Source organism: Panthera onca, chromosome A1 (genome assembly GCF_046562875.1).
Source record: "Panthera onca isolate mPanOnc1 chromosome A1, mPanOnc1 haplotype 2, whole genome shotgun sequence".
Classification (NCBI taxonomy): Eukaryota; Metazoa; Chordata; class Mammalia; order Carnivora; family Felidae; genus Panthera; species Panthera onca.
In genome coordinates, this window is record NC_138339.1 from 145,186,000 (window position 1) to 145,258,088 (window position 72,089).

General features: G+C 44.4%; 2 long non-coding RNA genes across 3 annotated transcripts; one reads left to right on the forward strand and one right to left on the reverse strand.

Moving 5' to 3' along the window:
• Positions 1-4,368: 4,368 nt before the first annotated feature.
• On the forward strand, positions 4,369-46,423 carry LOC132681665 (uncharacterized). 2 transcript variants are annotated; one of them, XR_009611189.3, is made up of 3 exons: positions 4,369-4,894; positions 38,548-38,790; positions 44,651-46,423. It is a non-coding gene; the product is annotated as an uncharacterized LOC132681665 (long non-coding RNA). The 2 variants fall into 2 exon arrangements; XR_013554198.2 differs by lacking the exons at positions 38,548-38,790; positions 44,651-46,423 and adding exons at positions 5,718-5,801; positions 7,408-7,580 and having other exon boundaries at positions 4,370-4,894.
• Positions 40,990-43,027, reverse strand: LOC132681666 (uncharacterized). The gene is made up of 2 exons (XR_009611190.1): positions 42,942-43,027; positions 40,990-41,133 (listed from the first exon to the last, which is right to left on the reverse strand). It is a non-coding gene; the product is annotated as an uncharacterized LOC132681666 (long non-coding RNA).
• Positions 46,424-72,089: the final 25,666 nt, after the last annotated feature.

The window sequence follows — 72,089 nt, forward strand, 5'->3', positions numbered from 1 at the left end:
CAGCAAACTTTAACCACTCAGTGGGTACATCTTTGTTTTTCTTCCCTCTGATGCAATGTGCTTCCTTCACCTCTTCCTCAACTGCTCACCCCCCTCACAATAACAAATTTCTGCATCCAAGAATCACATGTGCTGGGCACTTGGGTGGCTCAGTCAGTTAAGACTTGGCTTCAGCTCAGGTCATTATCTCAGGGTTGTGAGATTGAGCCCCGAGTTGGGCTCCGTGTGGGGTGGGGAGTCTGCTTAAGATTCTCTCTCTCTCCCCCCATCTCTCTCTCTCTGCCCCTCCCCCCCACACACTCCCTCCCTCTCTCTCTCTTAAAAAAAAATCATGTGTGTACATTAGCATTCACATTTCTTTCCTCACAAAATGAGTAGTTTCTCTCAACATACATACCTCTAACAACACTTTATGCCTTTTGTAGTATTTGTAATGACATCATTTGTTACTAAATGTTGTTCATTCAGTTGTGCACTTCTTGAGGAAAGGATCATATCTCAGGCATCTTTTTGGACTCCTGTGTCTTAGATACCATCTTGTGCCTAATGAGCTGTAAATATTTACTGAAGGGGTGAACATTTTAAATGCATTAAAAAGAAATATCTATATACTGATATATCATTTGAGAGTAAATTGTTCTGTCTTTAAAAAGGATTAGATACATAGTGTATGCATAATTTTGAAGATTTGGAAAGAATGAGCATCATTACTATTGCACTATCCAGAAGTAACAACTACTGACATTTTGGTGTGTTTACTTGGGTCTCTGATTCCTGGAACTATCCCATCAAACAACTTTTATTTAAATCTAACTTTCTTTATGCTGTTTCCAGCTCTTATCTCACACTAATGATCTTTTAATAGACAAAAAGAAGCGAATGCAATTTTTTTTAGGTTTTTTTTTTCATGTTTATTTATTTATTTTGAGAGACAGAGCAAGCAAGGGAGGGGCAGAGAAAGAAGGAGACAAAGAATCCCAAGCAGGCTCTGTGCTGTCAACGCAGAGCCTGACATGGGGCTCGATCCCACAAACCATGAGATCATGACCTGAGCCAAAAATCAAGAGTCGGACGCTTAACCAATGGAGCCACCCAGGCACCCCTGATGTGATTCTTTATTTTGTTTAAATAGAATCCTCTCCCTATTCATGGTAAGTTGCTTCATTGACATTAGTGCTTGGGTCTGATAGCTGCATGCAGTAGCCACTGTGCTTTGCTTAGAAGAAGTAACCCTCAGCCCCATCCTCCTCGACTCCAGGGTTTAAATATGTCTGCACATTCAGGGCACCTGGGTGGCTCAGTTGGTTAAGCGATTGACTTCGGCTCAGGTCATGATCTTACGGTTTGTGGGTTCGAGCCCCATGTTGGGCTCTGTGCTGATGGCTCAGAGCTTGGAGCCTGCTTTGGATTCTGTGCCTCCCTCTCTCTTTGCCCCTCCCCCACTTGCATTCTGTCTCTCTCTCTCTCTCTCTCAAAAATAAATAAACATGAAAAAAAATTTAAATAGGTCTGCACATGCAAAAAATGACTAAAACAATTATTTGAATTGTGTAAGGGTCTTTGTTTCTTACCTTTTGCCTTAGTGGTCAGGCAAAGTTGTTTTGAGATCTGAGTTATCTGGATAATTACAGCCCAGTCCTTCACTTTTCTATTTTCACCAACAGGCTGAAGATGTCTCAGGGTGGTGTCAGCCCCCTAGGTAACCTTTCAGGATGCTGCTTTTCTTCCAAAAACTGTAGTTATGCCAAGACAGTTACACAGGGTGGGGTAGCTTTCTCCTGGTGCTTAGTTCTCTGTCCCTCCCTGGATTCTGTCCACTTCTAAAGTCTCCTGCACACCTGAGATAGAAAGGGCTCTCTTGACTGTAAATGAGGACCAGGCTGTAGAATGAGATGGATGTACGGGACAGTGCTGTGGTGGTCCTCAGTGGCTCGAGTTGCCTGGATAGGAAGAATGTCCAAAATATACCTTGGCACTTCATGAATGGTGCTCACTTCTGTTGTTCCAAGGATATTGACAATATTAACAACCCAAAATGAATTTGTTATCACCATAGTTGATCTGAAGAAATATTTTTTTTAAGTTTATTTATTTTGAGAGAGAGAGGGCAGGAGGGGCAGAGAGAGAGGGAGAGAGAGAATCCCAAGCAGGCTCTGCACTATCAGTACAGGGCCCGACGTGGAGCTCGAACCCAGGAACTGTGAGATCATGACCTGAGCCGGAATCAAGAGTCGGATGCTTAACCGACTGAGCGACCCAGGCACCCCTGATCTGAAGAAATATTTTGATGATCAAAACACTAAGAAGGACAGATACTCAGAAAAAAAAAAAATGTTTTTTAAGTTGAAAACATTAAGCTTGATGAAAAACTTCAGAGTAACATCCTTATATTTTCCTTTAATTGCCCTCGGTAAATGTGTTCTTAGAAAGCCACTGGGATGCTGTGGGTATGAAAGGGGTCAGCAGATTTCAGCCCATCACTGACCATTATTTATTTTTTTTCCTGGTTCTCAACTTCCATTTATTTATTTATTTATTTATTTATTTATTTATTTATATTGTTGAAGTATAGTTGACGAATAGTTGTATTAGTTTCAGGTGTACAAGATACGGATTTTACAATTCTATACATTACTCCGTGTTTACCATGGTAAGTAGTCACCACGCTACTTATAATATGTTATTACAATATTATTGGCTATATTCCCTATGCTTGTACTCTTCGTCTCTGTGACTTACTTAGTTTATAACTGGAAGTGCGTTCCCCCCTCACCCTTCATCTATTTCGAGCATCCCCTCACCCGCCTCCCCTCCAGCAACCACCAGTTTGTTCTCAGTATGTATGAGTCCGTTTGTTTTTGGATTCCACTTATAAGTGAAATCATAGGACGTTTGTCTTTCTCTGTTTGACTTGTTTCACTTAGACTAATACCCTCTAGATCCAACCATGCTGTCGTAAATGACAGCATCTCATTCTTTTTTTATGGCTGAATAATATTGTGTGTGTGTGTGTGTGTGTACATCCATATATATATATTCCACATCTTATATACTATATATTTATTTGTATATATATGTATATCATATTTTTTATCTGTTCATTTATCAGTGGGCACTTAGGCTGCTTCCAAGCTTGCTTCCTGTAAATAACGCTACAATAAACATAGGAGTACAGATATCTTTTCAGATTGCTGTGCTGCCCATTTTCGTTCACAAAGCTTTGTTGGAACAGGGCATGCCTGTTCATGTACATGTCTGTCTCTGGCTGCTTTCATGCCGCAAAGGCAAACTTGAGTCACCATGGCAGAGACCACGCGGCCCATGAAACCTAAAGTATTTACTGTCCGGTCCTCTAACCTAAATTTGCCAACTCTGAATGACCTATGAGATAGAGTCCTTCTATCCGGGAGATTCTAAAGTCCTTGAGTACTCTCGCTAGGGATTCACTTATAGCTCCATTGCTTGTACTTTCCAAAGTCATTAGGGCATTCATTCCTTCAGCAAACATTTACTGAATCTCCGTTGTGTGCCAATGTGTCTGAGTGTCTTCTAGGTGGTTGGGACACAGGAATGAATTAAAAAGACAAGTTTCCTAACATCGTAGAAAGCCTGTTGTAGTAAGAAGAGACAGGCAATGAACAAGGCAGCAAATAAGTGAACGACATCGTTTCCTGTAGTAATGAATGTTTCCATGAAAACAAAATAAAACAAAACAAAACATGATCTGTGACAAAGCCTGACCTAAGCTGGGAGGGTGTCTCTGTACTCATTTAGGATGGGTGCTCAGGCGTAATTATCAGCTCAGCATTTCTCTTTATACTGAATGGCTTTGACCACACAGGGACTAGTTGGAAATCACACGTAACTACTAACACCTGGGCTACTGTGTCATGGTGAGTGGGGCAGGAAAAGAAGATGCAGAGACACTAACCCCAAGAACGTAGTCACAGGTTGCCAATCTGTCCTCAGTCTGGGGGAAATAGATGATATAACGGAACAGCACGCAAGTACATCCTAGCTTTCGGTTTTAGACGTTTTTCTACATCAGAACATAAACACAGGTTAAACACATGGGGCACCTGGGTGGCTCAGTCGGTTAAGCGTCTGACCTGTGATTCCAGCTCAGGTCATGGTCCCAGGGTTGTGGGATTGAGCCCCGAGTCGTGCTCTGCACTGAGTGTGGAGCCTGCTTAAGGTTCTTTCTCTCTCCCCCTGTGCCCCTCCCCTGCTTGCACTCTCTGTCTCTCTTAAAAAAAAAAAAAAAAAAAAAAAAAAAAAAGTCTTACCCTGCATAGAACATTGTGATACAGTTTTTGAGTTGCAGTTGGAAAGGACTCGTACTGTTGTGTATTTTTATGCTTTATACCTTTTTGTAAAACGGTGCTGGTGAAGGTGATGATGTAGTCTAGGTTGGAAGATTCTTAAACAGGAAACTGAAGACAATACTGAATTGACAGAGAGGAATATTATAGAAACCTTGTTTTCTCAAGAGGACAATGGGAGTGTAGGCTGCTGGAAGCACTTTTATTTCTTTTTCTTTGAGTTCTCATTATTAAATAATAAAGCATGCTCTTCTCTGCTTTAGCAAATCAGTGTCATCAAATAAGCCAGCATAATTAGACTCATGGATTCCAGCCTGAATTTCTGGTCAGCAAAAATGTTAAAGCAAATCAAAACCAAAATACTCTCAGTTCGCTTTTCTGAACTGTAACACTAATATAATTTTTCTTTTCAGGAAGGAGAATGTTCTTGTTTATGGTTTCCTTTGATCAATTACCTCAGATCATTCCCAATGTTAAAAAAAAAATAGTCTTGACTAGAATCCTGCTTCAGCATTTGGGACTGATGCTGAAAGTAGTCTAGAAGCATCAGATCTTTCGCGTGTTTTGCGACGGTAAGCTCCATGTTGTAAAAATGGCAGAGTTCTTACAGTCCCTGGTTGAGCATAGCAAATTCCTGGTCCGTGGGAGCGTGTTTGTATTGCAATGATCCTAATTTACCCATAAATAAATTATTCTCCTCTGAAGCCCATAATAAATACAGTTTTAATTGCATGCCAACTGTCAGACCCTAAAATTAGACAGCTTTAGTCCTCCTTTGCCAATGGGAGGGGCTGTTCTGGAATATTTGAGCCGAGATCTGCTGAGGCTCCAGAAGCACTTTGGGAGAGAGAGGAAAGAGGCAGAGATATTTCTGATGAGTGTCTGAACAGATTTCAGTTGTAGAAGCCTTATTTCTGGGTCAGACAGAAGTCACATTCACATGTCTGCAACCAACTGGAGGCGAGTGCCCAGACCCATGCCTTCTATCATCTCTCTTCTTTGGAATCTCCGGGGTCCATTTTCATAGACAGAGCCAAAGGGGGTGAGTCACAGACTGCCCTCCTGCTTGTTCCACTCTTCTAGAATTAGCAGAGACAGCACTCACTTAGAAAAGATGTTTGTGCCCTTGTGACGAAGAGCCTTCAAATAGAGTCACTGTCTAAAAAAAAAAAAAAAAAAAAGTAGGGCAATCTTATAAATTAGCTTGAGCACCAGGGAATAGAGGCCAAGTGTGAAATTGGGTCGGCCCCAATAGAAGTGAGGTTAGGAGCCATCAGCACTGCCTGGCACCCCCTCCCTCCGTGCCTAGCTTCCCAAAGGAGCCACTTGCTGGAGCTCAGTGGCATTGGGCAAGTACCTAACCTCCTGACACCTGTTTCCTCATATGAAAAATAGGAAGAGGAAAGTACCTGTCGGCAATAAGCACTTGTGAGATTAAATCAGATGACGTTTGTGAAGTGCCCACATACAGGAGTGCCGGTAAAGAAAGTTGCTACCTCCCTCCCCTTTTCTTTTGGGAGCTGTACTCTTGAGTGAGTTATTTCCTGGCTGGCTTTACCTTTGTTCCCCACTTTTCTCTATACTCGCATTTTTCTTCTGTGAAATGAAGAAGGGTAGACGCACCAGGTAAGATGCCTTTGAGACAAGGGGGCTATGTGCTAACACTGGACCTCAGAATCCTACAGTTCTTGTCCACTGTGCCAACGGATAGACACCATGGTTTGCAGGGGCCCCTGGGTGGCTTGTTTGGTTGGGCATCTGACTTTGGCTCACGATCCTGAGGTTTGTGAGTTTGAGTCCCGCATAGGGCTCACTGCTGTCAGCACAGAGCCACTTTAGATCCTCTGTCCTCCTCTCTCTCTCTGCCACTCCCCTGCCTGCTCGCACGCTCTCTCTCTCTCTCTCTCAAAAATAAATAGACATTAAAAAAAAAATCATTGTTTCCGATATGGGATTCTGGGGAAGCTTCAGGACCAAGTTGTGACTAAGAAAATCAGGGTGGTCATGTCTGTGACTGTGGTGGCGTTCTAAAAACATTCTTTACCCCCTTGACTTAGGACTTATTCTGGAGCAGAGCACCAAATGCCCTTTTACTCCTCAATTTCCATTTTTAACAGATGAGGGCACATCTTTTAAAACAATGTTTTAAGTGGTGTCAGAGGACCCTTGTCAGATAACTGAGGTCATCTCTCTTGCCTTTCTCCTATTAGAAATATATTTGCTTAAATACATTTGGAATGTCAACCACATGCCTGAACTCTTTATTTTGCAATTATAAGGGAGTATTTAGTTAATAGAAAAATTATTGGAGTTCCTAGTCTCTTTTCCCTTTGGGAGGAACACAGGCTTTGATTTCTCTTTCATGAGGGTCTTTTGTTCACCTCTGTGTTTTTCCCTCGTTTCCTTACTCTTTAGCAGATCTGCAATTCCACGCTTCGGGGCATGTTCAAGAAATTTTTAAGAAATCACCTAAAGCATTTGTGTGATTCTTTCTTCTTATGCCTCTTGGCTTCTTAGAATCTCCTTGGCTGGTGCTTCATTGTTTCTCCAAAGGTTAGAAAAGAATGCCAACCCTTGTGTTTGTACTACGAAGGAATACATAGAAAGGAAGAGAAAGAAAGGAAACAAATTCTCGAAGCAAATTCCAGGTCTCAGTCAACCGCATACATCAATCAGGCCATTCAGGATTTCCCAACGATTTCTTTTAAAAATATCCCATTTGGAGGCGCCTGGGTGGCTCAGTAAGTTAAGCATCTGACTTCAGCTCAGGTCATGATCTCACAGTTTCTGGGTTCGAGCCCCTCATTGGGCTCTGTGCTGACAGCTCAGAGCCTGGAGCCTGCTTCGGGTTCTGTGTCTCCTCTCTCTCTCTTGCTCATGCTCTGTCTCTCAAAAATAAATCAGTGTTAAAAAATGTTTTTAAAAATATCCCATTTGCACACAGCTTTGCCCCTAAGAGGGTGGAGTAAAAGGCTTATGTTCTCGAAAAAGGGGTCCAGGCATCTTTGTTTATCTCCCCCGCACCGCAAGTTCCTTTCCTATTGGTTTCACTATGAAATGCATTTCTCCATTTTGCCTTTTACAGTTATCCATAGGACTGTAGGAATATTCACATTCTTTGTATCACTGAATCACTCTTCAATTATTGAATTATTTGAATAATACGTGGACGTGTTTCATTCTTTTGTGGATCCACAAGGTAATATCATAAGCTAAGTACGTCCCCACTTTTGTTTGCTTTCGTAACACTTTTCTTTCAGGAAGAAATGCAGCAGAGAAATTGTTGGAAAGTGTCCCTCCTTCTCCAGCCCCATTTCCCCCCCTCCACATCCCCCCTCACTGCCCCCCACACCAGTCCCTGCCACCACTTTTATTAGATTATTTGTACACCCGTCTGAGACACTTTAAGCATAAACAAGTAGGAATGTACAGCTGACCCTTGAACGATATGGGTTTGAAGTTCGTGGGTCCACTTACATCCATTTGTTCCTTATCTTTCTTTTTTTTTTTAAATATAATTTATTATCAGGTTGGCTAACCTACAGGGTATACATTGTGCTCTTGGTTTTGGGGTAGATTCCCATGATTCATCGCTTACATACAACACCTAGTGCTCATCCCAGCAAGTGCCCTTCTCCGTGCCCATCACCCATTTACACATATTTGTTTCAATAAATACGGTGGAGTACAGTACTGTAAATATATCTTTTCTGACTTATGGTTTTCTTTTTTTTTCTTTTTCTTTTAAGTTGATTTATTTTGAGAGAGAGAGGGAAGGGCAAAGAGAGAGGGAGAGGCAGAGAGATAGAGGGAGGGAGAGAGAGAGAATCCCAAGCAGGCTTCACGCTGTCAAGTGCAGAGCCTGACACAGGGCTCAAAGTCACGAACAGTGAGATCATGACCTGAACCGAAGTCAAGAGTCGGATGGTTAACCGAATGAGCCAATCTGATTAATCACCTTTGCCCGAGGCACCCTGAGTGTCTTTTGTAGATTCCCTTTCTGCTTCTGTCTGTGGCCTTGGGAGGAAGCCCAGGGGCCCAGGTGGGGCCTCTTCTTGCCTGGAATAGGCTTGGGGCAGACAGGTGACTTGGGCGTGGCCTCTGGATGGTGTCACTTGGGCCTGGCCTTTCGAGAGAGGTGTGTCTGGGTTGGCAGTGGAGGTGCATGCCTGCAGTGTGGTGCTGGGCAGCCCTGATGAGTCTTGCTGAGTGGCAGACCTTTGCCATAAGTGCAGTGTCCCCTAGACTTGGGTACAAAGGCCCCCTAGGTTTTGGAAGGCCCTATTTTGGGTCCTCTGGCTTCACCTCTGCCCACCCAGAGCCCATATCCTCTTTTCTAGACATACCCTGGGTCCCCTGCTCAAAGGGTCCCAAAGTGGTCAAGCCACTGGTGTGTGCACCCCCAGGCCCTAGGGGTGGCTGAGAGCATCTCCTGTGGAGGGAGAGTGGTGCATAGTAGGAACTTGGACTGGAGGGCTGGGCCTTCTCGCCAGTGTGTATGAGGCCCCTTGTGGTGTGAACTGAGGCAGTATCACCCATCTGTTCTGGAAAAATGATAGAATCTCGGATATCTAAACTATCGAGGCTGATGGGGCATGTGGGTGACTCAGTCAGTTAGCATCTGACTTTGGCTCAGGTCATGATCTTTCACTTCATGAGTTCGAGTCTCATGTCAGGCTCGGGGCTGACAGCGTGGAACCTGCTTGGGATTCTCTCTCTCCCTCTCTCTTTCTCTCTGCCCCTCCCCCACTCCCCCCCGTCTCTTTCTCTCTCTCTCTCTCTCTCAAAATAAATAAATAAAACTTCAAAAAAATAGGGGTGCCTGGGTGGCTCAGTCAATTAAGCGTCTGACTCTTCATCTCAGCTCAGGTCATGATCTCACAGTTTGTGAGTTTGAGCCCTGCACTGGGCTCTTGTGCTGATGGCATGGAGCCTGCTTGGTATTCTGTCTCTCCTTCTCTCTGCTTCTCTCCCTCTTGTGCTCTCCTTCTCTCTCTCTCAAAGTAAATAAATAAACATTTAAAAAATACTAAGTAGTTTGCACCTTCGTATTAAAAAAAAACTTAAAAAAAATTTTTTTTACATTTATTTACTTTTGAGACACAGAGAGAGACAGAGCACAAGTGGGGGAGGGACAGGGAGAAAGGGAGACACGGAATCTGAAACAGGCTCCAGGCTCTGAGCTGTCAGCACAGAGCCCGACATGGGGCTCGAACTCATGAACCGTGAGATCATAACCGAGCCGACGTTGGATGCTTGACCGACTGAGCCACCCAGGCTCCCCATTAAAAAAAAAAAAACTTTAAAAGAATAATAATAAAATATTAGAAGTTGTTAAAGAAAATTCACCTTTTGATGTGGTTTTTTTTTTTTTTTCAGTGGCATCTACTTCAAAGCTTTCGAAGTCCACCATTCTTTCTAGGACTTCATTACTTGAATATTTATTTCCAAAGTGTTTATGTGTATAATGTTTTCTTAGCAGCAAGTCCTTACTCCCAAACTGGAGTCAGCTCTCTGAGGGCAGGAACTGGGTCTGTGGCCCCACACGGTGCACATGGTGGGACCGCAGCAAAGACAGACACCCTTCATTTTATTGTGCTTTACTTTATCGAACTTCACAGACAGTGCATTTTTTACAAATTAAAAATCTGTGGCAACCCTCCGTCGAGCAAGCCTGTCGGCGTCATTTTCCCAACATTTGCTCGTTCCATGTCTGTGTCACATTTTGGTAATTCTTGCAATATTCCAAACGTTTTCATTATGATTGTACTTGTTACAGTGATCTGTGATGAGTGATTACGACTCCCCGAAAGTTCAGATGATGTTTAGCATTTTTTCGCAGTGAAGTATTTTTTAATTAAGGCATGTACACTGTTTTTTTTTTAAGACACGATGCTAGTACACGCTTAATAGACCACAGAACAGTGCAAACATAACTTTAATATACACGGGTTTCCGACTTCAGCTCAGGTCATGATCTCGCGGTTCGTCAGTTCGAGCCCCGTATCCGGCTCTGTGCTGACATCTCAGAGCTTGGAGCCTGCTTCAGATTCTATGTCTCCTTCTCTCTGTGCATCTCCCCCCACTCACACTCTGTTTCTCTCTCTCTCAAAAATAAAGATTAAAAAAAATTTTTAATATGCACGGGGAAACCAAAAATTTGCTTGACTCACTTTATTGTAATGTTGGCTTTATTGTCTGGTCTGGAACTGAACCTGAAATATCTCTGATGTGTACCTGTATTTACTGAAATCACACGTTCTATTTAGCATTTAGAATAAGCACTACTGTGTGCTTAGTGAGCATTTTTCAGATGCTAATTCAGTGCCGGTACCTGAGGGCTGTGGAAAATAGATTAAATACAAAATAACTAAAAATAATACATCTGTATTTATCACTGTCCTATAATGAGAAGTTTGAGGCACATTTAAAAGGTTATTAGTAAGGGCGCATAAAGGTTTGGGTAGAATGGAAAGTAGGGGATTTAGGGGATTTAGGGGATGCTAAGTAGTGACCATCGTCTAGGAAAACGTCCCAGGCAGGAAGCCAAAGAAAGCCATGGGTGATCAGAAAAAAGACAAAAATTGCAATGGGGCGCCTGGGTGGCTCAGTCACTTGAGCGTCCAACTTTGGCTCAGGTCCTGATCTTGTGGTTCGTGGGATCCAGCCCCATGTCAGGCCCGTGCTGAGCACGGGGACTGCTTAAGAGTCTCTTTCTCCCTCTACCCCTCTCCCCTGCTCATGCTCTCTCTCTCTAAAAATGAAAATAAATAAATAAATAAAAAGGACAGAAGCTCTCTTTCTTTGGTGTACTTGGGTGAAAGCCAGGATTCTTTGTGAGTTCAACATGGGAGCACACTGAAAAGTGAAGCCAACCCAGAGGAAATTAGATGAACGCTTAGCAAGAGAGAGAGCGACTGATCCCTGGCATCGTTTGATCTGAATTCCGTATCCAGGCAGACCCAGCCTTGACGTTTGAGATAACAAATTCCCCTTGGCTCAAGCCCGCTGGTCTTGGGCTTTTTCTCATTTGGAACTCAAAGAGCGCCAACAGACATCCACCCAACAAGTGGACTTTCCTAATACTGTGTTTGTTAAACCTGTGCTTTAAGACCACACCTTCTAGAACAAAGTACTTTTCATCCCCAAACGCCAACAACAAATGCTATCTTGTTCTTCCTTATCTTCTTCCCTTTCCCCTGTAGAGTGTAGGAAAGTAATCAAGGGCCCAACATATGGTCTCCAAAGTCTTGCCTTTGGGCTTGTCCTCTGAACAGCATGTTCGTGCTCAGAAGGAACTGAGCCTGGTTCTCCAGAGCTTTGTAAAAACAGAACTGTAGAGAACAAACCGAGGGTTACCAGAGGGCAGGTGACTAAGGGATGGGTTAAATAATAGGTGATGGGGATTAAGATGCATAGTTTGTCATGATGAGCACTGGGTGATGGATGGAAGTGTTGAGTCACTACATTGTACACCTGAAACTAATATTACCCTGCATGTTAACTATACTGGCATTTAAATAGACACTTTAAAAAATACACGTCTAATAATAATAATAACCACAGACTTTGGGTCCAGTGTGATATTTGTGTTGAAGGGCCTTTATTCTCGGGGAAACTTGGTCTAGGTCTTCCTCGGGATTGCTAGCGTCCCAGATCCCCCCGAACAGCCCAAAATTTGGGCACATGATGAGCTTGGAGGTTGTTGGAGGCACAGCAACAAGAAAGCATTTTCAGAGAAAGGACAAGCTATGGAGGGTTTCAATACTACAGCTGTGGCATGGCATGGATTTTTGAACAGGCTTATACACTCTGGAAGCATGGGGGGATTTTAGCACTGTCAGTAAAGCAGGAAAGCTGGAGAGGCAGAGAGGCGAGGCAGGCAGGATATTGTAGATAATGAAGCAATTTTCAACCGGAAAGTGTAGCAACTTCGAAAAACCAGAACTGATACTTCCTTGTCTGCTCTTACTGTGTGAGCACTTTTTGTGTGTGTGTGTGTAACACAGTTTAAAAATCCAGTCCTCAGATTGTTCTGGGGGTGGGGGGTGGGGGTTACTAAACCGGAGGAAATTACTGTGCATTGATATCCAGCAGTCCCTCTGTGTTGGACCCCGGAGCATACTCGTGGCTGGGGGGCACTGGCTGTGGGTGGTCTCCTCTGGGAGGAGGGAAGGAGGTGCGATGGTCTCCTGCTGGGAACGTGGCAGAGTGACTCAGAGTGTGGACGTTTCCTCCCTTTGCTTCGTGCAGATGCCCAGACCTCAAAAGGAGAAGAAAAGGGGCCGACACCGGTAGCTGGGTTTCTAAGTGAGGCAGCCTGAGGTCAGCGTGGCATTGGCTGGGGATGCGGAAGGCAGAGAGCAGCGGTATTTTCCTTAACCAAATGCCTTAGTGGACAAAAACCAGCCAGCTGATCAGTTGTTTTGACATCTTTTAAGCTCCCCCTCAGCTTTCAATTTGCCTAGCTGGTGTATAAATATAGGGCTTTGTTCTCTGGAACTTCTCATGTGTTTTCCAAGCATCCCAAAATTCCTCAAAGCATATCTGAGACTATGTTTCCTTTCCTTTTCTGTTGTCAACTTTTCTTAAAACCACACAAAGAATTCATGCCTTTTATAGAATCAGGAGAAAATTCAGGAACAGCAAAATGAGAAGCAGGAATAATCCCGGGGGTCATCTTTGTTGGCATTTTGTTACGTGTATTTCCTTCATTGTGTGTTTATTGCTGGGCAATCCTTTTTTTTCCCTTTAATTGAGTATGTCCAGACATCTTTCCATGTTAACACATATACTTCTATACAATAATTTTGGTATTATTATTTTAATTTTTTAAAATGTCTATTTATTTTTGAGAGAGAGAGAGAGAGAGAGACAGAGTATGAGTGGGATAGGGGCAGAGAGAGAGAGAGAGAGAGAGACAGACAGACAGACAGACAGAAGCAGGCTCCAGGCTCAGAGCCTGACGCGGGGCTCGAACTCACAAACCGCGAGATCATGACCTGAGCCGAAGTCGGACGCTTAACAGACTGAGCCACCCAGGCGCCCCTCTATACAGTCATTTTAAAGGTTGGCCGCATTGTGTCCTGTTGTCGAGATATAGATGATTTATTTTGCCAGTCTCTGTTGTTGAGTCAGAAAGTAGTATCTGGTTTTCCTGTTGGGTAACATCCTTATGGTTATATGTTTGCCCACATCTTTGGATGTTTCTCATAACTTCCTTGACGTGGAGTTTTTGGGTCAAGTTGTGATTGTTTTTGAGGATTTTACGCCCTTTACCAAATTGCCCTACAGGAAGTTCGTGATGGGTCACTAGTGCCCATGTCTTAAACACCAGCTTTACACACTATAATGATAATTCCATCCAGGTTGGACCCAGCGTGCAACGAAACACACAGACTCATTTTCTTATTGAGTCTACTTACTTCTTCTTTAAGGTTTTACTCCTCATTATCCCGGATACATTAGGAACTTTCAGGAAAATGGAAATATCTTGTCCCTCCATACATTCAACCAATATTTGCTCAACACCAACCACGTGCTTAGTCTGGAGTCTCAGCAGAGCAGTGAACAGGACCCAGACCCTGTCCTCAAGGAAATTGCAACATAATGGAATTAATTAGGACCGGAATTTCACATACATAATGGCCAACTTGTGCAGAATAATTGTAAGATCCCTCCTGATGTGTATTACCTCATTTAAAACCACAACAACATTGATATCAGTATTACTACCCCATTTTATAGATGAATAATACATCAAGGCAGAAAGATACCAGCTGCAAACTTATGGAACTAAATTTGGCAGAGTAGCACCTCTAAATCACTCCCAGGGGAGCAGAAGGGAAAGAAAGTACTATATTAAGGACATTAGAAAGTCACACAAAGTTTTATTCCTCACCTGTTTCTAAATACATGAAGTTCTTTGTCTCATTGTCTCTCCTCTTTGAAAATCCTTCCTGCATGGGCTCGAACCCACAGTCTGTAAGATCATGACCTGAGCAGAAGTCGTATGCTTAACTGACTGAGCCACTCAGGCTCCCCTCCACTAATTCATTTTTATCCCAGAAATAAACTTGTCAATTTCACTGTCATCACGCATTCCCCGCATAGAGGTATATGTAATGTCCAGGAGCAGGACAGTGGCTTTCTGACCCTCCGGTGTTGCTGGTGTGAATTTCCAAGAGCAGGTACACATCTCTGACTCTGATTTCATCACATTGGGAAAACCCAAGATATGGAAGGGTCATTTTAGAAGTAAGGGGACATTTTTGTTTCTGTTCATGGACAAATGTGTCTCCTTTTGTTAGATAGCAGTTTTAAAATTGATAGTATCCGGGGCACCTGGGTGGCTCAGTGGTTAAGCGTCTGACTTTGGCTCAGGTCATGATCTCACAGTTCATGGGTTCAAGCCCTGCGTCGGGCTCTGTGCTGACAGCTCATCCTGGAGCCTGCTTCGGATTCTGTGTCTCCCTCTCTCTCTGCTCCTCCCCTACTCCTGCCCTGTCTGTCTCTCTCAAAAATGAATAAACATTAAAAAAATTAAAAATTAAACTAAATTAATAGTATCCTCTTTTTTTTTGTTTTGGCTACCGGGAGCAAAGAGCTAATCTGGGAACTGATTGCAATGGCTTTCTGTAGCTTAGATTTTATAATTCAGTATTTTCCAATCCAGACCCCTCATTCATTCATTTTTATTTTGATGAGTAAATTGGATTTGGGACTTTTATCATAAACTTCCTCATTTTTTTTAATAGGTGAGGAATAAAAGATCAATAAATGGAAGGAGATCTGAAAAACAACCACTTAACAGGCAGGCTGAAGGAGAAGGTGATAAAAATTCCTTTCTCAGTCACCTATCCCAGTGTAGATACCTGCCTGGCTACATTTTACCTGAGTCAGCTGCTTTTCTGCTCTCCACACACAAGGCGTGTGTTTATTCATCTAGGACTCACTTGGTCCTGGACAGCCAAAAGAAGCCAGTTGGACATCACTTTGGCTTCTGCCGTTAATATTCTTTTTTGTTTTAATTGTTTACTTTTTTTTTTTTTAAGTTCATTCATTTATTTTGAGACAGAGAGCGCGCTTGCAGGGGAGTGGTAGAGAGAATCCCAAGCAGGCTCCACACTGTCAGCACAGAGCCCAACATGGGGCTCGAACTCACAAACTGTGAGATCATGACCTGAGCAGAAATCAAGAGTCAGGCACTTAACCACCTGAGCCACCCAGGTGCCCCAGTTGTTCACTTAGTTTTGAGAGACAGAGAGAGAGAGAGAGAGAGAGAGAGAATGAGCAGGGGAGGTAGAGACAGAGAGGGAGACAGAGGATCCGAAGCAGGCTCCAAGCTGACAGCAAAGAGCCTGATGTGGGGTTCGAACCCACAAACCGTGAGATCATGACCTGAACCAATGTCGGACACTTCACCGATTGAGCCACCCCTGAGCCCCATCGGCAGTTAACGTTCTTACGCAGGGCCTGAGAGCCTCTGTTGGGAGCGAGTGCTTTGTGAACACATCTGCTCTTCGTGTAGTGTGGAAAGGAACCTACTGGAGCCTGAGTGGGCAGGGTTCCTAAACTACTCCTCTTGGAGAGCTGAAGCCCCGGCACTTGAAGACTGTAGCAGGGACAAGAGCGGGGGGACCCACAGAGCTTGCCCTGCAGCGTGAGCCCAAGTCAGTGCGGTGTTCCTCTGAGATGCCACCTTCCAGCGGTGATGGTATGTCTGTGCATCCCTCTGCACTTGAGTGTCATGTGAAATTTCTGCTGGTGTCCTGGTCCCTGACTGTCTGCCTAGTGTTTTAGGGTTGGTTGTTGGGAAGGATTTTCAGTGCGAGATGTTGAAGTGTGATGCTTGAGGAAAATGGAGGACACTCTGACAATGTTTAAATTTTTTTTTTTTAATGTTTATTTATTCTTGAGACAGAGACAGGGGAGGGGCAGAGAGAGAGGGAGACACTCAGCCCCATCAGGGTGAGCTCACTCCCTTTCTCTCTAACCCCTCACCTACCCCTGTAGCTTCTGCACCCACCTAAGTCCACAAGATCTAGAAGCTCACCTGGGAGTCGCCTGTGAGCACACACTTTGATTGCATGGGGTTAAAGTCTCTACAAAACCCTAGACAGTTTGTTTTTGGGATTACAGGAGTGGAGAAATCATATTAAAATGACTTCCTGGCATTTTCTCCCTCCGCTCATTTACCAGTCATTCTGGAATATCAAATATCAGATCAAACACAATGAAAGTTCCAAGTCTGCTTCTCTGATTAATTTTAATATATCCTCAAGAAAAGCGGATTCTTCTCCTTCCGCAAAAAGTAGACAGATTTGCTTGCCAGCCGTTTCCTTTGCAAATGGCTCTTCTCTCTTTATTTTCAGGGACCACACAAACACGGCAAAAATATTGGGGGCAGAGATTCATTTTTAACAAGTAGGAGGAAGTCTCAGAGAATTTAGAAAGATGGGGAGTCAGCAAGAAACAGAGACACCAAACATTATAGTCCAAGTTCAGGGCACTTTTCCACTTGATACTATTTTTTTTTTTTTAGAGGATCTACAGCCTCATCATTCTAATTCCTTGTTACCCAAAGGGTAGTATGTGGACCAGAAGATTTGGCATCACGTGGGAATTGTTCAGGAAAGTCTTGCTTGTCATTAACAAAAAAGAGATTGCGTTAACTGTTAAGCTTGTAGGAAGAGAACACAAATTTCCTTTGCTTCCCTGACTTGATGGTCCCAGTAAGCTCTCGATATCTGTAAGAATTCAACCTCACTAGCTCAGATTTCCCTGGCAGCGTCTAAGACAGGATCTCAGTTCATTTTCTAAGTACGTTTAAGCTTTCCTTGGAATCCTCAGAAGGTCACCCACATGCCACTTGGAGGGGCAGATTTTCCTCCCCGACTGTTGCCTGTCACTGCCTGCTGGGGTGTTTCATGGCAGCCCCAAATCCCCTCCAATGGGCAGACGTATTCAAGGGCCATGTTTCCTTCAATATTCACCACATCAAGATTCCATTAGGGGGTAGAGGGTGGACAAATGGGTGGAGGGGAGTGTGAGATACAGGCTTCCAGTTATGGAATGAATGAGTCATGGGAATAGAAGGCACAGCACAGGGAATATGGTCAATGGTATTGTAATAACATTGTATGGTGATAAGTGGTGGTTATACTCGTGAGCACAGCGCAACGTACAAACTTGTTGAATCAGTATGTTGTACACCTGAAACTCATGTAACATTGTATGTCAACTATACTCAAATAAACAAAATTGAAGCCCATTTTATTTAGAAAAAAGGGGGGGGGCACCTAGGTGGCTCAGTCGGTTAAGTGTCCGACTTCAGCTCAGGTCATGATCTCATGGTTCATGGGTTCGAGCCCTGCATCGGGCTCTGTGTTGACAGCTCAGAGCCTGGAACCTGCTTCAGATTCTGTGTCTCCCTCGGTCTCAAAAATAAATAAACATTAAAACAAACAAACAAAAAACCCCCTCAAATATCTTCAAAAAAAAAAAAAAAAAAAAGAGTCCGCTAGGCCATGAGCAGAGATGGGGAGGTACCACCTCCTGCATTTGCTGACGTAGCCTTGTGTGTACCCTAATATAACTCCCAGCCCTACTCTCCCCAGATCTAAGACATCTCCAAGGCCACAGTTTTGATAGGCACCTGTCTCCGCTTCCCATCTCCATTCCCAGGCAGTCTGGCACCAAGCCCTCACTGCAAATTCCTTCCTCCGTGAAAGCCACCTCATGCAGAATGACCAATGCCCTGGGTCATCATTAGTACCAATGCATCATATCCTCACAGAGTCTGAATCCCCGCGTAGGCTCAGCTGGAACCACACCCATGAGAAGCAACAGTGTGATGTAGATGGTTACACAACAACAAAAACCAACGACCATATCCACAGCCAGTGCTTGCTTTGAGTTCATTACCCATCAAACCAAAATACTTGGAGACGTATTTTTGCTACATCACTGGAGACACTCATTGAGTTTGGCTGAGATCACAGACAGGAAAACTACATCTTAAGATAGATGTTGATAATATGGAGAGGGGCCAAATCTCAGCAAAGAGGATGTTGATGTGTCTGGAAAGCACTTATATAGGAGTGAAAGGAAGCAGAGAGGTTTCTCCTGGAAAATGGAGGCCAGGATAAGGTCTACAAAAAAATTTTTTTAATGTTTATTTGTGAGAGAGAGAGAGAGAAAGAGACAAAGTGTGAGCTGGGGAGGGACAGAGAGAAGAGGGAGACACAGAATCCAAAGCAGGCTCCAGGCTCTGAGCTATCAGCACAGAGCCAGATGCAGGGCTTAAACCCAAGAACCGTGAGATCATGACCTGAGACCAAGTCAGACGCTTAACTGACTGAGCCACCCAGGTGCCCCTAAGGTCTGTAAATTTTAAACAGCAGTCATGTGGCCACATAAGGTCTGTCGTTCTGGCTTTTCCTGATGCACAAAGATCAATGAGAGGAAATTACAGACAGGCAGGTTCTAAGACCACAAACCAACTAATGAGGAGTGAATGCCTTGGGAAGTCGACTTCCCTGTCACTCATGTATCTCAGCTAAGAAGAGTATATTTCCATTAGAGCACTTTAGGAGAAATTATTGAATTAAATGGGGGAGAGAATTAACCCTGACAGCCTAGTATCTTGAAAAAAGTGCTAGAAGGAATCTTTAATGTTTAAAGAAAATTTATGTATTTATTTTAAGATAGAGATAGAAAGAGAGAGCATGTGAGTGAGTGGGTGAGGGGAAGAGAGAGAGGAAGAGAGAGAAAGTAGGCTCTATGCTCAGTGAAGAGCTCAACATGGGGCTGGATCCCAACTGTGGGATCGTGACATGAGCCAGAATCAAGAGTCAGACGCTTAACCAACTGAACCACCCAGGTGCCCCTAATCTTAGAGATTATTACCCAAGTTTAGGAGACTGACAGCCAGAGTGGGGATTTGACTTACCCAAGTTCAGATGTCTAAAATATTATTATTGTTTTGTTTTAGAGAAAGAGAGAGAGTGCGAGCAGGGGAAATGTCCAGAGAGAGAGAGAGAGAGAGAGAGAGAGAGAGAGAAAGAATCTCAAGCAGTCTCCAGGCCTGATGTGGGGCTCGATTCCATGACCCTGGAATCATGTCCTGAGCTGACACTGGGATGGTGACCTGAGCTGAAATCAAGAGTTGGACACTTAACTGACTGAGCTACCCAGGCACCACTAGAGTCCAGATTTCTAATCCCTATCTGAGTATATTTCTGGCTACATGCCATTCTTCCCTCTAAGATTCCATACATATCTCAACTTCTTTGATGCTATATCTACCCCAAGGGGATCAGGTGAATTAATGGGAAAATTGAAGAAATCAGGTAGGACTTGAATGATTTACTCTCTGGAAACTACCATGAAGTAAACTAATTCTGTTAAGAGTAAATTGTCTACTTATCCTTAGACTTAACCAATTGAATCCTTTCATTCACAAATAGGTATATCTCTTTCAGAATATATTAGTAGAGTTCCAATCTATTCTCCACTTAAACTTTGACTTTATCTGAGAACCATTTCAACTGAATATTCTCTAGGCCATAGGTTAGAAATTCATTTATTCTTTGGGTCAAATGGAATGAAACAATGATTGACCATTGAGATGTCATATTTAATTGTTAGAAAGAGCAGAGCCATTTGTAAACAAACAAACAAACGCAAACCTCTTTCAGACATATCCTGAACACGCACTGGCCTAAAGGACACCATTGACCCTGGGACTGTGAGGAGATAGTTCTTGTGGGAGATAGTTCCATTCATGGTTCAAGTTGAGCTTGCTGACAATTCACTCTCTGGTGCCACCTGGCCAACCCTTGCCTAGCAAGCTTCTGCATCTGTGAAATTGGGATGTTTCCATCACTGTCACCCTCCAATTCCTCCAGGTCTATTAGGAGGATCATCAGCAAGGGCTACAAGACTTAACATATAAAATCCTGGGGCACCTGGGTGGCTCAGTCGATTAAGCATCCAACTCTTGGTTTTGGCTCAGTTCATGATCTCATGGTTCATGAGTTTGAGCCATGAGTCAGGCTCTGCATTCACAGCAGGGAGCCTGCTTGGGACTCTCTGTCTCCTTTTCTCTCTACTCCTCTTCCTCTTGCACACACACACACACACTCTCTCTCTCTCTCTGTCTCTCTCAAAATAAAGAAATAAACATTAAATAAAAAAGAAAGAAAATAGGGGAACTCTATAGCATTTTCTTAGTGCCAGGAGCTTCAGCTGGACCTTCTATTAGGAGTGTCTTTTGTTTTCATAGTGAGATCCTTTCAACCTTACCTGAGTGTGTACCAATGAGTGACTCTTGAGGAGTGAGGGGAACCTGGGTAGCTTCAGGTTGAGGAGTGAGGGGAGCTAGTGCCAGGAAAACCAAACAGGTGATTAGACTTTTGGACCTTCAGCTCCCCACCCCCATCCCACCCTACACTCTCCAGGGGTGGAGACGGAATTCAGTCACCAACAATTCAGTCATTTGTGTAATGAAACCACCATGAAAATCTCTGAAAAGGCTGGGTTTAGAAAGCTCCAAGGGGTACCAGTCAACCCACTTTCAGCAATTTAAGTTCTTAAGTTTTGTTAAACTTATTTTTGTTAACTAAAATTTGCTGCCCATCATCCATCATTCCATTTTCCCTTTCTTCTGATAACAGCATGTTGATTTTTCCAGAGAGCACCATCCCTTCCTCCCTTTCAGACCATGGGAGGAGCTGACCCACCCCCTGCTTACATGGTGGCAAGTCAACAGAGTTCATCCTTTAAAAAAAAATTGTTTCAAGAGTGGGCACATGAAATAAGTTAGTTTAATAAACCTAGTCTTTGGATGTTTGCCTGACATTGCCAAAGAAGGTTCTCTCTGTCCTTTGAGATTGCTCACCTGAATGGATGTAAACCAAGACCTTGTGGGGGCCATCTTGTGTCCATGGGGGTGATGTTGCCTGAGAGTGGAGCCAGGACAAGAGGAAATTGGAGAGAGTGTAGGGGAGAGAGGGAGAGAGAGACAGGGGCGTCGGGAGGAGGCTTTCTATTATAGGAGCCAATAGATTTCCTTTTCTTCTTTAGCCAATTCAAGTTGGGTGTCTGTCATTGAGCCAAATATATCCTTCTTAGCATTTCCAAAGTGCCCTTCCACTCTGGTCCCAGATGGCCTGGGAGGAACATGGACAAAGCTCCTAAAGCTCTCTGCTGAAATTACTTGGGCTCCAGAGACTGAATTTAAGTCCTGGTGCCCCCATCATTTACTAATAATGATCAGGGACATGCTGTATAATTGCCTGTAAAGCACGGATAAAAATACCTCCCCTACCTACCTCACAGGTTATTGGGATAGCAGAATGAAATGAAGCGTGTATACTTGCTATCTTAGCCACATGAACACGTTAAAATGTTAGCGAGGAACAGAGGAGAAAATCACTGGTGGCTTCTGGTGTCCTCTCTGTTCTAGGGACAATGCCAGGCACTCCACATACACGATTGTCCTTTATCTTTACGACAGCCCTGTGAGGCAGGCTGTGGTAAGCTTTCCCATATACAGCATCTAGTACATTTCCTGGTTGGGAGCGGTTGCTCAATACATATCAATTTCCTGTTGTAACTGTGCCACCGGCTTAGGGACCTAGGATAAATCACATCTACAGTTCTCAAGTTTCTTTAGCTGTAATATAGTGGCTTGAACTAAATAATATTCAGTATTCCAGGCAGCCTTAATTGTATAAGGTAGAATTTTTGAACTTGGCACTTGGAAAAAAGGCTTTATGATCAGACAAGTTGGGGGCATGCTGGAATAAAAGTTAAATAAGGCTCCTGTGCAAGGTCATGTAACAAATCTGTAGCTGACCTAGGAAACTGGGATATTCTATGTCTTGATAGGGGTTTGGGCTACACAGGTGCATGCATTCGTCAAAACACAGCATCCATAGACATAGTATTTGTGCATTTCATAGAACATAAGTTTTACGTGGGAAGGAAAGATCTGTAAAAAAAAAATATTGAGCGCTAGGTAACCCTATGCATGCTGAAGTATTTGGGGGAGAAGTGTACTGAGGCCTGTAAGTTCCTTTGAAATGCACCAGAATTAACATGGACTAATGGGTGAAGACAGGGTTAGACAGATGGATAGATGGGATACAGAAAGGATAGTCAAATGATCATGAAGTCATCCAGGTGGGGTGGTGCCCAGGGTTCACAGCAAAGTGCTTTCTACTGTGCTGCCTGTTTGAGGTTTTTCATATTAAAATGTTAGTTTCATAACAAAATGTTAGAGAAAACAACCATCACCATGCCCAGTTTTCTGTCCTGGGCCTTATCTCTCTGACCAGCCCACGGTTCCAGCTTTGCTTTGGGCTCCCAGGTGAAGATCTACTGCCTGAGGGTCTGAGCTCTCTGCCTAGAAGGAAACAGGCACACAGTTTATTGTGGTGATTCCCTTCCAGGGAAAAAATCTCACCCTTTTTCTTAACAGGGAAAGCAAACTCCCTCCAGCTCAATCCCTTCGCCCTAGCAAGAGCGAGCGTGAGTTCTGAAAGATCCCCTCTGCCTCAGCTGTCACCGCCTCTGTTCCCCGCTGCTGCCTTGACTTTGGTGGCTCCCCAGTCCCCCAATAGCCACTCTGTCACCATTGCCTCCACTCTGTCACCTTCCCCCGTGGCCTGGCCTTGGGGGCTCCGCAAGCCCTGGAAACACCGGAGAGTCCCCCTCTGCCTTCCCTCTCACAGTGTGATCTGGGGTCAAGTCCAGGGGTTTAAGCTGATGTCTCTATTTATGGTTTTAGTTCATTTAATTAATCAGGCACATCAAATCTGCTACCTGCTATGTCTTAAACTCTGACCCCCATCCACTTTTGAATGATAATTATGCCTGCTGTTTGCCTATGCTTTTCTTAATTCTAAGCGCTTTGTCTCTCTTTCCATAGCTCATTGCAATTTTCACGAGATAGACAAGCATGTAGGTGTCACTCAGCTTTCACAGATGGAGAATCTGGGAGGCCGTGCAAACACATTTATTGAGTTCCTACTGCATGCACTCATTTGCTGCCTGTTTCCACATCCCCGTCCCACTTTTAAAGCCCACAGCCTCCTTGCAAGGCGTTTATTACATGGGTACCATGGTACCACTTTTGCAAATGGGGAAACTGAGGCCCAGAGAATACTTGTTGAGGTCCAACAACCAGACAGCAACAGAAGCACAGTCCCACAGAATATCAGAACAGGAGGGGTGTCAGTGGCTTCCTAGCCACCCACTCTACTTTCCAGTTGAAAGCACCAAGTCCCGGAGAGCAGACGTGAGCTCCTTCGAAGAAGAGCTTAGAATTCGAACTCAGGTCTACATTTTCTGACTCCGTTTAGAAACTGCAGAACTCCATATAAGACATAGACATATGGGGAAGCTGGAGCGTTTCACACCCACGGGGTAGCTGTATGCCACTCTAGGCTGGCCTTGCAGTTTTTAAATCTGGCAGGAGCTGAATGCCGGGTTGCCTTCAAAGCTTAGCCACTCGCAGGCTGTGAGGCACTTGGGCAGCCCACACGGAATCTATGTTCCTGGTGCAACGATCGCCTCACGTGCCAGGAGGCTTTGAAAGCCAAGGGCAAAATCAATCCCTGCAATATAAACATAGAAATGAGTAGTGAATGGAAAAAAACACATCAGACCCCAGAGCAGCTAGGCACCTGGACCTGCTTTTACAGCACCCCCCACCACATCCTGATTCAGTTTGATTGGGTTTGAGGGTGAAAGGGTTGGGGGGGTGCAAAGGCCCAATTTTCTTACCGATGTGACATGCATCACCTCCCTGCAGACAGCATAAGCTTGCTTATCAGATAGCCTCTGGATATGGCTGTTCACACCCTAGTGTTGCAGACAGAAGGATGCTTACTTCTGAGCTGGTGTTTCGGTCCCTCTCCCGATAAAGTTGGCAGCTAGGTCTGAGGTTTGTTTGCATATTTAGTTGCTTGTATATCTGCAAAAATCCTCTAACACACAGGCTCCCATCACTGAAGGTGAACCGTACTGGTTGAACTGTCCTGTGTACAGGTGGCTTGTATGTGTGAATGGCATGTGGCAAGCCCAGACAGACGTGAACTTCATTTGGACTCCTGAATCAGTAGAGCTCTCGCCTGTTGCTTAAAAGGGACAGTTGTTTTTTTGTTTTTTTGTTTTTTTGTTTTTTAGGTTTATTTATTTATTTATTTATTTAGAGAAAGAGAGAGAGTGGGGAAGGGGCAGAGAGAGGAGGGAGAGAGAGAATCCCAAGCTCGATCCCACAAACTGAGAGATCATGACCTGAGCCTATACCAAGAGTTGGATGCATAACCGACTGAGCCACCCAGGCGCCCCAGGACAGTATTGATTTGGCCACAGTGGGCCCTGGATGGGACCGCCAATGTCCCACATGTGACATTATAGACGACAAAATGAGCCAGACTTTGGTAGAAGTTCTGCTTTCTGACAACCAGAGGCTAAGTATTATTGGGTCTCCTGGGGCCCACTCACTCCCCTGGTGCTCGGGGTGGGACGTGTACCAGATGTGCACCAAAGGGATGGGTATTCTCACGGCTTCTCCTAGAGCAGATTATTCCTAGGCAAGGCGATCCCGTAGCTTAACATCCAGACTAGGTCTGTCTGGGGAGGGAAAAGGGGGTCTATTAATAAAATTACACAGGCATATCAGGTGTGAACCAGGACCGACCGTGTGTCTCTTAGGACACTTGAGCGGAATAAGAGAAAATACTGCCTCCCTGGGCTCTGAGGCAGGAGAGACCTCGGGCACGTCCCTGCCACAATGGCAGCAGGCTGGGCACCAAGAGGGAGAGGGACGGGAGGGATGCTGTAGGCTGGTCTCGGTCTTGGCATTTACTGGAAGCTACTCCCTGAACCATATTTCCAATCCATCACCTCTGACAGTTCGGTGCAGATTCCTTAAATGTTGCTGCCTGGGCATTTGTGTGTGCAGAATGAAGGGAAGGGAGGGGTGAGTGAGCACAGAAAACACAGTGGGAAGGAAGTGTCCTCTCCCTTGAGGGCTGAGGGGTAGGAGCGGTCGGGGGTGGCATGAGGGGGTGTCTCCAGCAGAGCTCAGCTGTGCACAGTGCTACAGCAGCCTCCTGGAGGCAGCAGGACATGGGACAGCAGGGTGACAGCACCAGGCACGGACAGAGAGCAGGGGCCACGTGGGGGTGGGGGGGGTGGGATGGGGGGAGGGTCCCAGCCGGTCTGCTAAGGACTCTGTACCCTCTGTGCATCTGGGTGCTTGATTCACCTCCCCAAGCCCACCTCCACACTTCCCCATCTGAGTTGTCTTAACAGGGTATGCGCTTTGCAATCACAGAGTTGCTTTCAGATTCTGTTGCTGTTCTGTTCCTTGTGTGGCTTCTCATGCCTGGGGAGATAACGGATGGCTTCGGGAGACAGTCTGAGCTCCTGGCTCCCTGGCTCTCTGCGCGCACCTCCAGGCTGGCGTTTGAGTTCTGAATTGTACTTGCTTGTCACTTATCCATCTTGCCCACTCCCTCTGCTAACAGCAACTTGAGATTGCCGCATCCTCAGTTACCAGCACTGTGCCTGGCAAAAAACGGGCCTCCAGGGTGTCTTTGAGCAAATGACGGCAAGAGATGGCAGTCACCTGGGGGGTAAAACAGAGGTCAGGATAGAGCCCCCATCCTCTTCAAGGTCTCAGACACCCATGCAGGTTCTCCAAGACAGTATAAAACCTCTAGTCTTGCTTTTTTCCCCCCTATTGCTTTCAATTTGATCTTGTTGGTCTGCTTTCTATGCTACACAGAGAGAAAAAAAAAATGACCTTACTCTTGTGGCTTGAAAATGACACGGGCAGGGGCTCCTGGTTGGCTCAGTTGGTTAAGTGTCTGACTTTGGCTCAAGTCAGGATCTCCAGCTCCTGGGTTCAGCCCATGTGGGGCTCTGTGCTGACAGCTCGGAGACTGGAGCCTGCTTTGGATTCTGTCTCCCTCTCTCTCTGCCCCTCTCCTGCTCACGCTCTGTCTGTCTGTCTCTCTCTCTCAGATATAAATAAACATTAAAAAAATTTTTTTAAATTGACTGGGGCAAACAGGATTTTTTTTTCCTCAATTTTTTAAAAAGTTTATTTATTTATTTTGAGAGAACGAGCGAGTGAGCGAGCGAGAGCACAAGCAGCAGAGGGGCAGAGAGAGAATCCCGAGCAAGCTCCACAGTGTCAGTGCAGAGCCCGGTGCAGGTCTTGAACTCACTAACCGTGAGATCACGACCTGAGCTGAAACCAAGAGTCCAATGCTCAACCAACTGAGCCACCCAGGCACCCTAAACAGGATTTATTTCTAATTTCTAATTTAATTTCTAATTAAGTGCTTCCAGAAAAATTTCTCCCATCGCATCTTTTCCTTTGCAATTCTTACAACTCATATAGGGGTGCTAGTTGTATCATTTTTTTAGTTTTTCCACAATACAGGAGTCCATTTGAAAAATTGCCATTATTGAGGGGCACCTGGGTGGCTCAGTCGGTCAAGCTTCTGACTTCAGCTTGGATCATGATCTCACAGTCCATGAGTTCGAGCCCCACATAGGCTCTGTACTGACAGCTCAGAGCTAGAGCTTGCTTCAGATTCTGTGTCTCTCTCTCTCTGCTCCTCCCCTGCTCTCACTCTCTCTCTCAAAAATAAAATAAAAACATTAAAAAAATTGCCATTATTGCTTGGGAGTTCTGAAGTTATTTCCTATCATAATCTGAAAGAGTGTTTCCCTCTTGTAATTTGGCTTGCAATTTTACTTAGGAATTTTTCCCTGTGTTAGGAGAAATTACATGATATACCTAGTCATATGTTCAGCATATTATAATCATTCAATACATGTTGCTTAAAGAGAACATTTCCTACTTACAAAGGCTGAACAAAGACTTTTTAAAAAATAAAGATCAGAGAAGTTGTAGCAGATATAAATATATGCATTTATTCTTCCAGGGTTTACATCTGAACACAGGTTTTTAAAAAAATTAATTAATTAATTATTTTTTTCTTTCTATAATTTATTTATTTTTTATAATTTACATCCAAGTTAGTTAGCACATGGTGCAACAATGATTTCAGGAGTAATTACCCATTTAGCCTATCCCCCTTCCCACACCCCTTCCAGTAACCCTCTGTTTGTTCTCTATATTTAAGAGTCTCTTATGTTTTTGTCCCCCTCCCTGTTTTTATATTGTTTTTGCTTCCCTTCACTTATGTTCATGTATTTTGTCTCTTAAAGTCCTCATATGAGTGAAGTCATATGATTTTTGTCTTTCTCTGACTAATTTTACTTAGCATAATACCCTCCAGTTCCATCGCATAGTTGCACATGGCAAGTTTCATTCTTTTTGATTGCCGAGTAATACTCCATTGTGTATATACCACATCTTCTTTATCCATTCATCCATCGATGGACATTTGGGCTCTTTCCATACTTTGGCTATCGTGGATAGTGCTGCTCTAAACATGGGTGTGCATGCGTCCTTTCGGAACAGCATACCTGTATTCCGTGGATAAATGCCTAGTAGTGGAATTGCTGGGTGGTAGGGTAGTTCTATTTTTAGTTTTTTGAGGAACCTCCATCCTGTTTTCCAGAGTGGCTGCACCAGCTTGCATTCCCACCAACAATGCAAAAGAGTTCCTCTTTCTCTGCATCCTCGCCAACATCTGTTGTTGCCTGAGTTGTTAATGTTAGTCATTCTGACAGGTGAGGTGATATCTCATTGTGATTTTGATTTGTATTTCCCTGATGAGTGATGTTGAGCATTTTTTCATGTGTTGGTTGGCCATTTGGATGTCTTCTTTGGAGAAGTGTCTCTTCATGTCTTTTGCCCATTTCTTCACTGGATTATTTGTGTTTTGGGTGTTGAGTTTGATAAATTCTTTATAGATTTTGGATACTGACCCTTTATCTGATATGTCATTTGCAAATATCTTCTCCCATTCCGTCAGTTGCCTTTTCGTTTTGCTGATTGTTTCCTTCTCTGTGCAGAAGCTTTTTATTTTGATGAGGTCTGAATAGTTCATTTTTGCTTTGGTTTCCCTTGCCTCTGGAGATGTGTTGAGTAAGCAGTTGCTGTGGCCGAGTGAACACAGTTTTTTGCAAATTGCCTGGTAAGTAACAGGTGGATAAATTTGAAGATTAAGATGAAAACTTTACTTTTAAATATTTAAAAAATTTTTCTTTTAACATTTTTTATTTTAAAAATGGTAAGAGGAGAAAATGAAAGTAATAGTCATCCCATCTTTGCCACATTTTTGAGAATTATAACCTCCCCCATTATCACCACCACCCAAATCTAGTCACTGTTATTAACACACACACACGCACACACTTATACATGCTCACTCACATACTCATACAAACTCATACATACACACTCACTCATATTCTCATTCACCCACATACACACTCCCACAACCACACACATGCACATTCACACCCACCACATACACACACTGACTCACTCGTATACTCATACAAACACTCATATACTCTCACCCACATATACACACTCACATAAACACACACACTTACTCACATACACACTCACACAAGTGTGCACACACACACACACACAGAAACTCACTCACATATATTTCTAAAAAAATGGAATCATCCTTATTATACTGTACGACCATTTTCCTTTTTCATATTTTCAAATTTTTTATAGACCTATTGCAAACTCAGAATGAGATAGTATCTCATTCTTTTTTTATAATTTTGTTTTTTGCATTTAGTCTTTTAATCTGTGTGAGATTTCGTTCTGTGTATGGTATGAAACAGGGCTCCAATGTTGATCTTCTAAATGAATTGACAGGTGTCTCACCCACTCATCAAAAACTATCCTTCCCTACTGATTTAAAATGCTGCTTTTTGGGGGTGCCTGGGTGGCTCAGTCAGTTAAGCATCCGACTCTCGATTTCAGCCCAGGTCATGATCTTGCAGTTCATGGGATCTATCCCCATGTCAGACTTGGGGCTGATAGCGCAGACCCTGCTTGGGATTCTCTCTCTCTCCCTATCTCTCTGATCCTCCCCTGCTCATGTTCTCTCTCTCTCTCTCTCTCAAAATAAAAAAATAAACTTAAAAAAAAATAAAATGCTGCTTTTATCATGAACTGAATTCCTGTATGAATGTGAATCTGTCTGGACTTTCATTCTGTTTCAATGATCTATTTGTTTATATCTGTGCCACTTAATCATTGTTTAACTTATATAATTTATGAGGTAGTCAGATAGCTATTTGTCTATTCCCTCATAAAGTGATTTACAATTTTAATTTCCATTTTAATTTTTTATATCCGGTAGAAAAAGTTTCCCTGCATTGCCTCCTCTCTTTTCTGGTTTTATTTTTAACTTTTGAAAATTTTAACAAAATAAGATGTGTACATAATTTAAAAACTAAATAAATGAGAAGGCTTATAATTACAAACAACACTTGTCCTACTACTCTTCATTTCCTCATTTCCTCTCCTCAGAAGTAATCACTTTTACCTCTTTTAGCTGGTATTTCTGGCATTAACCTTTAAATTTCTAAATAATGTTATTATACCGCTAATTGCTTGATTGATCACTTTTTCACATCATTTATTGACTTCCATTCATAAATATTCCTCTGTTTTACATCGTACCCCACTCCCTCTTCAACAGAGTTTATCACAACTTTGGCTAAATACATAATTCATGTTTACATTAAGATTGGACAAATACTTGGAGTGTTTGATTAGTATATTAGTATTGATTAGTATATTATGTATATTAGTATATTATGAGAGTTGATTAGTATATTATGACTGCATTTCCTTTCCAGTATAAATAAAATCCTTTCTTGGTTTTTTTTTTTTTTTTTTTTTGGACTTATTAATTGCTCCTGTTTTTACTTGTGTGATTTTTTTTTTTATAAACATATCTCAGTTTTTTCCAAATATTCCATTGAAGGACCACATACCTATCAGCAGATTTTCTCCGATGCTCAGAAGCATTAGATAGTTTTTTTACTTCTTCCTTTATCTGGAAGATTTCTTCCCAGAAACTTTTGTCTTCCTCCTCCAATTCCTTATTTTCTTCATCTCAAGTCTTTCTCTTTTTAAATTCGTTTCCTTGTTTTGTTGGAGCATGTTTTCTAGTTGCTGTCAACATTTCTGTATTCTTATGTTTTAGATATGTTATTTTAATTTAATTTTATTTTGAGGGGTAGGAGCAGAGGGAGAGGGAGAAAGAATCTCAAGCAGGCTCCTCACTGACAGTGAGGGGCTTGATCCCATGACTCTGGGTTCATGACCTGAGCCGAAATCAAGAGTTGGATGCTCAACTCACTGAGCCACCCAGGCACCCCTAGATAGGTAACTTTTAAATAGTACATATTCGGGGTTGATTTTTTGATCTAGATGGGCAATCTTAGTGTTTTAACCGGCCAGTTAGTCTATCTACATTTAATCTAATTCTCTACATTGTGTTTAATGTAGAGAATTTAATGTTTAATGTTTTTATTTACCATCTATTCTATGTTTTTTTTTTCTTCTCTTTCTTTTTGTTTTCATTGATTTTACTAGCTTGAAAATTTTCTTTCCTATCTGCTTGGAAGTTGCACACTTCATCTCCTTTTTCTTGGTGGTTATTCTAGAAGTTACAGTATGCATCCTTGACTTATCAAATGTTACTTAATTCCTTTACCTTCCTCCCAGACAGCACAAAAACTTCAGTATTAATTATCATATTCCCAAATTTCATGCTTTTATTGCTATGTATTTCAATTCTCTTTATATTTAGACACCTTAAGGCATAAAAGTTATTATTCTACATGGTCAATATTCATTTAGATTTACTCATGTATTTACTATTTTCTTTGCTCTCCTTTTCCCCCTCTTAACTATACCTTCTGCCCATGATCATTTTTCTTGTGTCTGAAGTGCATTCTCTATCATATACTTTAGTGGAGATCTACAGAAGGAAAAATTTCTGTGCTTTTACTTATCCAGTAATGTCTTTATGTTGCCTTCATTTTTGAAGCATATAATTTTGCTGACTTTAGAATTCTAGATGGGTGGTTATTTTCTTTCAATACACTGAAGATAACATTCCCTTGTGTTCTGGCTTTTTATTTTATTTTGTAATATTGAGATGTCAGCTGTCACTCCATCACTCCTTTGAAAGCAACTTTTTCTCTAGCATCTTTTAAGATTTTCTCTTTCTTGGGGCACCTGGGTGGCTCAGTGGGTTAAGTGTCTACCTTTGGCTTGGGTCATGATCTCATGGTTCGTGAGTTCAAGCCCTGCCTGGGGCTCTGCACCAGCAGTGCAGAGCCTGCTTTCAATTCTCTGTCTCCGTCTGTCTTGGCTCCTCCCCTGCTCTCTCCCTCACTCTCTCTCTCTCAAAAATAAGCATTTTAAAAATTAAAAAGAAAAAGGCTTTTCTCTTTCTTTTTGCCTTACTTCCAAACCAAAGTGTGGATTTCTTTATATTTGTCCTGAGGATTTATTGGGTTCCCAAATTTGTGAGTTGTTGTCTTTCATCAATTCTTAAAAGATTATTAGTAATTTTTTTCTTAGATTATTGTTTTTACTCTATTCCCCTCTACTGTCCTCTGTGGTATGATTGGAGAACATACGTCTCCAAGATCTAACATATATATATTAGATCTTTTTCTATGACAAACCATGGCCTGTGGGTCAGCCGTCTATTTTTGTAAACAAAGTTTTGAATATAGTCATGCTTATTTATTCACCTCTTGTCTATGGCTTTTTTTTTTTTTTTTTTTTAAGCTACGGTGGCAACCGACACAGTATAGCCTGCCTGCCTGGCCTAAAATATTTACTACCTGACCTTTCAAGCAAAAGTTTACCAAAGCTTACCTGATGTTTTTTATCCTCTCTTCTGTTTTCTTTCTCATCCTTTTGGCCTTTCTGTAACACATTCTGGATCTCTTCTTCTGATTTATATTCCAGTTTCCTAGTCTAATCTTTGGCTATATCTGCTGGACTGTTAGACTCTGCATTAAATTCTTAATTATGGGTCTTATATTTTTCAGTTGTAGAACTTCTGCTTGCTTCTTTTTCAAATCAAAGTCACCTTTTTGGTTTCCACATCCCAGCTGAAAGTTTCAAGCTTTTCCTTTTCTCTTTTAAGACAAGAAACATGGTTTTGGAGTCTGTGCCCAGTACTTTCACTCTCTGAAGTTAGGGTGTCTTTCCGGGTTTGTTTGAATGGTAATATTCCCAGATGCTGGTTTTCACTCATAGAGAACTTGCACTTGACATTGCATTTAAGCATATTTCTTTTTTTGGAGAAATAATCTGAGGCCTAGGATGAAAATATATACCACCACAGAGAACGTTCATTTGCTTCTGACCCTTTGGGACCACATGAACTGAGATCCCAGACTTGAGATTCTCAGAGTCACCCACATGAGAACAGTGTTACTTCCACACACTGGAGGTTCCCAAAGTCATCAGCACACTGGAATCACCGGGGGAGCTTCCAAATCTACTGATGGCTGTGTCCCACCCCCAGAGACTGTGACTTCATTGGTCTCTGGTGCAGCCTGCACTTTGGAACTTTTCAAAGCTCCCCTGAAGAGATTCCTGGGTGGCTCAGTCGGTTAAGCATCCGACTTGGTCTCAGGTTATGATCTCCCGGTTCATGGGTTTGAGCCCCACGTTGGGCTCTGTGCTGATGGTGCACAGAGATTGCTCAGGATTCTCTCTCTCCCAATCTCTCTCTGCCCCTTCCCTGCTTGTGCTCTCTCTCAAAAATAAACAAATAAACATTAAAAAAAATAATAAAATAAAAGCCCTCCTGAGATCCTACTATGCAGGCACATTTGGGAAGTCCTGCTCCAAGAGTAAAGCCCTTCAGGACCTCAACTTAATGTGTGTGTCTATCAGACTCTCCACTTGGCTGTTCCTTTTATCTCTTTTGTCCAGTGAGGTTGCCAGATACCGCAGCTCCCTATTGCAGCCTTGTCTTCCTAAGCAGAGCAAAAACAGCTGTGAGACCTTGCTTCTCAGATTCTCCAAAATTTGGCCATAGTAATCCATCACTATCTTACCAGCTTTTTGATGCTTTGAAGAAGAATTGAAATATAAATATGTTATTCATATTTGTAAAATATAGTTTAATTATGTATTTCGGTCTAGTGTCTTAAAAATAATATATTTAATATTTATAAATGAAAATATGCTAATTATAAGATAATTTTAAAGATATATACATATGTAATATATTTAAATAATTAAAATTGTATCTGGATATATTGTTTCCCTACAACTGTTTTTTCTGTTTTGTTTTGTTTTTTGATTGTGTGTGTGTGTGTGTGTGTGCATGCACGCGGAAGTATCCATGCTGCTTCCACTCCCAGGAATGTTTTATTTTGTTACTTCCTTTTTTAAAAAAATCATTTATTTATTATTTTTGAGACACAGAAAGGGACAGAGCACGAGCAGGGGAGGAGCAGAGAAAGAGGGAGACACAGAATCAGAAGCAGGCTCTAGGCTCCAAGCTGTCAGCACAGAGCCCGACACGGGACTTGAACTCGTGAACTGCGAGATCATGACCTGAGCTGAAGTCAGATGCTTAGCCAACTGAGCCACTCAGACGCCCATCCCTACAACTGTTTTAGTTGACCTCAGCGGGAAGGTTGTTATAGCCTACAATCCAGAGAGCGGAAAGTTCTCTACTTGCTTTTTATAAGGAACAAGGGGAGTATTTTACAGTTCTTACCCTCCTGAAAATGTCCATTTTATCCACTCCCTGAAATTACAATTTGGCCAGGATTTGAAATCTAAGCTAAAACTTAATTTTCCTTTAAATACTTGAAGCACCGCCTTATTGGTCTCTAACATTCATTGTAGCTGTGAATAATCCTATTTCTACCTCCTGTCTGTTTTCCTTGTAAATGGCTTTTTTTTTTTTTTTTTTTTGCTCCTCAGGGGAACCATTAGGATCTTCTCTTTTCCCCCAGAACTCAGACATCTCACAACTTACGTACTTTGGTATGGGTTATTTCATCCATTTTCTTGGGCATAGAAGAGGTACTTGCAACCTGGAGATTTATTGTTTTCAGTGCTAGAAATTTTATTGCTGTGTTACTTCGGTATTTCCCACCTCTCTGTTTTCTCCCTTCTCTTTCTTAAGAAATCATCTTGCTTAGCTAGTGCCTCCTCTTATATTCATTCTCTACATTACTTTTCTTTCCTTTCCTAATTTTTAGTGCTATGTCTTTTTGTGCTAGTTCTTGGGAGATTTCCTCAGCTTCTTCCTCCAACCTTCCTATTGAATATTGGATTTTGATTAAGTTTTTATTTCCAGCAGAAAATTTGACTTCTTGTTCTTTGATTTTATCCTTTTATATCACCTCTATTTCTGGGTATAAGGATATAGCTTCTTCACTTATTTCCCTAGTGTTGTAAGGAAATCTTATATCCCCTTCCGTTTGTTTTCTCGAGATTTCTTCTTTTTTTTTCTTTATTCTTGCATTGGTCTTTCTCTTTCGTGCTGGAGGTTCTCATCAATAGTTTGGGAGGGTTGGCACTCTGATTCTATCTAAGAGTGAGCCTCTAAAATAGTGTTTGGAGGGCCTGAGTGTGTGGACAGGATTTGTTGACCTCTGGGCTACATTTAGGGGTGATTGAACAGAGAGTTCATAAGAAGCATGAAAGCAAGAAAAGAAAGGAAAGAGAAAGAAAGAAAAAGGAAGGAAGGAAGGAAGGAAGGAAGGAAGGAAGGAAGGAAGGAAGAGGGAGGGAGGGAGGAAGAAAAGAGAAAAATGGAAGCTTCATCCTTAGGGCCATTTAGTTTGTACAGAGAGAGAGAGAGAGAGAGAGAGAATCTTCTGATTGTCTTTATGCACCTGTCAGCATATGGAGCGCTATTTGGGGAAAGGGAGCCATGCAGTTTAACCATTTCTTTTGCAGAATTCCGCTTGCCTCCCCTCTGCTGTCTCCATTTGCATAAGCCTGAGTCTCAGCCTTGCCCATTAAATTAAACAGAAAAGAACTCTTCAATCCATGGTCTGGGAGATTAGTAGCCTGACTGCCTGAGGTGGAGGAAGGATATGGCTACCCCATTGACAAGCTTCGAGCAACGCTGATTTTTAGCTCCGCACTTCAACCCAGCCTTTCACTGACCCTGCCGTCTCCAAAGCTGAGCATCTCAGGTTTTCCTTTGTGGTGATTTGGCTCACTTATTCGCGGTCATTCCCCTCCAGGTGACTTGGCTCATTACTTCCTTTGCATGCTACAATCAGTCACCTCTCCCCCATCCAGTTCCGTCTTCCAAAATTGCATCTCTTTACAGGTTTCTACCTTCTTTTGTGATCCTAGTTGCCTTACTCTCAATGTAGTGGAGTCTCCAGCAGGAGAGGAGACAATAATCTTCCTACTTCACACATATCCCAATCAACTCTAGATGGCCTGTCTATCAAAAACAATATTCTTAAGGTTTTACCAGGATTACTTTTGAAGGTCTAGGTTAAGAAGGGACAATTCTATGTTACTGTGTCTTCCTATTTGAGAACATGGTAAATCTCTCCATTTATTTTTATTTTGTTTATTTATTTTAATGTTTATTTATTTTTGAGAGAGTGCAAATAGTGGAGGCGCAGAGAGACAGAGGGAGACAGACTACCCAAAGCGGGCTCTGTGCTGACAGCAGAGAGCTCTATGCGGGGCTCGAACTCACCAACTGTGAGATCATGACCTGAGCTAAAGTCGGACGCTTAACTGACTGAGCCACCCAGGCGCCCCCTCTCCATTTTATTTTGTTCATTATGACGTTCCGCAAGGTTGTACATTTTTCATGTTAGGTCTGTCACTACTAGTATTCCTCAGACGAAGGGCACAAGGGACACACATGAAAAGCAAATTCGTGAGCTTGCCGATTGACCTGAAAAATCAACCCCATTACATAACGCAAAAGGACAAAGAGAAAAAAATAGGAGGGAACAGCAAAGAGATGTCGAAGCAGATCCAGCAGTCCCAACAGCTTCTAGTAAGAGTTTCACAAAAAAGAGAACAGAGAGAGTAAAGGGGAGAGGTCAAAAGAAATGAAAGAATATGAGTTCCTACAGTTGCAGAATGAGAAGAACACACTAACACACATACCCTCTTTCACAACGTGGGCAACATTTCAGAAAGATAAAGAGGAAATTCTAAAGTATTCAAGAGAGCAACAATGAGCTACATCAATTTATACCCTGAGGGCTTTCTCCGTTTGTGGTAGACAGATTAGAATCACTGACTAGCGAGCCAGAGAATGAAATCTGCAAATGTTTGTCTCTTGGGAGCAAGCATCGTCTGTCACCAGGACTCAGAGGCTCTTGGAAGTTTTGCCAACATTGCATTCCTGCGTCTGTCACCGTATGTGCCACCATTGAGGGACCACTAGTTAACAGCAGATAGCACAGGGGCCATCTATCTTGCAGGCAATGGCGATGCCTCCAGACTCCCTGGTGCTTCATCAAACATACTCCATTTGGAGAAATGCCTCCTCCTCTCATCCTTCCAATGGCTCAGAATCCCCCCCAAACTCTTTGGAACAGAAGAGGGGCTTGGACACTTAGCAGTGAAATCTCCACCGCTTTGGAATGGAGAAAGAATATCCTTTAAAAAAAATTTTTTTTTAAATCTTTATTTATTTTTGAGACAGAGAGAGACAGAGTGTGAGTGGAAGAGGGACAGAGAGAGAGGGAGACACAGATCTGAAGCAGGTTCCAGGCTCTGAGTTGTCAGCACAGAGCCCACACGGGGCTCGAACTCACGGACCGTGAGATCATGACCTGAGCTGAAGTTGGACGTTCAACTGACTGAGCCACCCAGGCGCCCTGAAATTTTTTTTTTTAAGTTTATTTATTTATTTTTTTGAGAGAGAATGAGAGAGAGAGAGAGAGGGAGAGAGAGTCCCAGGCAGGCTCTGCACTATCAGCACAGGATGTGATGCAGAGCTTGAACTCACCAGCCATGAGATCATGACTGGAGCTGAAGTCAGACACTTCAACAACTGGGCCACCAAGGTGCCCCTTTCTCTTGAGATCTTTAAGCACTCTGTCCAGATCTGTCTCTAATAAGATGTGGGGCAAATCGATGGTGTACCTGATAAGTAAATGTATATACCTGTATGTATCTACAGACACACACACACACACACACACGAAGAGGAAGGACCTCAAAATCACCTTATAAGGCAGGCTTTATCCCTCATGAGCAAATGGGTTATAAATGGCAGCCTGAGAGCTGTGGCTGGATAGTCTCGCTTGTCATTAGGGCTATGGAAAAGGGACATATGCATGCTGATTATGTGTACAAGATACCTAATCTGTTCTGGCACAAACTGTTGAAACCCTGTCCCTTTACCCACCCCCCACCCCTTCACTGCCTCTGAGTGACTGTCCAGCTGTGGGTTTGGGAATCTGCAAAGCATGAGCATCTGAGTCATTGCCTGAGATCCAGGACCAGCCTGAGAGCGTGAGTCTGTGTTCCAGCCCATTTGAGCCCATTCACTCAGTAAACTTGAACTTAGTGGCTGGTGCTAGGGAGACAAAGATAAACGTGGCTCTGACTTTAAGGGGCTCAAATTCCAGCTCCATCACCTACTGGGCAAGTAGGCTTGGGTAAGTCATTGAAGCTCCCGGATCCTTCCGTCGCTCATCTTTAATTTTTTTTTTTAATGGTCATTTATTTTGAGAGAGAGAGAGAGAGAAAGCATGAGCAGGGAAGGGCAGAGAGAGAGAGAGGGAGAGAGAGAATCCCAAGCAGGCTGTGTGCTGTCAGTGCAGAGCCCCACGTGGGGCTCGGACTCCCAAACTGTGAAATCACAACCTGAGCTGAAACCAAAAGTTGGATGCTGAACAACAGACTGAGCCACTCAGCGCCCCTAATTGCTCATCTTCAAATACAATGCTAGCTTTGCCTACCTGCCTCATAGGGTTTTACTTTTTTGTTTTTTTATTTTTGTTTTTGTTTTTGTTTTGGATGGATATCATCAGGTAATACGCGTGAAAGTAGTTATGGGAAAACCTGTAGGACATCGTTATCATTTTCCTTACGACGTCTTTGTCCGAATCTGACTTTCTAAGTAAACCGTGAATTCAACTAATGCTTTCATTCCCCTCTAGCATGAGCTGTGTCCGCTTCTTCTTGGTGTGTGGCTGTTCTATCTCCCTTCCTTTTCATCCCTCATCACTTCTCCTCCATTGGATTCTGCAGGTGCACCTGAGTCACTTCTGCTCTGGGTGACTAAAGTTCTCGGCCCTTCTCTCGAAGCACCTGGAAGCACTGGATGCAATGCTGCTGGCTGGGAGGACCCTCCCTGAGCTCTCCTGGGTGGTGACATCCACCATCTTTGAACTTCCCAAGGGGTGTCTCAGCTGCTGTCCTGGAACAGCTCTAGAAGAGGAAGGAGGCTGGTTTCCCATTGCTGGAATTCGAATTTCCAATCTTGGGTCTCCGGTCAGTACATACCACCTAACTTAAAAAAATTTTTTTAATGTTTATTTTTTAGAGAGAGAGGGAGAGAAACAGAGCACGAGCACAGTAGGGACAGAGAGAGAGACAGGGTCACAGAATTCGAAGCAGGCTCCAGGCTCTGAGCCATCAGCACAGAGCCTGATGTGGGGCTCAAACTCATGAGCTGTGAGATCATGACCTGAGCTGAAGTCAGATGCTTAAGAGATGGAGCCACCCAGGCGCCCCTACATACCACCTATTTTAAATCAAGTTAATGACAGTTAACACTTCATGTTCTAAGAACTTCACATATATTAACTTACTTAGTCTCCATAGCAACCCAGTACAATCCTGAGTCCTGGAGGAAAACATTGAGACTCCAATTAGCCAACAAACTTGCTCCAGGTCAAAAAGCTGATGAGTAGCAGAGCTGGGATTTGAGCTCAGGAAATCTGTCCCCAGAATCTAGGCTCCTAACCACATTGTTATCCTAGCTCTTTAAATGAGTTTTGCTTAAGTAGCTCAGAGTCCAGAAAATCTCCCAGCATTTTAAAGCCTCTTGCTGGATTCTGGCATTCCTTGATTCTTTGAGGATTTAAATAAATCATTGATGATTTAAATGAATCTTTGAAAGTCATCTCTGAGGTTCCATCCCTAAAATCCCACCTCCTCTGGTCCCGACACTCCAGCCAGTTGAATACTAATGTCCTCAGTGCTTGACTAGAAGACTCGTGGCAGGTTGAGTCATATGAAATTGTCAATATTTGCCCAGTTTTGGGTCCTATACAAATGGCAGATTCAACTTCATGTTTGCTGAGCCCCTACTTCGATGCCAGGTTTGATTCCAGACCCTTCCCTCATGTTATCTCATGTAATCATCATGACAATACTTCAAAGTGTTCTTAAGCCTAATTTTTCAAGTAAGAAAGCAGGCTCCGTCTAACTAGCAGGTCATGCAGCAATTTTTTTTTTTAATTTTTAAACTTTTTTTTTTAACATTTTATTTTATTTTTTGAGAGACAGAGACAGGGCATGAGCAGGGGAGGGGCAGAGAGAGAGAGGGAGACACAGAATCAGAAGCAGGCTCCAGGCTCTGAGCTGTCAGCACAGAGCCTGATACAGGGGCTCGAACCTGCGAACGCAAGACCCAGGCGCCCCCCATGACCCGAGTCAAAGTCGGACATTCACCCAGGTGCCCCATTAATTTTTTAAAGTCTATACTTGAGAGAGAGAACGAGAGAGGCAAAGACAGAGGGATTGAGGATCTGAAGCAGGCTTTGTGCTGTCAGCACAGAGCCCCACATGGGGCTTGAACTCAAGAGTCTCGAGATCATGGCCTGAGCTGAAGTTAAATGCTTAACCAACTGAGCCACCCAGGTGCCCCCATGCAGCAGTCTTTAAATGGTAGGTCCAGGGATTCTGTTCTCAGATGGGTTCACTGCATGGTGTCTATAGGTTGAGCCCCGGGAGCCGGCTGCTGCTGGAAGACCCAGAGGCAAAAAGTGAAGGGTCATGTTCACCTGGCAGATTCAAGTTATACAAGTTTTAAAGTGACATGAGTCAGAAGGGGAATGTAATACAACCTCTGGAAGACAGGCAGATATGACTCAATCAGCAGCAGGTCAACTTTGGAAACCGGCATCACACCTGCTCGGTTTCTCTTCAATATTGTCACGGCCATTGGAGTTCACAGACCCGAGGGTGTTCTTGGGGTTGGAGGGTGATTTGCCTCATTGGAGAATCCTGTTGTGGGCAGAAGAGCAAGGAGAGGCCAGATGGAGGGCCTCGGGAAGAGCTGGAGACCGTTGGGACTCAGGTTAAGTCAAGCACAAGTGGAAAACTGAGGGGTCGTTTGGGGAGGAGGCTGGATGGGAAGGTCTTTTGTGGTGCAACCAGAAAAGCATGAAAATTCGGGGCTCTCCAGATTCTCCAGTGCTGACTGAGCCATCTGGAGCTTGGGAATCCAGTCCAACCACCTGCAAACATTTTGGGATGACGCTAAGCTGGGAGTTGTGGAACCCGGGCTGGGAAAGGAGGAGGGAGTGTTAAACGGGTGCAAACACACTGAGATGTGTTCCACTTGGGTGGAATATTATTCGGGGATAGATGCAGAAATAGTTGAAGTGGTTCATAGGCTTTCATTTTAATTCTTTGGTTTTCCTCTGTGGGGAACTACTTTCATCTGGTTCTTTTCAATATGGATTGAGTCATATTCCCTTTATTTGCCACAAGTATTTTAAAGCAGTGAACAATTGCTGCCTCCCTCGTTCTCAGGGGGTTGATTGGGACACCCTTGCTGAGCCCCTGTCTCACCACGCGTAGGAGTTTGACATGAATTCCCAGCTACTGGAACAAAAACACCAAAAGAAAGTATGAGAGGATGTTGGCATCGATCGACAGATCTTTGTTTTAACTCTTTTTTGGGGCAACTTGCCCTGTGTTGGGAGTCCAAAGGCTTGAAGGCTGCCTTCTAAGGGCTTATCATCTCTTTAGGGGAAATGTAATATACACACAGAACATAAGACAATGTTTTGTAAATGCCAAATGTATGGTAAACAGATAATGAAAATCATAGGATGCAAGGGGCTGGCATTTGCAATGGAGCTAATAAGGCAAATGTTCCTGGGGAAGTGATGTTGAAGCTGATTTTAAGGAATGAGTCTTCAGGGGTGAGCAGAAGCATTGCAGATAGAAGGAATGGTGCACACACGTGCATGTGCACATGCACGGGCACACACATGCACACACATATCCAGGGGTGGAAGAGCCTGTATTTGCCTAGAACCCAAGTAAACCAGTTTGAACAGAGTGGCAGTTTTGTTGGGAAATTAGCATGAAAGCCTCCTCCTTTTCTCTGTCTACACCTGGCCCTTGAACAATGTAGGGATTAAGGGCACCAAGTCCCCCCCGCCCCAGCATGCAGTTAAAAATTCATGTATAACTTTTGACTCCCCACTACTTAACTACTAATAGCCTACTGTTGCCTGGAAGCCTTACCAATAACGCAAACAGTCAATTAACACATTTTGTATGTCCTATGTATTCTATACTGTATTCCCACGATAAAGTAAGCTAGAGAAAAGAAAATGTTATTAAGAAAATCATAATGGCGGGGGTGCCTGGAGGTTCAGTCAGTTAAGTTTCTGACTTTGGCTCAGGTCGTGATCTCACAGTTTGTGAGTTCAAACCCAGCATTGGGCTCTGTGCTGACAGCTCAGAGCCTGGAACCTGATTCCAGCAGGCTCTGCCCCTACCCTACTCATGCTCTGCATCTCTCTCAAAAATAAATAAAACATTAAAAAAAAATTTAACGAAAATCATAAGGAAGAGAAAATGAATTCACAGTACTGTGCTGCATTTACCTCCCCACCCCCCCAAAATCCAACAATAAGCGACTTAGCAGTTCAAACCCATGTTGTTCAAGGTCAACTGTATGTGCTCCCAAGTGATCTCATTTAGTCCTGCACATTTAAATACTATCTGTGTGCTGATGGTTCCTGGATTTATATAACTGAAGCACAGACCTTTCTTCTATATTCCAGACCCGCTCATCTAATGACCTTGTCAAGGTCTCCCCTTGATAATCCCACCAGAATTTCACACGGAACACACCCACAATGGACCTCCTGGTTTTCACTTTCCTGACTTGTCCCTGCCCTCCCACATCCCATGTCTTTCCCCTCTTGGCAAATGGTCTCATGATTCACCCAGGTGACAAAGCCAGAACCCTGGGATTCACGCTTGACTTCTTTCACTTACTCCGCTGACTCTCCTCCATCGTTATAGACATCAGCTTTCCCCACAAGAGTGTCTCAGCTCTGTTCACGTTTCTCTGACTCCGTACTGTCACCCATATACCCACGTTCAAGGCACCTACCTCTTCAGCCTGTCATTCTGTAATAGTCCCCTGATCTCAATGCTTCCAAGCTTAGATTCTTGTAACCCTGTCTCTACCTAGTGGCCAAAATAATCTTTTTGAAATGTTATCAAATGCCAGCAGATTGCCTCCCACTCCTTTGCTTAAAACCCTCTCATGGCTTCCTAGTGTACTTAGCTTCTTACCCAGCTCCTTGCCATGGTCTACATGGTCCTGCTTTGTGGAAACTTCCCCCTCCCCTCCACCACCACCCTATGCCTGTTCACTATCCGTGCACCTTCTTCTGAAAGCTGCTTCTCCATTTTCCTTTGGGGAATTCTTCTCTCCCTGATTCTTACCGCAAGTGCTCTGGGCAGGCTGACTCCTCTCCACCCGCTGTGTCCGGGGGTCGGCATGCAACCCCAGCATGGACAGTCAGCATATTCTTTCCCTATGTCACAATGACTGGCTCAGGGATGAGTCCGTCTCCTGAGTTGATCCAGGAATACTGAAGCCCAGGTCTTTTGGAGGAACGGTGGGGAATGCTGGCTGCAAAGATGGTGAACACTTGGACCTCTGGGAACCCATCTAACTTATCATGTCAAGTGGGCAAGTCCCATTGACTCTGTTGAGCCAAGTCAGTCCCATGCCATGCCTCAACTTTTCAGCTGAGCCAACACATTCCCTGTTTAAGTTGGGTTTCTGGGCTAGCTTGCCCTGCAGGACCTACTCCTGTCTACACTTGAGCCTTCTCCCAAACCATTTTCCTTTCTACCCTCAGCCCTGGACCTGAGACACATTAAACCTTTTCTCACCTCAGTATCTTCGCCTTTGGTGTCCATGTTGCTTAGAATTCTCCTCCCAAGGTTTAAAAAAAAATTTTTTTTAATGTTTATTTATTTTTGAGAGAGAGAGAGGGTGACCAGGGAGGGACAGAGAGAGAGGGAGACAGAGGATCTGAAGCAGACTCTGTGCTGTGAGTGCAGAGCCCAACGTGGGGCTTGAACTCATGACCATGACGTCATGACCTGAGCCGAAATCAGGAGTCACCCTCTTAACCAACTGAACCACCCAGGCGCCCCTTCCCGAGGTTTTCAAGAGGCTAACACATTCTCATTTCTTAGATCCAAACTCCAGTAACCTTAAAGAACCCTTCCAAAACTACCGGAGTGAAAGAGGCTTCTGCAGTTAGTTCCCTTTATCAGGTGACCTGCTTTCACTTAGAGCAGTGATCACATATTTCACATGTTTACCTCCTTACATACTTGTTTATTATCTGGCTCCCTCCATTAAAATATTAGCTTTATATCGGAAAGATTTGTGTGTCTTGTTCAGCTCTGTATACACTGTAGGTGCTTAGTAAGTGTTTGTTCAATGTGTGAGTGGGTAAATGCAAGCGTACGTGACTCTGCATACATTCATCTTGATGGGAGGGAAGGAAGGGATAGGAAATATTTACCATAAAGGACAAGAGGCACAGCTGGAAAGTACAATCTTCCTTCTTTTATTTTAACCCTTTATTTTTATTTATTAAAAAAATATTTTTAATATTCATTCGTTTTTGAGACAGAGAGAGAGAGAGAGAGAGACAGAGAGAGAGAGAGAGAGAACAGGGGAGGAGCAGAGAGAGAGGGAGACACAGATTCTGAAGCAGGCTCCAGCCTCTGAGCTGTCAGCACAGAGTCCGACGCGGGGCTCAAACTCACGAATTGTGAGATCATGACCTGGGCCGAAGTTGGAGGCTGAACCGACTGAACCACCCAGGCACCCCAACTGTTTGTTTATTTTTGAGACAGAGAGAGAGAGAGAGAGAGAGAGAGAGAGAGAGAGAGAGAAAGGGGCAGAGAGAGAGAGAGAGGGAAGGAGAAACTGAAGCAGTTTCTGTGCTGACAGCACAGAGCCCGATGCGGGTCTTGAACTCATGAACTGTGAGATCATGACCTGAGCCGAAGCTAGACACTCAACCGACTGAGCCACCAGGCACCCCAATCTTTCTTTTCCTTGTAGGATTTATTTACCCAGAAACCGTGGAGCAGAGTGTTCTACAAAGGAGGCCATCACAGCTGGATGTGTTCCACACAAGCCTCTGTCCTGTGAGTCAGGGCTGCAGACGGGTGAACCAGGTGGTGTTGGATGCGGGTGCCAGACAAGGGCACAGCATTTCCCTTACCTGCACATCTCCTTCAGGAGCCCCATCAGGCTGCAGGCTGGTCTTGGCCAGAGTTGTTGTGCCAGGTTGAGGTAGCAGGTGAGTGTTACATCTTCCTCTTTGTAATGGGGACCACCCCTTTATCTGGAAAGGTCGTGGAGGGAGGTGGGCAGTCAAGGGTGAAAGGTCCCGCTTCCCTGACCTTGCTGGCAAGGATTTTGAATGCACCACTGGTGATAACGTGGTGGCAACAACAACAGACGTGGGTCTAGTGCTTGCTTCGTGCTGGCAGAGCTCTAAGTGTTTCATGTGTATTAGCATGTTTAGTTCCTGCAGCCACTGAGGTCGATTACAGATGGCCACAATTTCTTTGATACTTTTCCCATTGAGACGTGGGGGTATGGCCCCTCCTGTTGAATCTGGACAGGCTCTGTGACTGCTTTACCCAAGAGAATATGGCAAACGTAATGATGTGTCTGTTTGAAACTGTCTTTGAAGACCTTTGCCTGGGGGCACTTGCTCTACGGAGAGCCAGACCCCATGTAAGAAGTCTGAGTACTGTGCTGGAGAAATCACAGGAAGGAGACTTGAGACCTCATGGAGAGAGAGAGGGACCAGCAGAGCCTTTGCTGTTCTGTCCCCTCTGCAACGTGGCTCCCCCCACAGCCCCTTAGCTACTCTCAACTATTGTTTAAAACTGAGATCTCCATCCATGTTGTCGCAAATGGCAAGATTTCATTCTTTTTGATCGCCGGGTAGTATTCCATTGTGTATATATACCACATCTTCTTTATCTGTCCATCAGTCAATGGACATTTGGGCTCTTTCCATAGTTCCACGATTATCGATAGTGCTGCTATAAACATTGGGGTGCATGTGCCCCTTCGCGTCAGCATGTTTGTATACTTTGGATAGATTCCTAGTAGTGCAATTGCTGGGTCCTAGGATAGTTCTATTTTTAGTTTTCTGAGGAACCTCCATCCTGTTTTCCAGAGCGGCTGCACCAGCTTGCATTCCCGCCAGCCGTGCAAAAGGGTTCCTCTTTCTCCGAATCCTCGCCAACACCTGTTGTTGCCTGAGTTGTTAATGTGAGCCATTCTGACAGGTGTGAGGTGGGATCTCATTGTGGTCTTGATTTGTATTTTGAGAATGTATAACATTCTCAACATTGTGAGAATGTTGAATGATTCTGAAAAGAAACCAAAAAACTAAGGAGATCTCCTCTCGTCCAGGAGTCCTTCTGTGGCGTCTCTGCCCCTTTTGTGCTCCATGATGCCTGGGGGTCTTTCTGTGGTACAAATGGAGATGTTGGCCTAGCCATGTCACTGCTGGTCTGTTAGCTCCATAAGGACAGAGACTCTGTCTTACTTGTCTTTTATATCTTCACTGTCGAACACAAGTCCTGGCTGGCTCAGTGTTGGTGCTCGGTAAATTCTTATTGAAGCAGTAAATGAAGGGGCGCCTGGGTGGCTCAGTCGGTTGAGCTTCCAACTCTTGGCTTCAACTCAGGTCATGATCTCAGGGCCATGGGTTCAAGCCCTGCATTGGGCTCTGCGCTGACAGTGCAGAGCCTGCTTGGGGTTCTCTCTCTCCCTCTGTCTCTCTCTCTGCTTCTCTCCCCTGCTTGCTTATTCACTCTCTGTCTCCCTAAAATTTAAAAAAAACCCCAAGCTGGTAAATGAACAAAGGAATGAATGAAGCTATCCGTTGCGATAGTTTGTGGTGCATGGGCTCTTGAGTCAGCTGAAGTTGGATTGAATCCTGGCTCTGCCACTAACCAGCAGCACAGAGCTGGGAGACTTAGATAATCTTGATTTTCCTCTCTGAAGTAGACACACTGAAATATCTACATCACAGGATGTCGTAAGGAGCAAAGGAGACGTCATCTCCAAATCACGTAGCGTGCTGCCCCTCGTGCGGTAAGCGCTCAGGAAATAGTATCTTCTACAAAACAGATGAATTTTATGATTGCGTGTGTCCTGCCTCTTCACATTCCTTACGCTGCTGTCCCTGCATCTCAAGCAGGGTTTGTTGGCACAGACACTGATAGCCTCTGATTTCTTTTTCCTTGAGAATTCCTCACCGTTGAGCTTTTTCCTACTCAGCGCTGGGTTCAAATTCGTACAGTTTTTTCAGCACGGCCACCAGTGCCACCCCACCTCTGTGTCCACTGACTGACCCAGAGAGCGAGGGACAGGTCATCTGAAGCTCTGAGGAAACCCACAACTTGACATTGGAGAGGAGTCAGGCTCAGGTGATCAGATGTCTGCGCTTTGTGCTCAGGGTCTGAGGGCTGGACCGGGAACCAGAGAAAGGGAGTCAGCAGGGAGAGCCAGGGGAAAGGGGAGACCATGGGTGGACTATGGACAGTGGCATGGTAGCAAAATGTACTCATCACCCTTCCATATCTGGAGAACATTGCCAGCAACGAGCACAGTGGCATTTCATGTACAAATACTCATGGCAGAATGCATCAAAGCTTGAACAATAAAGGGACTCAGGATCTCATCTGTTATGAAGTCTGGCAGAAAGACACCTGCAGGATCGGTTAATTGAGCTACTCAACAGTATCAGCAAAGACTCAGATTCTTTCCATCTACAGCATGTTGGTTTGTCTGGTTCCCGTGGTGTCAAGATGGCTGCCACAGCTCCAGCCTTCACATATAGTCAACAATGTGCAGAGGCAGAAAAAAAAGTACTCTTGCTCTCTCACGCATCATTTTAAGAGCCGAAGAAAACATTTCCAGAAGTCTTCTGAAAGCCTTCCCCTGTGTCTCATTGGCCAGCATTGGTTCATTTGTCCATCCTAAACCAATCCCCAGAGGCTTTAACCAATCCCTGAAGTGCATGGAATCCTTTGGGGAGAGTGAACAAAACTTGGGGTCTGTTCCTGTTAAAAAGGGCAGCCAGGTAAATGATTGTCGGTGAGGTTTTAACAGTGTCAGCTACGTAAGTTTATCCCACCCCCCTTTTTCTTGAGGGGTTTGCCATGTGGTATAAACATGAAAGTGTTCTGAAACCATGAATAAGGGCAACAGGTAATGATGTATCTGGGAAGCAGGTTGTCAGGGTTTGTGGCCTTGTGTTGGACCTCTGACAGTCTGTATGAGTTGGGTGGGACAACCCCCGTCACGTTTTCTGGTTTTAGTTTGCATCTCTTCCACAGGAATTCAGAGGTTCCTCAGACAACCCATGTGGAGTTATAGCTAATCACAGTTCGTGTGCATGGCACAGGACGATTCAGAAGAACAGATTTTTAAAGAATGTTTATTTATTTATTTTGAGAGACAGAAAAGGGGGGAGGGGCAGAGAGAGAGGGAGAGAGAGAATCCCAAGCAAGCTCTGCAGTGTCAGTGCAGAGTCTGACACAGGGTTCGAACCCATGATCCACAAGATCATGACCTGAGCCAAAGTCAAGAGTCTGTTGTTTAACTGACCAAGCCACACAGGCGCTTCAGAAAAATAGATTTTTAAAAGGGGTTTCTCTCTTCACAAAGCCAGGAACTTTTTGAAGATTTGCTGATCACTTCATCATACCCTAGCTGTGCAGCTGCAGGCAAATTAATTAGCCCCTCTGAGCCTCATCACTAAATTGGCGATAAAAATTATACCTTCCTTCCAAGGGTTGTCGGGGTAGTTAAATGACTGAGGAAAACACGGAAGCTGAAGTATAGTACTCAGTCAACGCTGTTATCATTTTTAGTGGTATTGTTACTACACCATTGGCATCATTATAGGCGTGCCTCAGGGACGCTGTGGGTTGGGTTCCAGACCGCCGCAGTAAAGCAAACATCTCAATAAAGAGAGTCAAAATGAATATTTTGGTTTCCCAGTGCGTATAAAAGTTATGTTTATACTATCCTGTAGTCTATTGAGTAATAGCATTAAGTCTAAAAAACCTGGATGTACATGCCTTCATTAAAGAAAAAAAATGTATTGCTAAAAACTGCTGTCATCTGAGCTTTCAGCGAACCATACTCACTGATCACACATGAGCATAACAAATATAATAATAATGAAAAAGTTCGGGGCGCCTGGGTGGTTCAGTCAGTTAAGTGTTCGACTTTGGCTCAGGCCATGATCTCATGTCTGTGCCTTCAAGCCCCGTGTTGGGCTCTGCGCTGACAGGGCAGAACCTGCTTGGGGTTCTTTCTCTCTCCCTCTCTCTGCCCCTCTGCTGCTCACTCTCTCTCAAATAAATAAGCTTTATAAAAAATAAAATAGTCGAGTCTTTAAGAAAATAGAAATGCATTTTTTTTAAATGTTTATTTACTTGAAGGCGGGGGAGAAAACCAGCGGGGGAGGGGCAGAGAGAGAGGGACAGAGGATCCAAAGCAGGCTTTATCTACACTGTCAGCACGGAGCCTGGCACGGGGCTCGAACCCACGAACGGTGAGATCATGACCCGAGACGAAGTCGGACGCTCAACCGACTGACCACCCAGGCGCCCCAAGAAACTCCTTTCTAAAAGCAGGCCACCACAGCAGGGAGACATGGCTGGGTGGCAAGCTGTGTAATGAATTCCCTCCTGGGAGGTGCCTACCAGCACTTCCTTGATGCTGTCGGGGACAGCGCCGCTGATGAAGCGGAGAGGAGAGAGCCTCCCTGCTCAGACGTGACATCTCGGACGCAAGCCTGCAGGATGTTCCCGGAGGGAGCTGAAGTTGCATTTGGTGTTTGGTTCTGTGCCTTCATTCTCGAGGGCCCAGCCCAGCCCCAGAGTCTGTTTTATTCTTGCTGGAGAGTGGGCAGCTGTAGCGTTGCAAAGCCCACACATCTGCAGAGACTTTTTCTTTAGTAAACCAGCTCTCGATGACAACCATTGCGTGTGTTCTGGGGTAGGTGCCAGCTGACTCAGGAATTAATCAAACCCTTTTATGCCAATTCCCAGCAGCTTTCAAAGGGTCTTCACACAGAACGCTCCTAAATGAGTAGCAAATGAATATTCATGGGTAGATTTTCCCCACTGCCTCTCCGATCTGATCCGGAAGGACTCTGCGCTCAGAGCTGTTGGCTGTTCCTTCGGTGGAGGGGGCTGGGTTTGGCTTCTGCGCTTACTGTAGCGGAGAGGGAAACCTCTGACACCAAAGAGGCAGAACGTCCTTCTCTTGACCGTGATAAACTTGTCAAGGGCCACGAGTTGGCGAAGGAGTCAGAGAGGTTAGAATCGGAGCTCTCGTCTGCAATGCGTGCAACAGGCTGGCATGTGTTTTCTCCAGACGACCCAGGTTGCCCCCCAAGGGACCCATGTGACTGGGTTTCTCATTCCTTTTCCTGGCCCGATGCAAAGTTCTCAGCATTCTGATTGGAGACTGCCCTTCAGTAGCACTAACTCCAAAATTTGAAGAGCGCTTTCCAGTTTTCCGGGAGACGTGGATCCACATTATCTGATTCCCTAGATGCAGAGCATGGAATCCATTGCTCAGGTGAGGGACCCGAAGCTCGGAGAGCTAGTTAAGTCACAGAAAGGCAGGGGACACTGAAGGGCAGAGGTGGGATTAGAACACACGAATCCTGATCCCTAGGTGTGCACTGTCCACACTGTGGCCCCACTGCCCTCCAGCTGTTCACCAGGGTTTCAGCCCCAGACACAGAAAGTCTCATAAGCTCAAAAACCGGTCTTGTCTGGGTGGGGCGGGGGGGGGGGCATCAAATCATTTTTTTAGTTCTTTTATCCAAGGGTTTGTGGTTGTGGTCTTTGTTCGATTTCTGTTCTGCAAGAGGTCTCCCAGAGGGCGATCATGCTCTAGAGCACTTTCTAAAACCCAGAGTAACTCAAGTGGATTTGGCATCTCTCAGATTTGTTCCGAGGTTCTTCTGGATACTGCTCCGGACAGCATGAAACCATCCGCTGCCTTCTGCCTCTCTCTCACGTGGTGTCTGCAGGGCTACCCCTGACCCACAGAACCATCCATCTTCAAACGTTTCCCCTGCCAAGCAGGCACTCTGTTCCAACACTCGCAAGGAGCAAACTGGCCACCTGTGTGGAAGACGGTGGGGTCGCGTCCCTCAAAAATTACGAATGCACTGATTCTTGGATCCCGCTCTCTCACTTCTGGGTTTGCCTTCTTACATATTACCAGGCGTGTGTACAGGATTTTCCATTGCAGCCCATTTCGTAGTAGCGAGGATTGAACCCGATCTGAGGGACCATACACAGAGGACCGGTAAATGAGCTGGGATGAAAGCAGGTGGACACTTCATAGTTGCAGAAATGAGTGAGGAAGTTCTCAGTCAACTGGTGGAGACTGATTGCCAGCAACATGCAGAGCAGTGTGTATAATTTGCTACCGTACTTGAGGAACGAATAAAACAGTTACTTGTGGGTGATGGTGGGGAAGAGGAGGTCAGACTTTTTGATGGGCACTTTTTAGATCGTCCTGAGTTTTGAGGCATGTTAATGGAGCCTTTATTCAGATAATTAAATTCAACGAACTTGCCACCTGCCAGCCAGCCACCATGGAGGCTCCTGGAGATCCACACATTTCAACAGAATCCAAATCCTTGACCCTTGGGCCATCACTGGGAATTCATCAAGTTGCTGGGGGCATTCTGTTACCTCCAGGGGGCCAGTAAGAGAGAACGTGTCACCCCAAGTGTAGATACGGTGAAGAGTATGGAATGTCTTGAACTGGGTAGGAGTAGAGTGATTGCTTAGGGGATTGAGAAGCTGTCCGAGGTTCTTTCAACGACTGGGATTTTGTGGAACCCAGGGCCGTACCCTTTGGAGTTCAGGTGATTCCCCAGGTCATCGTCCCGCCATGCCCTGGCTTGACTGGGTCCTGTGGCACCAAGGTATGCCACTCGAAGAATGAGTAGATATTCTGATGCCAGCTCTCTGCGAGCATGGCCTCGCCTGGAATGAGGCCTGGCTTCTAGGAGCAAGGTCTTGGCACCGACTGCTCCATTCCACTATCAGGGTGATGTTGGAGACCTTAAACTACCCCAGGGGCATTGACTTTTCCCAACCAAGCGTGTTCTGCTCTGGCCCTGCCTGGGGGAGGCTAAACAATCCCACTGTGGCTTACCTCCCCCGACTCCTGACACAGAGCCTGCGCTCCCCGCGTATCCCCCTCTCCCCTTACTATTGGTATGGACTCAGTTCAGGAAACTCCATATGCCTTCATTTTACTAGACAGCATTTCAACGAGCCCAGCCAACGAGCCCAGCAGGGCTGTCTGGAAGCTCTGGTGGTCATCATTTGTTGTCCTGAACCACCTCCACTCACTAGGGGTCCGGGCCATTAGAGGGAGTAACTCTGTCAGTCTTACAGTTTTCCTAGAACGGTGAAAATATGGTAGAAAACAGCAGATTTCCTCTGCCGAGCGGCAGGCTCGCATCCCACAGCTGAGACCATCTCCAGGTCGGCTTCGTTTGTGAGGAATTTTGAACTGCAAGCTTAGCACACTCGAAGTACCCCGGGGGCACTGGGTAAGTGCTTGGGGACTGAATGAGGCACACAAGAACCTCTGGACCGTTCCTTCTGGTGGGCAATGGAAGCACACAAAGAAAGCGGGGGTCTGCTGAGCAAAGTGGCTTCATTTGGCCAATGCTGGCCACTCATTTGCTTCCACCACAAGTGACGGAAAAAAGTTGTTTTATTAATTGAAGTATAGTCGACACATGAGGTTCTGTTCGCTTCCAGGGTACGACATAGTGTTCGGACACTGTGTGTGATGCTATGTTGACTCCAAGTGTAGCCACCATCTGTCCCCATACAATGTTATTACAATACCACTGACTCCATTCCCTGGGCTGTGCCTTTTATTCCTGCGACTTATCCCTTCCATAACCGGAAGCCCGTAACTTCCACTTCCCTTCACCCATTTTGCCCATCTCCCTACCCACCATTCCTCTGGCAGCCATCACTTTGTCCTCTGTATTTATGGGTCTGTTTCTGCTTTCGTTTGCTGTTCATTTGTTTCAATTTTTAGATTCCACATGTAAAGTGAAATCATATGGTATCTGTCTTTCTCTGAGTTCTTTCACTTAGCGTGATAGCCTCTAGCTCCATCCATGTTGTTGCACATGGCAAGATTTCATCCTTTCTTATGGCTGACTGATATTCCATTGTGTATGTATACACCACATCTCCTTTATCCATTTGTCTCTTATGGACACTTGGGCTGCTTCTGTGCCTTGGCTTTTGTAAATAATACTGCAACAAACCTAGGGGTTTGTGTATCTTTTCGAATTAGTGTTGTTTGTTTTCTTTGGGTAAATTCCCACTAATGGAATTACTGGATTGTATGGCATTTCTATTTTTAATTTTTTGAGGAACCTCCATGCTGGTTTCCACGGTGGCTGCACCAATTTGCATTCTCACCAACAGGGCACGAGGGTTCCCCTTTCTCTGCATCCTCCCCAACACCTGTAGTTTCTCGTCTTTTTGATACTAGCCATTCTGACAGGGGTAATGTAATGGATAGTACATTGTGGGTTTGATTTGCATTTCCTGATGATGAGTGATGTTGAGCATTTTTTCATGTGTCTGTTGGCCACCTGTATGTCTTCTTTGGGAAAATATCCGTTCAGGTCCTCTGCCCATCTTCCCATTTTTAAATCAGATTGTTTGTTTTGGTGTGTGTTGATTTGTATAAGTTCTCTGCATATTTTGGGCAATAATCTCTTATCAGATATAACGTCTGCAAATGCCTTCTTCCACTCAGTAGGCTGCCTTTTTGTTTTGTTGATGATTTCCTTCGGTTTGCAAAAGCTTTTTATTTTGGTGTAGTCCCAATAGTTTGTTTTTGCTTTGGTTTCCCTTGGTGACGGGAGACATGTCTAGAAAAGTGTTGCTAAGGCCAATGTCCCAGAGACTGCTGCCATGGATAGACTAGAGGGTATTATGCTAAGTCAGTCAGAGAAAGACAGATACTGTATGATTCCACTCATAAATGGAATCTTGAAGTAGTGAACAAACAAACAAAAAGCAGAAGCAGACCTATAAATGCAGAGAACACACTGATGGTTCCCAGAGGGGAGTGGGGGGTGGAGGGGACACTGGGCAAAATAAGTGAAGGGGAGCGGGAGATACAGGCTTCCAGTTGTAAGATGAGTAATTCACGGGTATAAGAAGCAGAGCATTAGGAATACAGCCCACGGTATTGTAATGGCGATGGAGCGGGACAGATGGCAGCTACACTGGTGATGGACATAGCATAATACATAAACTTGTCTGGTCACTAAATTGTACACCCGACCAATGTAGCATCGTGTGTCAACTGTACTCAAAAAAAGAGAGAGGGGCGCCCAGGGGCTCAGTCAGTTGAGCATCTGACTTCAGCTCAGGTCATGATCTCATGGTTCATGAGTTCAAGCCCTGCGTCGGTCTCGATTCAGTCAGTGTGGAGCCTGCTTCAGATCCTCTGTCCGCCCCCTTTCTGCCTCTCTGGGGCTTGTACAGTCTCTCTCTCAAAAATAAATAAACAAAAAGAGGGAGAGAGAGAGAGAGAGAGAGAGAGAGAGAGATTACTGCCTATGATTTCTTTTAGTAGTTTTATGGTTTCAGGTTTGACACTTAGGTCTTTAACCCATTTTGAGTTTATTTTTGTGTGTGGTGTAAGAAAGTGGTCCAGGTTCATTCCTGTGAATGTTGCCATCCGGTTTTCCCAAGACTGTTTATTTGTTTTTATTTATTGATTTTTAACTTTTTAAAAAATATGTATTTATTTTTGAGAGAGAGAGAGAGAGAATGAGCGGGGGAGGAGCAGAGAGGGGGACAGAGGATCTGAAGCAGACTCTGTGCTGACAACAGAGAGCCCGATGTGGGGCTTGAACTCATGAGCCGTGAGATCACGACCTGAGCCAAAGTCGAAAGCCTGACTGACTGAGACACCCAGGTACCCCTTCCCAATACTGTCTATTGAAGAGACTATCCTTTCCCCATTGTATATTCTCACTTCCTTTGTTGTAGATTAATTGAACATATAAGCATAGGTTTATTTCTGGGCTCCCTACAGAAAGGGGAGTGTTTGTTTGTTTGTTTATTATTTATTTATTTTTTATTTTATTATGTTTTAAAAATATAATTTATTGTCAAGTTAGCTAACATACGGTGTATGCCGTGTGCTCTGGGCTGTGGGAGTAGATTCCTATGACTCATCACTTACATACAACACCCAGTGTCCATCCCAACAAGTGCCCTCCTCAATGCCCATTACCCATTTTCCTCACCCCTCTGCCACCTTCCCTGCCATCAACCCTCAGTTTCTTCTCTATATTTAAGAGCCTCTTACAGTTTGTCTCCCTCTCTGTTTGTAACTGTTTTTTTTTTCCTTTCCCTTCTCCCATGGTCTTCTGTTAAGTTTTCTCACATTCCACATATGAGTGAAAACATATGATATCCGTCTGACTTATTTCACTTAGCATAATACCCTCCAGTTCCATCCACGTTGCTGTAAATGGCAAGATTTCATTCTTTTTCATTGCCAAGTAGTATTCTGTTGTGTGTATATGCATATGTATACACCACATCTTCTTTAACCATTCATCAGTTGATGGACATTTGGGCTCTTTCCAGAATTTGCTATTGTTGATAGCGCTGCTATAAACATTGGGATACATATGCCTCTTGGACTCAGCACTCCTGTATCCTTTGGATAGATTCTTAGTAGTGCTATTGCTGGGTCCTAGGGTAGGTTAATTTTTTGAGGAAACTCCATCTTGTTTTCCAGAGTGGCTGCACCAGTTTGCATTCCCACCAACAGTGCAAGAGGGTTCCCAGAAAGGGGAGTTTTAATTGTCTTTGTTTTCTCCGTTTATCCAGATAGAAGAAATATATATATTTCTGAGTTGGGCATCTAGGCTCTGATCCAGGCTCTACTATAAATAATCTGTGGTTGATTTCATCACAGTCTGTTGTCCTCAGGATCCTACCTGTGGACTGGGTGACGGGAATCTCTTTTGCATGTCTTGGAGGACGTTAGGGAAATGAATTAACTGGTCCTTCACCACTGTTTTCCTCTCTTCCCACCCACCCCATCTTCTCCATGGTCCTGTTAGAATTCCCCTTGAGAACACCCTGTGTGAAAATCCCCAGAGCCCATGTTTTTAAGGAGCTCACTGTTTCCAGCAGGCAAGAAACAAAGTACACACTGTTGGGAAAGACTGAGAAGAGCCAGATGCTATGCCATCAACAAGAGTAAAGTCATTTGGTAGGATGGTGAGCCCGCAGCCAACAAGCCCATGAGGGAGAGGCGGGAGGGGGGCCCAGGAGGCATAGAGTCAGGTGCTCAGAGCCAGCAAAATACGTCGCTGGGTGAACAGAGCCATCCTGCAGGCAGGATCCAGCTCCTTGGCTGCCAGTTCGGGACCTCTGGGCTGTCAGAGGGTCAGGGAGGGAGTAATGGCGGGAGCTATGACTTCCCAGCCAGGAAGAACAGAAAGCACATAGTGAATGCGTGGGGAGTGGTCGCCTTGGGAGACGGGGGTCCGAGTGCTGAGCAACCCCCCTAAGGTAAGCACTTAGCTCATTTGTCTCTGACACTAGGAGCCCCAGCTGAGAAGTACTCTCAGCACCTCAGAGGCCCAGAACTGTGCATGCTCGTGTTATTTTTTATTATGGTCATTACAGCCTTCTGGTAACCACACGTAGGAGCAGGAACTTTGCGAGGCCCACTGGAGCCCGCCCACACCCCATGCCCAGGACCCTGACTCCCAGCCACGGGAAAGGTCTCGGGGTGTGGGCTGCCTTCTGCACGCAGGAGCTGGGGACACTGATGAGTTGAATCATCGGCCCTTAGGTCCTCCAACACCTGCTCAGCTGCACGGCTCGATGTTGCTCATCTTAACACACTCATCCAAGAGCTGCATTAGGTCCATTTCTAGTCACAAAGAAGGCTTAGGAGATAGTGTTCATCAGAAAAGCCTCAGCTTCTTCTTTTTTAAAGTAGGCTTTATGCCCAGTGCAGAGCCCAACGCAGGGCTTGAACCCAGGACCCTGAGATCAAGACCTGAGGTGAGACCAAGAGTCGGATGCTTAACTCACTGAGCCACCCAGGCACTCTTGCCCCTGCTTCGTTAGAGTTGAGGCACCTGGAAAGCTAACAGGATCTTGCCCCTTATTTGCATTAAAAACAACCTAGGGGGAGCCTGAGTGGCTCAGTCAGTTGAGGGGGTTAAGTGTCGGACTGTTGATTTCAGCTCAGGTTCTAGCCCTACTTGGGATTCTCTCTCTCTCCCTCTCTCTCTGCCCCTACCCCCCCCCCCCCAAATGAATAAACTTAAAAAACAAGCAAACAAAAATGACCTAGGAACCATGCTCCTGATGCATCTGTATTGTGTTTCTCAAAAGTTCTGGAAGAAGAAAAGCATAGTCAAACCTTAACCAATGTACAAGCAATTGTAATATAGATCTTAATTAATTTTTATAAAATTATTTATAAATTGTAATCATATACATTAAATATTAATTTTCTTAAATTAATATTAATTCTATCAACCAAATATATATAGAATTATCAATACACACACACATATTAATTTTCTCTCAGAAAAGACTGGCTGTGGGGAATGACTCTGATTTACAGTAAAACCTAAGGAATTTGATGACATGTGAACTGAACACAAACTTCCACTTGAAGAAACACCCTGTTTCACTTCTCATCTGAGCTGGGGCCCCACCCAGCAATTTCCTTTTCAAATCCATCATTAGTATTTCTGCTATGCCTAAGGGCCAAGGGAGTTCAGTCTATATACAGACCACACTGTCTTGCTCAGCTGTAAGAAGCTAAGTCTATAGGAAATTAGGTAACTGGATGGAAAGGGGTAGATTAAATTAATCATCTGGAAGATTCGTGGGGTCCCCAAATATCTGTTTTATAAACCAGATACCCCAAAGGCTTCTGGAATGTTCATGTTTTATCTAAAAGCTCTCTTGGGACAGTGGTGCTGAATCCTTTCTTAACTTGGGCATTTCTCTTCATTTCTCCGTGTGATCCCAGAGGATGCCAGGCCACATAAAAGTGTCTCTAAGCGTTTGTTCTGGGAAGACACTCAAACTAGAGATGGGTTGGCAATCATCGGTCTCATTTGTTCTCTAAGGAGAACGAGGTTGAAAGCTAGGTTTTGTGTAGGGTCTTGGCTTGCTTCCTCTTGAAGCAGAGAAGAAAGGCAGAAGGAAACGGAATGAGGTCACAGGCAGTACTTGGCACAGGGAATGGCCCCACAGATCCCCTGGGAGGAGGGTCTGCATTTGTCAGCCTAGAGAGGGATGTCAGTGTGAAGTCTGGAATACTGTTTCACATGTTGTCATAGGAAGAGTCTGACGAGTGTGTGGGCTACACAAGGAAATTATGGTCCCAAATGGCTTAGATGAGGGGTTGCTGAGTCTATGGGGACAAGGCTCTTACTTTAAAGAGGGTCAGAGGGAATTGTGGCAAAGTGGAGTCTGAGCCCCTGGTAAGGAGGCACCGAATCAGCTCCAGCTGATGGGTGTCCAGTGGGAACATGGTTCCAGTCTTGCTAAATGTCATTGTTTTTCAAGACAGGGTAGATATCCAGGTGTCCGTATGCAATCTTTTGATTTATTAAAGGCTTTATTATGTATTTATTAAAACAATTTAACTGAAATAATTTAAAAATATGTAAAACCTTGGGGTGTGCGGGTGGCTTAGTTGGTTAAGTGTCCAACTTTGGCTCAGGTTATGATCTCACGGGTTGTGAGTTCGAGACCCCACTGGGCTCTGTGCTGACAGCTCAGAGCCTGGAGCGTGCCGTGGATTCTGTGTCTCCCTCTCTCTCTGCTCCTCCCCTGCTCGTGCCCTGTCTCTCTCTCTGTCTCTCAAAAATAAATAAACGTTAAAAAAATATTTTTAATATTTAAAACCATAGGAGGATTATCAAAATATATTTGCAATCAGTATATTGCAAGCTGGCCTGTAGTCAACCTGTGGCCCATCAGTTTGCTATCACTAGTTAAGGTATTCTTTTGGGCTTAAGGCAGGGATGTATTTCCAGGTCTTTTTAAGTCCATGAGATCCTCCAGTGACTGAGGTTTACTGAGATTTCTGTGTCCCACACCAGTCTGAGCTCAGAGCAGTAGAGGGAATAGAGGAGGAGAAGGCAAAGTCCTCACTTTACTTTAAATTCCTGAGGAGGTACAAGGGGAACACGTATTCCTTCCTTCCACAAATATCAATGAAGCACCTTCTATGAGCAACACTTTATACTGGTGGATGTAGCTTATTTTCCCTTCCAGATTGTAAACTCTTTACCTCGACAGGGGTAGAGCCATAATACAGATTAAGCCATAATAGAAAATGAGAGGTGCACAAGATACTTTAAGGCAATATAGTAAAATGCCAAGATGGCGAACAAAATCTCTGGATTCAAGGGTAACTTTTGGAAAGAGGGCTGCAAAGGAGAGAGCCCAAGCGAAAGCACGGAGAACGAGAAACCGAAGTGTGCTTAGGGACATGGAGAGGCTCAGTTGCTGGTGGAGGGATGGCAGTGAGGTGGCTCTTGCAAGGGAGGGGGTGAGTGACAAGGAGGCCTTCACCAAGATGGCGGCCGTGAGAACATAAAGGGAGGACACAGTTTCAGAGACTGTGAGACATGTTTTGTTGGTATAAATAGTGTTTGGAAATGAAGTGGCTGTGGGGGGCAGGGCATAACAATGGTCAGAAAATACCACTCAACTTCAAGTTGAAACCCAAGTACTTGGAAATTAGTGGCACATTTGTGGAGAGATCAGTACCAGGAACACACACATACACACAGTTTTGTTTTGTTTTGTTTTGTCTTGTTTGTTTGGCGAGGAGATAGACAATGACTTCTGGATATAATAAAATTTAGGTGCCGGAGGGACAGCTAGGTCGAGAGGTCCTGAATAGGGGGAAAAGTTATGAGTCTAGAGTTTGCAAGAGACTCTGGAGCTACAGATACACATGTTAGAATCTTCTTTATCAAGACCATGAATTTTGAAGGTAGAGAAGATTGTTAAGGAGTTGGTGGCGGAGAAGAGAACACGGCTGAAGGAAATTTTTGGAGAATACTGTTCTTAGGATGTCAGATAAAGATGATTCCCCTACAAATAGAGGATCGCACAAAGAACCCAAGAGGAACATGCAGGAAGAGCCCCACAGGCAGCTGCAGGCCAATGACAGGGCGGACCCAGCAGAATCTGACAAATAATGTGCCGTCTAGAAATCTCCAAGGACCAACTTCACTGAGGTGCGGGTGGAGAGCAGAACTCAGGGTGCACAAATGTTTAAGGGTAAGTGGGTGGTGAAGAATTCACAAGAGTAAAGGGAACTTTCCTTTCTTTTGAGTTTATTTATTTTTTTAAAGAAGAACAGATGATACAACTGGGGGAGGGGCAGAGAGTGAGGGAGACAGAGAATCCCAAGCAGGCTCCACGCTGTCAAGCGTAGAGCTCACACCCGTGGAATCATGAGATCATGACCGGAGCAAAAACCAAGAGTTAGATGTTTAACTGACTGAGCCCCCCAGGCCCCCCAAGGGAACTTTCTATCACTGGGGAGGAAAAGAGCCGGTTCAGCTCAAACAGTACTGATGAACACAAAATGTAATGGTGGCAGATGATCTTTGAAATACTACTTGAGGGTGCGGTTTCCTATATGTCCTTGTACCCCAGACCTTTCCCCCACTCAGGCAGCTCAGCCTTGCTGTACGTACAGTTTCAGTGATGGGGTGCTGCCATGGGATATCATCAATAATTTTGGAGGAATATGAGGCTGCTTGGTCATGTGACTACATAAAGAGCCCCTGGTTGAGGAAGGAAGAGAGTGGAAGGGGAAGCAAAGGAGATGCTAACGTTGTATTTCCTGAGAAATACAGGAACCTGTAGTTCTATGATGGTTAATTTCATATGTCAACTTGGCTAGGCAATGGTGCCCAATTATTTGGTCCAACGATGGTCTAGGTGTGGCTTTGGAGGCATTTTTAAAAGATGTGGGGCATCTGGGTGGCTCAGTCAGTTAAGCTTCCGACTTCAGCCCAGGTCAAGATCTCATGATCTTTCAAGATCGAGCCCCACATCAGGCTTGCTGCTGTCAGCTCAGAGCCCGCTTCAGATCATCTGTACCCCCTGCCTCTGCTCCTCCCTTTGCTCATTCTCTCCCTCTCTCAAAAATAAACAAACATTAAAAAAAATGCAATTAGCCTGTACCATCAATAGACTTTAAATAAAGCAATTGCATGCCATAATGTAGCTGGGCCTTGTTCAGTCAGTTGAAGGCCTTTGGATTAAAGACTGAGATTTCCCTCAAAACGAAGGAACTCTGCCTCCAGACTGAAATATAGAAAGCCTACCTGAGTTTCCATACTTTGGGCTCAAGACTGCAAGTTCAACTCACTGAATTCCAGCCTGTTGGTCTGCCCTACAAAATTTGGACTTGACGGTACTTATAATTACATGAGCCATTTCTTTAAAGTCTCTCTCTGTGTATGTATATGTGTATATATCAGATATCCACCTATATCTATCTGTCCTATAAGGTTTTGCATCTCTATAAAATCCTGACAAATACAGGCTCCTTAAAACTCCCAGATGGGTTCAGGGAACCTGAAAGCAATGGTTGTAAGACCTCAGAGAAATAATGATCACTGGGTTGCCATGGGGAATGGAATCTGGTGTTATCAGACAGTGTGATTAATTAAGAGAAGGCAAAATCCAACTTAATATGGGAAATCACTATAGGAAAGGTTTTATAGAAGAGATCGGTTTTGAGCCTTCCCACAGAAGCACATCCTATCCTGAAGTGAGGAAACGCTGGGTTTGAAGCCATATAAAATAGGCCTAAGCCCCCCTTTCACAGCCGGGGACCTCTCTCCACACCCTGGAAAATATATTGCCTGGGTCTGAGCCTCTCTGAAGAAAATTAATGATGCTCTCTTTGGTTAACGGACATGTTTGCTTTTCTTTGACCACTACAATATTTGATTGTTTTAAGCCTCAAAGGAAAAGAGAGGAATGAAGAGGGCTCCTCTTTTCGTGGGCTTCCTTTATGTCATGTGTTTTAATCCTGTAAGATACATTTTTCAAAGGCTTTAAATGAATGGAGCTTCAGGGGGACAAGTTAACTTCCTGAAACTTCAAGCCAAGTTATTTCTGTCTTGTTACTTTGAAAGGGCACCAGAGCTCACAAAGCAGAGACAAGAAGGAACAAACAACTAAAGGTGAAGGGCGAGCCCTTGCATGTAGGAGGCAGGCTCGCGTGGAACATGAGGTTATGTGGCAGGAGGTATGGAGGTGAATCACGAAATTACATAGCCGTTTCATTCCCCGGGAAAAAAAAGGTTCAATGAAACAGACCAACCTATCATTGAAAGTGACATGAATGCTGGTTAGTGCTATTGAACCATAGAAAGCTCAACTGATTATGATTTCTTTTTTCTTTTAAAAAGCAGCTAATTGCCACAGATATATTTCCTCCTGCTTTTCAATGCATTCTGATCTTAGGACGAATCTGATGATTCACGTAATTGAACAAAAATATGCATTATTACATAAGAGAAGGGAAGCGATTAAATTATCCCTTGGGTGCCACTCGTTTCTAGTTCATTCTGCAGTGCGTGGAGTAACTTGAAGTTTTCTCTTCTCTCAATAGGGAAAAATGTCCTTTGGCTGAAATGGTTGCATCTAAACCATTTGCAACAAGAATGCAGCACCCACAGCAGTAATCCCCTAATTCTGGAAGTTTGCCCTAGAATATGCGGACTGCCAGATAGCACTGGGAGCATCCATAAAAGACAATGATTTCTAATGCAGTGAGTGAACTGCGCATGGCAGATGCTGTTGGCTGCAGGGCCACACTGGCTACTGATGGGGTCCCTGGGAGGTATGCTTTTCCAGGGCTCATTGTTCACCCTGTTCAGCTTGCCCTTCTAGAAGACTGAAAAATGAAATAGGATAATGGTTCTCACCCTCGGCTGAAAATCAGAATCGCAGGGACAGAGTTAAATATATTGATGCCTGAGCCTTATCACAGAAATTCTTATTTCATTGATCTGGGTTGCAGCCCATGTGTCAAGGTCATTTTTCAAGCTCTCAAAACTGGGCCCTGGGTGGCTCAGACATTAAGCATCTGACTTCGGCTCTGGTCATGATCTCCTGGTTCATGAGTTTGAGTCCCACATTGGGTGAGCTCAAGTCCCACTTCAGGTGAGCCCCGCTTCTCTCTCTCTCTCTCCCTCTCTTTCTCTGTCTCTGCTCTCTCTCCCTCTCTCCCTTGTAGGATTCTCTTTCTCTCTCTCTGCCCCTTGGTCACTTGCGCCCCCCTTCTCTCTATCTCTCTCTCTCAAAAATAAAAAATAAAATTCTCAAAACTATTTGTAACATGCAAGCCAAGGTTGGGAGCCGCTGCTCTGTTACAGAGCTCAGTAAGTTACAGATTGTAGAATGCCAGAACTGGATGAGAACTAATTCCTAGCTTTACAGACAAAGCAGCTGATACTCATTGACACCAACGGATTTTCTAGAAATCACATATCTTAATAGCGTGGTGACTAGAACCCATCGCAGTGTTTTTTTTCTGTAACACTTGACGACACAGGGTTTGGTTGATTGGTTGGGGAGGAATGAGGGACTTACAAGTGCTTGAGAAACTCAACATATTGTGTAAGTAGCTAGCCATGCCCCCCTATATACGGGACCAGCCACAAGTTCACCATTCAAAACTATGGTGCTGGACTGCTGGGTATCTAGATCTAATTGGAGCCACATTTTCCAGCCTATCTCTCTTTGGGCTTCCTGTTTGAAGTTAAAAAGCTTTCTAAGAGGGGCACCTTGGTGGCTCGGTCGGTTAAGCGTCTGACTCTGGCTAAGGTCATGATCTCACAGTTTATGAGTTCAAGCCCCACGTCGGGCTCTGTGCTGATAGCTCAGAGCCTGGAGCCTGCTTCAGATTCTGTGTCTTCCTCTTTCTCTGCCCCTCCCCTGCTTTTTGTCTATCTATCTATCTCAAAAATAGACAAAAATTTTTTTAAAAAATGCTTCCTAAGATAGGCAAGGTTCTACAAAGACTCATTAATAACTGGAGTAAGTTCTGCACTTCGGTGAGGTCCTCTGTCTTTGCAGACTGCCATGCGTGGCCATTGCACAAAGGAAGCCCCCTGTTTTTTTTTTTTTTTTTACTGATCTGTGCTAGTCAATCAATGGATCAGCAGGCAGAGATGAGCACCCAACTAGTGAGGACAACCTACAGTAGCTGCTTTGAGCCTGAAAGATGAGTGACACGGTTGCTGCTTCTAATCAACATATGACGCAAAGGAGGGATGATGGGACATTATCATGGACATATTTTCTTCCTTGCCCAGAATCTGTTGGGGAACCACCCCTTTTCATTCCCGGTTCATATGTCTGTGGGCAGCCCCATCTCCAGGTTTATGGCTGGGCATAAACCCCAGCTGTGGCCAAAATAGCCTGAGACTAAGGAATGGCTAGTGCTCCAAGTTGAGCCAAACACGGACAGACCTAAGACTTACTGGGGCTGTTGAAAGGGGCTCTGGTCTGTGGAATGACTCCAATTTTGCAGGCAACCAGACCTGGGGGAGGAGAGAAAGGAGCATTGCCCTGATGGCACTGCTTGAGCCCCTGGATTCAGCCTTACCTGAAGTCCCCTGGACTTTCTTGAAGACCTAGGACTTTCCAGGTGCACAAATCACAACCTCCTCACCTCCCTTTCTTTTCTTGAGCTAGCTGGAGTTGGGTTTTTCTCCTTGTCAACTAAAAGAGCGCGAAGTCATGGAGCTTTATCTCAGACCACTTGAATTGTTTGGATAGTCTGTTCCCATTCATCTTCTGAACGTCAAACCCAGCAGAGGTTTTTGGCCATCATGAGTGGTGATAAATTAGTTGTGCTGCCAGACCTGTCTCCTGGCTACTTTAAGGTCAATTCATTTTCAGGAGCCCGTGGAGAAACTGCTGGGGACATTTGTTTGGTGATACGTGGATAAATTCAATTTTCACTGGTAACACCCTCTTTGGATGGGGCTGTGGCATCACAACAGCCATTAAAATTTTTTTAATGTTTATTTATTTTTTGAGAGAGAGAGAGAGAGAGAAAGAGAGAGAGAGAGCAAGCTGGGGAGGGGCAGAGAGAGAGGGAGAGAGAAATCCCAAGCAGGCGCTGTGTTGTCAGCATCAAGCCAGACGCAGGGCTCAATCATGACCTGAGCTGAAACTAAGAGTCGGATACTTAACCGACTGAGCCACCCAGGTGCCCCACAGCAGCCATTTCTGACGAGCTTGCCAATTTCCTGTGAAATAAATTCATCACCTGTCTGAATACTAACCTGAGGACCAAATTTGGGGTGCTTTTAATTCTTTGGCTATTAGCACATATGTCAGGTGTAGGTGACTATGTGACTTGGGACTTCAGCTAGTTTTGCAGTGCTTAGTTCTTTTTTTTTTTTTTTTTTTTTTTTTTTTTCAACGTTTTTTTTTTTATTTATTTTTGGGACAGAGAGAGACAGAGCATGAACAGGGGAGGGGCAGAGAGAGAGGGAGACACAGAATCGGAAACAGGCTCCAGGCTCCGAGCCATCAGCCCAGAGCCTGACGCGGGGCTCGAACTCACAGACCGCGAGATCGTGACCTGGCTGAAGTCGGACGCTTAACCGACTGCGCCACCCAGGCGCCCCTTGCAGTGCTTAGTTCTATACCGCAAAGTGACCTGTTATCATGGCTGTTACTGAATAGGCATACTCAGCCTGTGCTTACGGTACCAGAAGAGACAATACGTATTTTCAGAATACATTTGATATTTCTAAAGAAGCACCAAAATGTTCATCATGGGAATTATTAGAACTTTGTTGTTCTTTTTGTACAAATTGTACTGATTTTCAATTACACATCAGTAGAGAAAGGGAAACATACCATAATTCAGCCTCTAAAGATTTTAATCTGTCTCTCGATGCCAAATTGCATACCAGCAAGAACTGAAGAAGAAAAAGGTTTGGGAAATGAGGGTCCAAAGAATGAGAAAGTAGGGAAGGGTCTTAAATTCTGTAATCATTGGGATACAAAGCACTTTTTGGTACAGAATGTTCTAGAAGGTTTGCATTATTTTATGCAGAAAAAGGAGTCTCAGTTCTTTTGTAAACAGTCTGGGGTTTCAAAGACTCTTGGGATTTCTAATTTATTTAAAACACCCATTGCTTTATGGATTGGCCTAGAGCACTCCTGGTAAGTTGTTTATGTGGTACTTGACGGCTGCAGCGGGTTTATATCAAGCCCCAGCTGTGTAAACAAAGACTATTAACCTGCTGGTTGGATTTAGCAGACACTTTGGTCTGTTTAAATCCAATGGAATTTCCAATTACTCTGTCTTCAGAATCTTTGTGGAACAACCCCTGAAGGTGACAAGGTTGTTTCTAAATAGCTCTAATGACCAAAAATATGTGTGTTCCTTTTTTAAAAATTTTTTAAATCTTTATTTATTTTTGAGAGAGAGAGAAAAAGCACGAATGGGGTGGGGCAAAGACAGGGAGAGACAGGACAGCAGAGAGCCCTATGTGAGGTTAGAACTCATGAACTCTACGCTGACAGCAGAGAGCCCTATGTGAGGTTAGAACTTATGAACTGTGAGGTCATGACCCGAGCTGGAGTCAGGCACTTCATTGACTGAGCCACCCAGGAGCTCCAAAATATGTGTGTTCTAGTGAATGACCACTGAAGAAATGAGGACCAGCATTCTACTTACACTCAAAGTCATGGGGGAACATTCCAAAGGGGGCGGAAGGGAGTCAAAATGGCTCAGAAAGAAAGAGGTTCCAGACTGTCTTTACGTTAGTGACCCAAACTGGTATTTTCCACGTGGGGTGCATGCATAACTCATAGTAGCACTTTAGTGGCCAATTGTGAAATGTTGGTTCCCCTCCCCCCTATTCTTTCTCAGATTAAGCTTTCAGAGGACTGTTTTTACTTGGGTTCTTCCAAGCAGACCCAGAGACGAGGCTGGGTTTAGTGAGTCATTCAGAAGTGGATCCCAGAAAGCAACCTCGAAGGATGTGGATAAGAGAGGAAGGGAAGAAAGCCAATACTAAGTGGATCACCACCCCAGACAGGCACCTGCAGCTCTGTCCTTCCGGGAATCCTCGAGTAAAGGAGCAGCCTGAGCTTCCGAACTTTCCCAGGGAAGGTCAAGAAAGTTGGGGTATTGATCCACGGACTCTCTCCTCATTGGTTGAGGATCACTCCTGGGGTCTTTGAATCGCAGAGAAAATCCCAGGCGGACAGGGAGAACAGCTTGGTGCTCCAATGGGAAGCTGTCAGGGAACAAAGAAAAGGTCTACCGCTGGCTGCAAGCTGAGCAGATCAAGGTGAACACAGGGCGGGGTGTCAATGGGACCAGCCGCGCCAGCCATGTTTATACGGTTCTTCCTGAGAAAGTGTATTTATTTTCTCCAGCAGGAAGCAGGTCTGTTTGACTGTTTCCTAAAAAAGATTTCAGTGGAATTACTTGGGGTGGGTTTCTTAGCCACACCCTCCAGTAACATGACACGTGAACACTGTCCTAAGGGAAGTGTGGTTGCTTTCTCAGAGTACCTCTGTGATAGGAAGTACTGTGCAACCATTAACACCATGCTTTGGGAATTATTTATTTTTTGGTTTGTTTGTTTATTTAATATATAATTTATTGTCAAGTTGGCTAACATACAGCGTATATAGTGTGCTCTTGGTTTGGGGGGTGGATTCCCATGATTCATTGGTTCCATGCAACACCCAGTGCTCATCCCAACAAGTGCCCTCCTCAGTGCCCATCACCCATTTCCCCCTCTACCTCCCCCTTCCCATCAACCCTCAGTTTGTTCTCTGTATTTAAGAGTCTCTTACGGTTTGCCTCCCTTCCTCCCTGCTTTGGGGATTTTTAAGAACATGAAAAATGCTCAGAGAAATGGTTAAGTGCAAAAATAATCAGGTTGTGAAACTACAACTTCAGTTATGTGAGAAAAGTATTTTGACACAGAGGGAAAAAAGACTGGAAGGAAAGATTCCAGCATGTGAGATGGTGTCTATCTTTGGGTCGTGAGAGAATGGAGAACTTTACGATTTTTTTTGTACTTTTCTTCATTTCCAAAATGTTCTACATGGAACATTTTTACCTTTTTTTTTTTTTTTTTAAATAAGCAAACATGTTGTTGGTTTTCTCTGTATGATCAGATTAAATATGAAGCTTGCTGGGCGGACAGGTGGACTTATTCTTGAGCTTGTTGGTTTGAACACGGAGGGCAGGCTGTTACTCGGCTCAGTTACTGGGCCGGGAACTCAGCCCAGTTTCCTCAGGGCAATCTGACAACCTGTGGGGGCTCATTTCAAGGTTAGCTCATGAGTCTGTTTCTGCATGAACTTGCAAGGCCGAGAGGGCAGTTCACAGACGGTATGTGCCCAGTGGGATTCCTGCAAGGGCTGGAGGGAGGCAGTGGCTGTTGCTTGCTTGCAACAGAGGAGGCCGCCAGGAAGGAAGTACCTGCAATGAGGGGTTACCCATGTGTTCTTTTTTGAGTCAAGCTGAGGAGCACTTCCTGGTTCACGTTTATATTAGTTTATTGTCCTCAGTAGCCCTTCAGGCCAGTGTTGCAGGGCAGTAGGAAATGTAAGGGTGCCTAAGTGGCTCATTCAGTCCAACTTTGGCTCAGGTCACCATCTCGTGGCTCTTGGGTTTGAGCCCCTCATTGGGCTCTGTGCTGATAGCTCGGAGCCTGGAGCCTGCTTCAGATTCTGTGTCTTCCTCTCTCTCTGCCCCTCCCCTGCTCACACTCTGTCTCTTTCTCTCAAAAATAAATAGACATTAAAAAAAAAAAAAAGAAAAAAATGATGGATTATGGGGGCGCCTGGGTGGCTCAGTTGGCTAAGCACCTGACCCTTGATTTTGGCTCAGGTCATGATCTCATGGTTCGTGAGTTCAAGCCCCAAACTGGGCTCTGTGCTGACAGTGTGGAGCCTGCTTGGGATTCTCTGTCTCCCTCTCTCTCTCTGCTCACACACTCTCTCTCTCCCTCAAAAATAAATAAATAAATATTTTTTTACAAAAGGAAGAAAATGATGGACCATATAAAGAGGAAGTGTTAAAGACCAATGTAACATACAAATAAAATGGGTTAGGAGTTTAGGAGGCAGTTGAGGTGGCTGGGGCTCCCTGGACTGGAGTGTTAGAGAAAGGCTTTGAGCAACGGGTCTGTTGGAAGATGATGAAAATCCACCTGCCTCAGCAGTGTGTATTGTCTTGGGTCATGTACGACCCAAGTATCTGGAGTTCTGATCATAGTTCTGTCTCAGATTCCCTGTGTGTCATCAGAAGTTTATTTCCTGGCCTGTGAAATGCCAGTGCTAACTGATACCTGCCCTACAAGTGCACCCTGACAGGTAACTGACGGTAAACATCCCGGCTAAACTTGGTGGTGCTCTTGCCAAAGGCTTAGAAATGTCAGATGATTAAGTAGAGAGAGAGGTCCCAGTGGTTTCCTGAAATACAAAACAATGATAGTGCTAGAAAACTCAAGGATGCTTGAAATGGTGTCCAGAATCAGCAAGTTGATTCAGGAGGAATTCTCTTCCGGGATGTGCCGGCTACAAGCTGAGTGTAGAGACGTGGAATCCATTGAGGACTCTTTAGTCAGTGTCTCATGTGCGTTTTGCACTAAGCTGATTAACGGCAGGGGAATTAACATCATTAGCAAGAGTGACGTTTTGGTGAGTTTATGGCATATCAACCTGAACCAGAAGCTGTAAATCCTCACGAGTGCAGACATTCAGCTAGATTTTATCATGGAGTTTATAGAACTTTCCGGCAGAACCTAAGAGAGGCTCAGTTCTTCCCCAAAGATCTGCTTCGTTACTGAGTCTAATTCCTTGAGTCTTTGAGCATTAGACCCCCTCATGCACTTGATTGTTCCTTTCACCTGATGTGGACTCAAGCGAATCGGGAAGCTGGGCACCAGACCAACCAACAAATGGAAATAACAGAATATTGTCCCCAACACACAGAGAGCACACATTTCTTTATTTCTTTTTTTTTTTTCTTTTCTTCCAATATTTTATTTACATTCAAGTTAGTTAACATACAGTGTAGTATTGGTTTCAGTAGAATTCAGTGAGCACACATTTCTATGTGCTGGACCATTTGTGCAGTGTGGCCCGACCACACCTGCACATCAGGCGATAAGGACCCAAACCCACAGTGCTGGTTCACCTGCCCTTTGTGCCTGGTGCGGTCCTGCTAACTAAAGGGAGGAGCAAAGGTTAGGACTTAGTCATGGCTGGACATCAGGAAGGGCCAGCTGGCTACTTTTGCACAGAATACCATTTTACACGTGGCTGCAAAGCATCTGATAAGAGACGTTGCAGTGGTTCTAGAGAAAAAAAAAAAAAAGCAAACCATGAAAAACTGACGCCACAGGAGTACATGCGTACCATTTCCTTGAGGCAATATTTGCAGCCTGTTTGCAAATATTGACTCACTAAGTATGAGGCTGAAAAAGAAACGTGTTTAGAGCCAGGCCAACCACACAGAGTACTGGGTGCAACTCGAGAGAGGTCTTTGCTGCGCCTGGGATCAGCACCCCCTTATATACCACCTGTAGTCTTCCTCGGCAGTATCTTCTCTACCCCCATCTAAATTCATAAAGGGTTTCTTCCCTGTTTTTCTTTCACTTTTTTTTTTTTAATGTTTATTTACTTTTGAAAGAGAGAGAGAGAGAAACAGAGCACGAGCAGGGGGTTGCAGAGAGAGAGGGAGACACAGAATCCGAAGCAGGCTCCAGGCTCTGGACTGACGAGCCCAACACAGGGCTCAAACCCACAAACCGCGAGATCATGACCTGAGCCCAAGTCAGACCCTTGACTGACTGAGCCACCCAGGCTCCCCGTCTCTTCTCTGGTTTGTAACAGCCTTTTCTTCCTGCAATTGGAAAAGTGAAGGAGGTGAGACCAGCTACATTGTGATGGCATGTGGCCTTATAGAAACAATCATTCTATTTTAATCTGGAGATGAACTGATTTTCTTTCCCCTCTCCCTTTTGTGTCTGCACCAAAGCGACATGATGCTGAGTCCCCTTTCCCCTTGGGAAAGTTTGCTGATCAGGGAAAGACAGACTAACATTTGCCTTGCTAATCATCACACTACAGGTAGAGAAGCCAAAAGAATTCTGGTAAAAGAGCAGGAAAGAGGAAAGGCGCCATGTCTTGGGGGAAGCCGCTGAGTAAAGACAAGGTTCTCTTGGAGCTGAAGAGGGAAGAGTCTGTGGGTCACTGGAGAGGGAAATGTGCCTGTCATTTAGTTCAGTCTCCTCAGGAAGTGGCTGGTCCTCGAGGGGGATGGTCGTGTGATGTGCCTGAGGAGACCGGGACAAGGTGGGGTTTCCAAGAGAAAATCAGGTTGATTTACATAAAACAGAGAGAGAGAGAGAGAGAGAGAGAGACGATCCTTCCTGAACCTCCAAGTAATAGTAGCAGCTCTGGGGAGGTGCGTGGGTGGCTCAGTTGGTTAAGTGTCCAACGTTGTCTCAGGTCATGATCTCATGGTTCATGGGTTCGAGCCCCTCGTCGGGCTCCGTGCTGACAGCGTGGATTCTCTCTCTCTCTCTCTCTCAAGCTAAATATGTAAACATTAAAAAAAAAAAAAAGTAGCAGCTTTGATCCACATCAGACTGGCCTACCTTCCTGATTCTGTAACTCAGTATCTCTACGTGGCACATTCAGCGGCTACTCCAGAGTTTATGGGACTGAAATTTATTCAGCCTTGGAGGAGGGAGCTCCTTTAAGAAAAAGAAAACAAGCTTACAAATATAAAAATCAGCTGGGGAGCCTTGGAAGAAGCCTGTGCTGTTGAGGAACCCTGAGCCTAAGCTTCGGGGTAAATCCTCTGCTGGCCTTATTACATTGTGTCCCAGTTAAGCTGCTAGAAAATGAGCCCAAATGGGCCCTCCCCCCCCACCCCCATCCATGAACATCCTTCCTTCTCTTGAAGGTAGGCCATATTTCCTGATTTCTCCAGCTTTCCACCCATCCAAACAAGGGAGACTCTGAAAATGGGTCATTGATATAAATTGTTTGGAAACTTACTCCCTCCCTTGACTAGGTTACTCAACCAGGTGTTTACCTTTAATTTTTAAATCTTTTACTGCAGAATGAAAGCCTTCACTGTTTTGGTCACCTCTCCCGGCCTTTCCCCCTCACCCCACTAATGCTCCACCATCTCCTTTTTTTTTCAATCCAAAAAAAAAAAGATTTTTTTTTTTTTTTGTTTTTAGATCCAAGTTAGTTAACACACAGTGTCGTCTTGGCTTCAGGAGTAGGTTCCATCACTTACCTACAACACCCAGTGCTCATCC